At 36.3% G+C, this 72089-nt stretch overlaps 2 non-coding genes across 2 annotated transcripts; both read right to left on the minus strand.

Annotated features, from left to right (window-relative positions):
- Positions 1–19212: 19212 nt before the first annotated feature.
- On the minus strand, positions 19213–19285 carry TRNAE-CUC (transfer RNA glutamic acid (anticodon CUC)). The gene has a single exon. It is a non-coding gene; the product is annotated as a tRNA-Glu (tRNA).
- Positions 19286–24813: 5528 nt separating this feature from the next.
- LOC113266235 (U6 spliceosomal RNA) lies at positions 24814–24920 on the minus strand. Its single transcript, XR_003320322.1, has one exon. It is a non-coding gene; the product is annotated as a U6 spliceosomal RNA (small nuclear RNA).
- Between the last annotated feature and the right edge of the window lie 47169 nt (positions 24921–72089).

A 72089-nucleotide genomic window follows, 5' to 3' on the forward strand; every position in this document is an offset into this window, starting at 1 on the left:
GTGCCAGATCTGCTGTCTTCTCTGCCTTTGTGTTTCAAAGATTCAAGGATGAATCTCTTTGGGAATAGCAGTTGTCTTTTGTCTTTGTGTTTCTTAGGCATATGTTCACACTTGGATTTGTGGAATGGAAGAAAGCCAAGTTAATTACACTTTATTCTTTCAGTTCTTGACGTGCTCTTTTGAACAGGCTGCCATCATGTTAGCTTAATGCCTCCTATATTGGGGACTTCTATTTAAGGAACTGAATCACATTATATTATTTCCAGTTTTGAAACTCCCAAGTAATTTACAGGACTAAATTTAGGAATATGTTTTTAGCATTTTATTTTGTTTTCTAATCAAACTTATTTCTGTACTAAATACAGCCCAATACCTTTTTTTTGATTTTTGATCTTTTCTGCTATTTAATTGATTTTTATACTGTTCACTATTTTTCCTTCATGCTGTTTCCAGTTAAATGCAATCTAGATATATTAGCTTTACGGTCTGAAACTGACAAAGCTTTCTGATTTCTTTCTTTCAGGAGAAATTCCTTTCTTCCTATTAGTGCGAACTATCTTCTGCCTTTTGAATTTAGAGCATACCCTGTAGTCAGGCCATTTCATTTAAAAATGAACCTTTTTTCTTCACATTGCTTCCAATTTTATTTTGTTTTTCTTGGTACTATCTTAAGAATTGTATATTTTAAAGGAAAAAATAATATGTTGTCTGTTCTTGATATTTGGAAGTTAGTTTTTCATCAGTTCTTCAAGTTATTAAAGGCTGTTTTTACAAAAAAAATCATTTGTTGCACTAGTCATACTTCTAAATCTTTTTTGCTGTCTCTTGAGCTTGTCGCATTCTTGGGGCTATCTCAAAACAAGCCAGATTCCGATGGAGAAGGGAGATTCCAGCTATCGTGAACACAGTGGTGTGGGATCACAATGGAAATATACCATTAAGGCCATAATGACTGATTTACATTGGTAATATAACATTCTCCCTTTCCTATTAAACTTTTTGTCAGGAAAAATGATTAATCATGTGACATTTTCTTTTTCATTACATTCTCTGTGATGAGAATATGAGACTGTGAAATGCCTATTACATTTTATGAATGATGGGCAAGTGCAATAACATTTTTATTTTTTATTTTTTTGTCTACACTGTATTGTTGGCCACTGCCTTTTTCAGTTTGACTGTGCAGCATTCTACTTACGGTTCACAGAGTTAGCTAACCCAAATGCAGAATGCTAAGAACATATAATTCAAAGGCAACATCAATCTCATGATACAATTTTTGCATTAAAACAAGATTGTGGTGAAATATGCCAATATCATATGACCCGTTCTTATTAAATGATTGGCATTCAGATTGGACAAAGAGCAAACTGAAACTGGTCCTATTCAAAATAATTCATTGTATTTTTTCCCCTCAAAACATGCCATAGTATTGTCAGACAATTGGGCAGTCCACAGAATTTTTTAACATGAATACAAAAGGCCTAAGATGTACAAGGATCATAATTTTCAGTTAAGGAATGTTAGAGGTCAATTACTGGGCATAAGTTACTTGTAAATCCTCATAGGGGTGGCAGTAGCCCTGAGACATAGGAAGAAATCAGAGTGCAGGAAGCATGTAATGTACTTCCAGTTCTGTTGGGCAATAGGCTGGGCTCCCTGACTAGTTTTTCGTTTTTCAGCTTCTTGTTGCAAGATAGTCCATTCTTATCAATTGTGATCATCACTTTCTTCTTGGGTACTATGACAACACTTACTCTGTCTTCCCTGGGAGAACAACTGAGTGTTTGGATCTTGGGAGAGCTGGAATGAAAATGTTCAACAAAATTTCCTCGCTAATGTCAAATCTCTTGCTATTCACTTTGGTTTAATGCTATGGCAGCTCAGCTCAAATTCCTAAGGTGACTCTGAAATGAATTCCATTGTAGGTTTCTTGACTTAGTACTAGTAGAGAATAACATGCCAGTTGATACATCTGCCCTTGCACCTCTGTCACCTTTGTGAAACAATAATCACCTTAAAAGCAACAGCTCTGAATGAATTTATCATTGTATTCCTCACAATTTTAGGTGTGTAGTGCCTTGCACTTAACACTATTAGATAAATATTTGTAGAATTAAATTGAGAACCTAATAAGATGAAATGAGCTTACGTTCCATAGCAGATGGGATTTTAATTACCTTCACTGTTGAGCTTAGTACATGCATATTAAGAGCCACTAAATAACTATTTCTAAATGTCTCTTATTTGTTCAGCTAACATTTATTGACACGCCTAGTACTGTGTTGGGAGCTAGGGACAGAGAAGGGTCTTTAAGAGCCCGGTCCCTCCAGGGGCTCACAACAACTGGATATCTAGTGATATTTAGCTGGAATAGATGCTAGATTAGTTCAAAGTTTAGATCACAGGGTTGCTGAGGTCAAGATAATTAGTTTAATTCTTTCAGTCCATTTAGTCAGACACTATACTCTTCGATTTCTCTCAGGCCTATGTGCCTCGTCACAGCTGGGGCGTGGTGATAGATTATGTGTGAATCTGTGTCCAGTCATTATTGCTGTGGGGAAGTCTAAAACATGTGACCAAAGTGGTAAGTAGCATCATCTCCCCTTACAAAAAACATTTACATCTCCAAGACTTTTGTTGTTGTTGTTCTTATAGGCTTACAGTTATTATAGAAACTAACACTTTGAATTTTAACTCTTATCTTCAAAATTAACCCTGGATACTTGACAAGTAAAAGGCTTGGTCTGTGGAAACTTCTCTGTGTAGCTGTTGCTGATTTTAGTTGTTGTATGATAGGCTGTAGTGCTAGTAACACTTGTCTAGTCTGCTAGCCTATACAGAATCTTGGGGAGAATTGTAAAAAGGAAGCTTTTCTAGGAAGATGAATTAGAAAGAGGCCTTTTTTTCCTGGAAGCTAATGGAGCCCTACACCAGAGCACAGCTTTTAGAGTGAGCAGAGACCATGGATTGAATTTCAGTCTCATTCATACCTTCTGTCAGATCCCTTTGTGCATAGACAAAATGCATAACTGTAGGCCATAGTCTTGGCACTTGAAGATGAAATGAAATTTAATTTGTGACTCTATAATGATATCCACTTATTTTTTAACCCTAAAGAGAGTGCTGATCCTATTTCCATAAAGATTCTACATTTAAAAATTGACTTGCTAATGGCATGTATCAGGACTCATTTCAATATGCAAGTTCTCTCACATAATGCTTAAGAGAACTTGATGTCTTGAGAGAGCAGCTCAGTGCAACTTCATGAGTTCCCGGGGCGGGGGGTGTGAATGGAAATTATGGGAAGGTGAAGAGCATTAAGCAATCTGAGTGTTTTTCAATGAGTAACAGGTGTGCAGTACATGTTATTATTTTTATGCTATTTGATAAATAATATTTTTTGCTCTATAATTTATGCTGCTTTGCTTATTTGTGAAGAGCCATGCAGAAATATTGTTTTTAACTGTAAAATGGCATACTGTGAAATCTCAGTGTTAAGGGATAGGTTTCCCCTTAAACTTAGTAAGAAAAAGAAGAGCCCTCTTAACACTTGTGAATGTAAGCAGGTGGCTTTGTAGTCTCTGGAACATAGCAGTTACCCACCTTTACTTACCCATATTAGCATATAAATATGCACATTAGCAAAACGCTAGGCATGTTTTTAAAATGGCTTAAATTCTCCTCTATTTGTTATAGCAGAAATATGTGAACAACCATAATGCTGACCTTGATTCTTTCTGATTCTCCCCCCATGCAATGTAAACTCTGTTGGGACAAGAATCTTGTTGTCTGGTTCATTCTAATACGTCCAGATTCTGTAGCAGTGTCACTACACTGAGTAAATTTTTAAGATATATATTTGAATAAATAATGAATTAATGTTTTTAAATTATATCATCATTCATTTTTTAAATTAAAATAAAACGTGCCGATTTTTTCTTACCTAAACTAGGCCTAGTTGAGATATCCACAGAACAATTAATAATTAAACTTATGATATTTTCTAAGTGAATTTTGGATTTATTGACTGCATGTTTGTTTGTTTATAGAAAGTTTGTAGGAAGCCTACAGGGAATGGATCAGTCTGTGCCATAAATTAAAAGAACAGTAGGTATAGAGGACTAGAAATAAGAGGGTGTTTTATGCCCCTGACATTATTGTAGCCCTCATCTTTTCTTTCTTCTCTCTCTCTCTTTCTTTTTTTCTTTCTTTTTTTTGTGGGTGGTTCTGATCAGAAGAAGGCTAAAAAAATGGGAGTGGGATAATTTTAGAAAAATATACACTGAATGAAAAGGACATTTCATAAAGCTTAGGTTGGTAGTAAAACTATATTATTAATTCTAATATGTATTTTTGCCAATTTTAGTATCAACAGACTAAATTTTCTGGCAAGCTGCTTATGTGGTTTGTTTGTGGAAGCTAACCTTCAGAGCTGTAATGAATTGTGTACGTGTTTGTATGCATGTGTGTTTGTGTATTTACATAATTCATATAAGCTAATTCATATAAATGTATGTATTTATATATAAAACTATAAATTCTCTTTGCTAGAAATAGCTCTGGTTTATTTTAAGAATATATGTTTTGAGTTCTAACATGAATTTTCTGTAACTGGGAAAAATAGGAGAGGTCTGAACCTGGATTATCTAAAATCACATACGAATACAAATCAGGCAATTGTTAGCCTTCCATTTGCAGTGCTAATTAATTGGCAGACATTTGTAGCTTTACAAGCCAACACTCTTGTAAATTGTTGCATTAGGTATTCAGGGAGGCAGAACATATTAGAATGACTCTTTGATGGAATCATAATTTGAAGTGATATATGTCCTGTTACTCCATAGCATCCAGAGATTGTACAAAATAGTTCAGTGTAGTAATTTGACCCATATTAGACTCTGGTGTAGAACTGACTACTACAGGGCATGAAGCAGTAATCTATCTTGTTTTAGAGACTCAGGGAAGGGCTCTTTCCCCCAGATCTCTATCTACTACTTAGGAATGACCATAAATCTCCTTTCCTCCAGACAAGTCCTGCTTTACACCTGTTTTCCTGGCCTAATCATTAACAGTACCTCCTTTCACTCTCAAAGTGTTCTGTTCCTGTTTTAATGAGAAATTATTTGGACACACCGCTGCTAATAATTTGCCCTGAACACTAGACTGAGTCACTTATATTTTAGCGTGAATGCAATTTAGAACCTTCCTTAATGGTAGATTTTTATTTAAAAATTAGATCAGGAGGAGGCACAGACTCTAAGAAGGTAGAATGGATACTTAACTGGGAGGTTGGGGGAAAAGCCACCACCTTAATCTATTCCACAGTTTTCCCAGAGAAATACCTTTCAGTTATCAGCTTTAAATAAATTTGCTCAATTTTATGTTTCTTATTCTCCTTTCCTTTCCCTTTGATGTGGAAACTAAAATACAAATGCCTAGAAACAGAAAACCTGGAAAATTATTGATCATTTTCCCTTAAGTAATCAATAACTGCCTACCTTTGGGTAATTTTTATTCATAGCATTTCAACTTTATTTTAAGGTCTGTCTCCCCCTGCTTCCCTCATTTGTCCATGGGTCTCCTATTGAATTCCCCATTTCCTGTCTCTCTTCTTCCCTCATGTGTTATTCTCTGTCTTGTCCTCTCTCTCTCTCCCTCCATCTTTCCCTATCTCATCTCTCTACCTCTTGCTGTGTTTGATGACATTTTGCCTTTCTGCTTATTCTCCCAAAACAATAAGCTAAAGGCCTCAACATATAGAACAGGTTATGCTGATATATTTACATAGCTTGAATTTCGACATGTGCTGTTACAAATGTTGGTTTTGGACAGCTGAATTTATAAGTTTTCCTATGACTGTATTTATATTTGCAGAATTTCTTTGTTTTTTCATCAGTTAACAGCAATTTTTGAAGATGCACTGTAGACTGAGAACTTTGATAATCGTTGTAGAAACTTTAGTAGAATAGAGCAGCAGCTCCTATACCCAAAAGGGTGCTTACAGTGTAGTGAGGGAAGATGTGATTTTTGTGAACAATACAAGTCAGAATATGGACTGTTGCCAATTTATAAACAGCACATCTTTCAAGATTATTTGGGAGATAGTCACTTAGGAGTCAGAATGCTTTTTCCTCACAGAAAAAAAATATTATTTGGAAAAGCTAGTTATACTTACAATTATTTAGATTAGTGGTGTAAAAGAACTTAAATCCTACTAGGAGAAGATACTCTGGATATTTAAAAATTGATGGCTTCTTATTCAGATTTTACATCATTTTCCTGAATATTTATTCTAGTTATTTCTTGAGTTAGTCCCTCCCTTCATCATCAAATGTTTTAACTGGTTTGAATTCTGCTAGTTGGCTCTTCTCCTACCATTGCTATGTTCATGAAGCATCTTCTCAGATGATAGAGAGCAAAGGTAGCAAGGAGAAGGGGTTCTTTAAGCCATGATGTCATACTTTAACTGTCTGCAGCTGACTTTCAATTATCTGCATGAGGACCATCTGTGTTTGTGGATTATTTTAAGAGCTATACAAAGCCTGGGAAATTTTTCTTTGATGTCTCTCATAAACCTGGGACATATTCTTGCACCGTTCAATTTAATGTTAAGGTTTGTAAACTCAGCTCTGCCAAGTAAAATTGGAAAGGGATGATTTCTCAAAAGCTAACAGAATGGATTTGAAAATGCAATTGCAGAAATTTGGATATCAGGCCTGTGTGAGAAAAATGTGATATGGTGGAAAGAGCGTTAGACTTAGAGCAAAAGACCCAGGAGTTGTTCCTGTTGGCTCAATTTATTAGCCTGTGATCTTGGTGAAGGCATTAACCTCCTTGAGGCTCAATTTCTTTATCTGGCAGAAGTAGCTAATAGTACAAGCCTGTTTATCACATAGGAGGTAGTGAAGCTTGAATGAGATAAAGAGAAAATGATACTGCTGTGGAAATGACTCTACAAATCTACTGATCATTTTATTATTCTGTTGGCCCTGAATTACAATCTCAGGGCTTGTATACCAGGGCTTCTAGAGTTAGATGGTACCTCAAGATACGAGTTAGTCTATCCTCCTGCCTTTAAGCAGATAATTAAATGCAGAAATTAAGACCCAGAGAAGGTAAGCGACTTGTACATTGTCACACAGACTGTGAGTAGTTGAAAATTGAAATAGTGTTTTTTCCACCGTAACAGATTTTTATAAAACATAATGCATCTCATTGGACTAGAATATTTTTAAAGTGTCCAATTGTTTTTTCCCTTAAAAAACAAACACGGTTTCTTTGAAGGAGAGAAATGGAATGTCTGCAGTAGTGACCATTTTCAGAGTGTGGATTTGGGACACAGGGTACCGAACATGCATAATTGTATTTCTTGGAACAATATCCACTTTAACTTAAAATTTCAAGATGCAGAAGAGTGTATTTAACCCCTTTACTAGAGTAACTAAAATCATTAAACATTGCACAGGTTACTCGTCAATGCCAAATTTGTGGGAATCAGAGAGGGTATGAGTATCTGGTAAATAAATAAGAGTATTTACAATGTTTGCTCATTAAAGCAATTGAAATTATTTAAGTAAAGAGGAGGGTAAGCCTTTATTGAGCATTCTTCCCAAGCGATTAAGGAAGATCAATGGAGCTCAGTCTCAGCTAGCTGAGGGCTGTAAATTAGGGAAAAAATTACTTTTATCCTACGTTTACCTCACTTTATCCCTGTGGATTTAGGAAGCTATTAGTGAGGTGTGCGTGCAGAGAAGCAACAGACTACAATGTGTATTACTCTCCTGATGAGTTGCCACTCTGGCAGTAATCAAAACAACTTAAAAAATAATGATCAAAATAAAAATAAGTTCAGAAAACAACAAGCAGAAATATTTTTAGTCTCCGTTCTAAGAGGATTTATCACTTGTTGTTTATCACTAATTGCTACAAGATGGCAAACTCAGAATTTTTGAACCTTGCCTGGCTGTTTTCTTTTCACTTCACCGAGGTCAAGTGCTTTTTGCAATTGTGTGTGAACTTTGATTTATGGCTATTTGAATAGGGCAGAAGCTTGAGAAAATTGTCTGCAGTGATATTATTTAGTTGGCTTATTAGTATGCTTGATCTGAGGCAGTAGACTACAGTTCCCCATTATAAAGTCTCCAAGAAACAAAAACAAGTATTGCTATTTACTCAAATTTTCAGTTAGAGGAATTGAGTTGTAAATCTTGAATGCCTGGGCTTTCTCAGGAGTCTTCTAATACTTCTGCTCAAACAGAAAATACATAAGAAGAGCATTGCAATGGTGTTCAATTACTTCTTGTCTTAAATCAACTCAAAAGAGTGGGATGGCAGAATAACAACAAAACAATTGCATCATAACATAGTGAGACACCCCCGACTTTCCTTAATGTGCTCAGAACTGTTTCTTAGTCATATTTTTTACTTATCAGATCTCAGAACTAAGAAATAAAGTAAAAGAACTTTGGTCAGTTTCCTCATGAATTTAAACAATAGGCCCTTGTGTTCATAGCATATTTCTAACTCCCTAAAAGTTTGGAGGTTAAGTCTTTGGTGCTGGAAATTCATAAATGAAATAAAATCATTGAAACCTACGAATCTTTTACTTACTTGATTTTATTGACCAAAATATTGTAAAAATGATGATTTAAGAATTTATTTTGGTAAAGTAGGCAAAGAAAATAGGTAGAATTGAATGTAATTGGGTTTACATAAAGTATAGGAAAATTATAGAGGAAATCTTTTGAATAAAATTTAAAATATAAATGGGTAGATAAATAATAGTATTATAAAAGTAATACATGTTCATTATTGAAAATTTAGAAAATATAAAAGGCACAAAGAAGATCTCACTACTTAGTCATCAGTATTTCCCTTTCCAAGTTGTTTTCCTATACATTTTTAAATTGAATTGTTCTCTTCAATTTGATAACTTGAGTCATCACTTAAAAACATATTGTGGATAGTTTTTAAAATAAATAACCCTTAATGATTTAATTTTTAATGAGTGCATATTATTCTGTTGAATGGACATATCATTACTTGTTTAATTAGCCTTTATGGGTGTTCTTTTAAGGTATTGACCATTTTTCACTCTGATACAGTGAACATTTTATGTTCACGTGTGTGTATATATATATATACACGCACAATTTTTTTTGCATATTCCCTAATAGCTGTCCTGCAAAGAGGAGTGTATAGCCCTCTCTTGCGAAAGCTCTGGTAGAGCACTGTGCTATCATCCGAGTAGGAGCTGAGATTTATCTCCAGTTTCCAATGAATGAGGCATTGTCTTCAGCACTTTACATAAAGTTAATTCCCCTTGCAACCTGATGAGGCCAATGATGTGATTTTTTATGATTATTTTCCATTTCCACAGATTATTTCTTAATGTCTTATAAAAGTTAAATGATTGGTCCAAGATCACACAATCGGTAAGTGGCAGAGCTAGGCTTTTAAGCATAGGAAGTCCAACTCTAGGTTCTAATGCCTGTTGTCTCCCAAACATCTGTGTAATTTGTGTTTAAATATTTTGTATATGACAAAACTTTATAATATACTTTCTTGAAAAATGGAGACAGGTCTACCTTTACGGGAGAGTATGTGAGGAAGAGAACAGAGGTCTGAGAAGTGAACTGCAAGAATGAGTGTGGAAATATTAATGTTCTCCTAAGGGAGTCTGTACATCTTAGAAAAGGAACCTTCTATCAGTAAAAATTAGTATCTCATTTGCTGAGTAATTAGGCCTTGGTTCCTCCTTTATTTGCTAGAAGACTTAAAATCTTCTCAAATATATCTTGAAACTGATAAGCTCAAAGTGTAAGATACATAGGAAGAAAGAATAAATATCAGAACAAAAATGGCAGCTTTGAAAGCCATTGAAGTATACTAAACAACCTTATAAGATTAGAGAAAAAATAAAGCAATTTGAAAGGTAAGGATTGACTTCATTATAAATGGCATATTAATTGTGTTCTTCTTTAGTATTTATTTCACATGCCTTTGTTTATTAATAAATGTGGGCGATTATTCCTTATTTTTAAAAAGATTTATTTATTTCTTTTAGAGAGAGAGAGACAGCGAGTGGGAGGAGGGGCAGAGGGAGAGAATATCCAAGCAGACTCCTGCTGAGCACGGAGCTGGATGTGGGCTCAATCTCATGACCCATGAGATCAGGACCTGAGCTGGAATCAAGAGTTGGAGGCTTAACTGGTTGAGCCACACAGTCACCCCGATTTTGCTTATTGAAAAACAAAGACTACCTTTCATTTCCCAAAACAAAGATGGGATCCACTTTATGGATGAAATGGGTGAAAGACTATATCCAGAATACTGTTCAAAGGTTATCTACCACTGCAGTAATTTTAGGTAACAAACACTCATGAAACCTCAGTGGCACACAATAAGCTTTTATTGCTTTCACAATGTGTGGGGTGGTTGGCTAGGCAGCTTTGTTGGTTTTGGTTGGGCTTGCTCACTGGGGTGTCAGCTGCCTTTGGCTGATCTAGGCTGGCCTGGCTGGGAGGACAGGTGGAAATCAACTCTGATCATATGTTTCTCTTCTATCTATAGGTTGACTGATGCATATTTTTATGACTATGGCAGGGACACGAAAGCACAAACAAGTGTTTTTACAAACCTCATTTATATAATGTCTTTTACAATCTCATTTGCCAAAGGAAATGCCATAGTTATGCTCAGAATCAAAGGGTAGAAAAATGAAACTTAAAAAAATATTATTAAAGTATAATTGGCATACAATGTTATATTAGTTTTGGTGTACAACATAGTGATTCAAGAATTTATATATTACTCAGTGCTCACCATGATATATGTAGTAACCATCTCTCACCATACAATATTATTACAATACTATTCACTATATTCCCTATGCTGTACTTTCTACTCCATGATTTGTTTACCTTATAACTAGGAGTTTATGCCTCTTAATCCCCTTCACCTACTTCATCCATCCCCACTCCCCTCCCCTCTGGCCACCACCAGTTTGTTCTCTGTATTTAAGAGTCTGTTTTTTTATTTGTTCATTTATTTTGTTTTTAGATTCCACATATAAGTGAAAGGTATTTGTATTTCTCTGTCTCACTTATTTCACTTAAGGTAACAGCCTCTAGGTCGATCCATGCTGTCACAAATGGCAAGATTTCATTCCTTTTTAATGGATGAGTAATATTTCATTGTGTGTCTTTATCCATTCGTCAATTGATGGATACTTGGATTGCTTTCATATCTTGGCTATTTTAAGGAATGCTACAATAAACATAGGGGTGCATAATACCTTTTTGAATTAGTGCTTTCATTTTCTTTGGGTAAATACCCAGTAGTGGAATTACTAGATCATATGGCAGTTCTATTTTCTATTTTTTTGAGGAAGCTCCATAGTGTTTTCCATAGTGGTGGCACCAATTTATATTCCCACTAACAGTGCACAAGAGTTTCCTTTTCTCCACATCTTCACCAACACCTGTTATTTCATGTCTTTTTGATATTGGCTATATCTGAATGGTAGGAGGTAATATCTCATGGTGGTTTTGATTTGCATTTCCCTGGTGATTAATGATATGAGTATCTTTTCATGAGTCTTTTGGCCATCTGTATGTCTTCTTTGGAAAAATGTTTATTCAGGTCCTCTGCTCATTTTTTAACTGGATTGTTGGTTTTTTGGTGTTGGGTTGTATAAGTTCTTTATATATTTCGGATATTAACCCCTTATTAGATATATCATTTGCAAATATATTCTCCTTCAGTAGGTTGTTGCTTTGTTTTGTTGATGGTTTCCTTTACTGTGTGAAAGCTTTTTATTTTGATGTTGTCCCAATAGTTTATTTTTACTTTTGTTTTCCTTGCCTGAGGAGACATATCCATAAATAATGCTGCTAAAGCCAATGTCCAAGAGATTACTGCTTATGTTTTCTTTTAGGAGAGTTATGGTTTCATGTCTCAAATTCAGGTCTTTAATCCATTTTTTATTTATTTTATTTTTTATTTTATTTTTATTTTTCCATAGTTTATTTTTGTGTGTAGCATAAAAAAAACTACACTTTTTGATAGGAAGAGGTCAAAAGTCAGATGACAAAGGCTGTGAATGGAAGGAGGACTGAAGAATTGGAGCTAACAATGCAATTAATTGTTGGTTAGATGCCAATATTGTATAATTATTTTTATCTCCACCAGATAAGTAAATACAATTGAAACATATCATTAATAATATTAGCTTTAGTACAGAGGTAATCATATTCTGTCTTCTGAAGTACTCATATGTGCTAAAGGTTATTTGCCAGAGAAGATTTCTTTTGTGGTCAAATGGAATTCTAATGATGCAATTATAAACTTACCTTTAAGTTTGCCACAGAGATAAACTAAATGATAACTGAAGAACAATCCAGATTCCAATGGCATCTCTGAAGAATAGTCATCATAACTTATATCATTACCCAATAAGCTGACTATACAAAATATTGCTCCAGTATGGGTATTTCTAAGAAACCTGATGCTTAATTATGTGACTACACAGGGGATAATATCAAGTACTTTTTAATAGAATTTTTCCTGGGACTTATAAGACCATACTATGAAGTATATTTTACAGATGAGGCAATTGAGGATCAGAGAGTAGTCAGCTCAAAAACAGAATAGAAGAATGGAGCTTTGTTCCCAGATGTGTTTGGATTAAAAAACCTGCTCTTGTTCCACTCTAGTAACTGCTTGATACATGTTTTATATGTTTGTATTAAGTAAAATAACTTGTGTGTGTTATTATATTTACCAGAGAATAAAAGCATCTTTTAATTCTGAATATTTTAGAATGTGGTACTATTTTAAATTTTTATTTATTTACTTTGAAGATGTATTTATTTATTTATCCCAGAGAGAAAGAGAGAGAAAGAGAGAGAGAGAGCGAGCATGGGGTGGGGAGGGGCAGACAGAGGGGGAGAGAGAAACTCAAGCAGACTCCATGCTCAGTGCTGAGCCTGATGCAGGGCTCAATCTCATGACCCAAAGATCATGACCTGAGCCAAAACTAAGATTTGAATGCTTATTTGACTGTGCCACCCAGGCGCCCCAAATGTGGTACTATTTTTTAAACAGACATATCGCAATATAATTTACATACAATAGGATGTACCCATTCTAAGTTTTATGAGTTCTGGCAAATATATAGAATATTACAGCTGTCACCACAATCAAGATTTAGAACCTCCACATCACCCTGAAAGTTTCCCCATGCCCCTTTGCAGTCATTCTCCATCCCTATCTCTGACATCAGATGACCATTGATCTGCTTTCTGTCACTATAGTTTTGTCTTTTCTAGAACTTCAAATAAATGGCATTATAAAACATGTAGTCCTTTTTTTGGCTTCTGTTCACTTAGCTCTTTTTGAAGATTCATTTAAGTTGTGTATAGTATCAGTTTACTCCTTTTTATTGCTGAGTAGCATTTCATTATTATTAATACACCATATTTTGTTTATAATTTATGTGTCCATGGACATTTGGATTGTTTCCAGATTTAGGCTATTGTGATAATGCTGTTATGACCTTTAGCACACAAATCTTTGTGTGGACATATGTTTTTACGTCTCTTGTGATCTTAAGAGTGAAATTTCTAAGTCATATACTAAGTATATAGTTAACTTTATAAGAAATTGCTAATGTGACTGTACCACTTTTCATTTCCATAAGCAATGCATGAGACTTTTCATTGCTCCATGTTAGGGGTTTAATTGTGTTCTCCCAAGGTTCATATATTGAAGTTGTAACCCACACAATGTGAACTTATTTAGGAATAGAGTTGTGATCGGTGTATTAGTTAAGGTGAGGTTATTATGCAGTCCTAATTCAACATGACTGGTGTCCTTAAAAAAAGAAAAAAAGAGGAAATCTGAATGCAGAGGGAGACAGGGAGAATGTTATGTGAAGAAAAAGACATAGATTGAAGTGATGTTGCTATATGCCAAGAAATGCCAAAGATTGCCAGCAAATCACCAGAAGTTAGGGGAGAGGCATGGAACAGATTCTCTTTCATGTCCTTCAGAAGCAACTAACCCTGCTGACACCTTAATCCCAGACCCCTGTTCTAACCTTGAGACTGTAAGACAGTAAATTTCTGTTGTTTAAAGCCACATGGTTTGTAGTGCTTTGTTATGGCAGCCATAGCAAACTAATACATTCCACATTGTCATCAACTCCTAGTTCACTCAGTTCTTAAAATTTTAGCTGTTCCAGTGTGTGTGTAATGCTCTCATTATAGTTTCAATTTGCATTTCTTTAATGACCAACATGTTGAACATCTTGTCCTCATTGACTTTCTGTATATCTTTTTTGACCCAGTTTTTAATTCAATGTTTGTCTTATTTTTGAGTTTGAGTTCTTTATTCTGAAATCAAGTCCTTGATTCCTACATTTGCAATGTAGTTTGCAAATATTTTTCTCTCAATCGTGGTTTGTCTTTTCATTTTCAGAACAGTGTCTTTTGAAGAGCACATGTTTTAAATTTTGATGAAGTCAAATATACCAGCTTTGTGGTTTCTTGTCTTATCTAAGAGTTTTTTGCCTAATCCAAGATCAAAAAGATTTTTTCTTATATTTTCTTCCAGAAGTTGTATAGTTTAGTTCTTACATTTAGGTCTACTATCCCTTTTGAATTATTTCTTATGAATGGTGTGAGATAAAGGTCAAAGTTATTATTTCTTTCCATACAAGTATTCAGTTATCCCACTACCATTTTTTTGAAAAGTTGATCTTTTCACATCGGATTACTGTAACACTGTCAAATATCAATTGGCCATATGATTGTGGATCTATTTCTGGAGTCTCCAATCTGTTCCATTGATACCTAATGTCTTTCTTATGCCAATACCATACTGTCTTGATTTACTGGCTTTATAGTAAGTCTTAAACTCAGATAGTGTAAGTTTTCTAACTTTGTTCTACTTGGAAAAAAAATTTTTTTTGCCTTTCTGTGTTAAAATCCTCAACAAAGTAGGGAAAATAGGAACATACCTCAACATCACAAAGGCCATATACGAAAGATGCACAGCTAATATAATCCTCAATGAGGAAAACCTGAGGGCTTTTCCTCTGTGGTCAGGAGCAAGACAAGGATGTCCCCTCTCACCAGGGATATTTAACATAGTACTGGAAGTCCTAGGCACAGCAATCAGACAACAAAAAGAAATAAAAAGCATCCAAATCAGCAAGGAGGAAGTCAACCTTTTACTATTTGTAGACAACATGATACCTTATGTAGAAAACCTGAAAGACTCCACCAAAAAATTGCTTGTCTATATTTTAAAACCATCTAATCATTTTCTACCAAAAGTCCTGCTCAGATTTTGTTTGGGATTACATTGAAACTATAAATCAATTTGGAGGAAATTGACGATTTTTTCATATTAAGATGTTAAATGAACATTTGACATATATAGTCATGTTATCTGTAAATAAATAGTTGTGTTTAATCCTGTGCAAGCTATATATCTTTTTCCCCCATCTTACTGCACTGGCTAGGACTTCCCTGTATCATGTTGAATAGAAATGCTGAGTGGGTGTTCTTATGTATGTAATCCAACTATAGTTTTAGAAACTTTATTTTTCATCAGTCTTATTTTTTTCTGTATGCCTTGGTTTGGATAATTTCTGTTTATCGATAGTCTAATTCACTAATTATTTTTTCTCTGTGATCTCTAATCTTCTCATTGAATTAAAAAAAAATCACGTGTAGCTTGTGTGTGTATAGCCCTTGCTGTGTGGAGCCATTACCAAACACCATTCTCAGAAGGTTGTCAGTTCACCTGGTAGTCTTATACCTACTTGGCTTTCCTTTCTTTAGATAGTCCCAATTGTCATAAAATAACAAATTCTTGTGTCTTGCTCAAAGAGGCTCAAAGCCTCTTTATCTTCCAGTGTGACATGTAGGTCAGTAGGCTTCCACCTTGTCCTGTAGTATCATCCAAGGAGTTACTTTCCAGAAGGATGTATCATTCATCTGGGGCAACTTGCAGAAACAAGATATAACACATGAGTTTGGGAGGTGGCTGTGGAGTTGGTTGAATGTTAAGAGGGACAAAATTAAGAAAGTTGGAATTTCTTGGTATTAAGTTTATATCTGGATCCCTTCACTCCACCTTAGCAAATGCTGTTTTAGTTAGCTCTTTGAAGGTCAGATAAAATATCATCTGCGCAAAGTGAACTTATGTCCCTAGGCAGAATTAACAGCTATTATAACCCTTTTCATACTGTATTGTAATTATTTATTTGTATATTTTTATTATCACTGGATTTTGTCCTCAGCTACTTTGTGACAAGCAGTGCCTATCTCACAATACATCTTTGAGGCGATTTGCGTTGCAAAATAATTTCATCTGACAGTTCTCCTTCTTTTCTTCCTTCCTTTATTTCCTCTTTCCTTCCTGATTTCTTTCCTTATTTCTTCCCTTCTTTCTTTCCTTTCTCTAGTCCTCTTCTTTCTCCCTCCCCCTTTCTTCCCTCCTCCCTTTCCCCCTTGTTCTTTCCTCTTTCTTACATCTTTTCTACTAGGCATTCCAAAATTCATATTCTCATAATAAAATAAAATAACACTTTTAGCCTATTTTTTGGTATTCCTGTTTTAAAATCTGATGATTAGATATAATTTTTGTTTTTCACATCACTACATTGCTAAAAATGGTCTTTCCTATGGAAGACAGATATAACCTCGTTTATATTTATGTGTATGTACATACCCATAATGTTCTTGCAGTATGCCGAGGAATTCAGCTTTTTTGGTTGCACGCACTTTCACCTATGTGATTCTAGGATAATTCCAGGTTGTCCTGAAATGCAGATTCGAATTGTTTTTTCATAGATGTATAGCAATCTGTTAATGAACAAATTCACAATTAGAGGGCTAGCGTAATTTTAGGAATGGATTTTGTGTTTCCTAACCAATTATTGTGGCATCTAGACCTGTTAACAATCCTGGTTTTCACTGGGATCAGCATTGATCCTACTCAGTGAATGAAATAGCTTCAATATGTTCTTTGCTATATGTGCTACCAGCAGCAATTTGCATCTGTAACCCATCTGCTGAGTTTCAGTATTTCAGCTTCTGAAATGGCAAATAGATTGCTTGTAGCGAAGGACTACCTTCTCCTAAATTTTTAGTTATGGAACATTTTCGTATTGGACAGAATTCAGACCATAAGTCTATTTCTTATACTACTAGAAAATAATACCTTCATTTCTTCAGTCTCGTTTCTCAAAATTATTGTCTAAATCTGTGTGTGTGTGGTGTAGGCAGTGTTGGGGGAGAGAAAGAGTGAGGGTGGAACAAACATGCAATTTCTCAACACCTCTTACTGATTTTTAACATTAAAAAACAAAACATGGTTGATAGGAAGATATGGGCTCCAGGGATATAAAAATGAATAGGATCTAGTTTTTCTGGCTCTGTTACCCAATGACCATGAAATTTCTTCATTCTCAATACTAAAACATTGCAGTATGAGAAAAAGCAGAGAAAATAGGTCTTTACGAACTTGTGACAATTCCAAGTGAATCAAGGCTCAATACTAAAGGGAAAGAGAATAGGCAGGCTTGAGTTCTCATCTTTACCTAGTTAACGAGACAGAGACTTAATCCTTTAGAAATCCAAGGTTCATAGTAAGTAAGAAACAAGAGTAATTCTTCTGGTGGCAGGAGGTAGATTTTCTATGAGCTGTTGAAGTGATTTATATTTCACCTCTGCTGTTTACTCACATCATTTCAATCTTGAGGCATTGTCTTTTTTATTGCATTGGTGAAAGTGCAAAACCTAAAAATCTCAGATTATGTAAGATTTCTTTAGGGGTGTATATTCTTCTATGTGCATGGTTTGCTCTGGATTACCTGAGGGCAATTTGTTCTATGTTTTGTTGGGTATTGGTGTCAGAGGCCAGTTGGGTACTGGTGTCAGTTTTTTATGCGTTTAGCATGTGGTGGGTTATACCCCTGCCTTAGTGTATCAGTTTTCTATTGCTGTATAACAAATTCCCACAACATAGTGGCTTAAAATAATTTTTGTCTGTTTATTATCTTCCAGTTTTATATGTCAGAAGTCTGGGCATGTGGTGGCTGGATTTTTTGCTCAGGATCTTGAAAGACTGCAGTCAATGTGTTGGTCAGGCTGAGGCTGGTCCTGTGTGAGACCCTAGTCTTCTTCCAGGCTCACTCAGTTCCTTGCAGCTGTAGGATTGAGGTCCCCAGTTTCTTGCTAGCTATTGGGAAGGAACTATTCTCAGTTCTTATGGGATGCTCTCAGGTACTAGCTATGTGGCTCTTGGAGGACCACTTCAAAGCCAGAAAGAGAGTTTATCATGCTTTAAATTTCTTCCTTCTGGAAGGTCTTAGTCCCTTAAAAAAGGTTCACCTGATTAGGTCAGGCCCATCAAAGATAATCTCCCTTTTGTTTTTCTTTCTTTCTTTTTTATTTGAGTATAGTTGACACAATGTTACAGGTGTACAATTTAGTAACCTGACAAGTATACATTATGCTATGTTCACCACAAGTGTACTACCTTCTGTCCCATCACATTGATATTGCAATACAGAATAATCTCCCTTTTTTTAACCCAAAATGAACTAATTTGTGATCTTAATTAGTATGAAAAATCCCTTCAGTTTAATCATAATAGTTCACTTAATCAAAGGAGTAAAATCCATCATATTCACAGTCCCATACTCAAGGGGAGAGGATTATACAAGGTATGTACACCCAGGGTAGGGATCATAGGATGAGCATCTGAGAATCCTGCCTATTACTCTTTGTATATTCTTAGAGACTGCAATTTCATTTTCATATTAAACTAAGCAGGATAACTACGGATTCAAATCTGCTGGGAAAAAAAATGCTGTTTTCTTTGTTCCATTTTTCTCATTTATTGATTTTATCTTTTTGACTAAAATTTTGTCAACACCCCAAGATCTTGATTTTGGAACCACTGAGGTATAAATAAATACTAAGAAACATTTATTCTGTTCCTAAATCAACATGAATATTTAAATGTTCACAATTTTAGATTTTTTGAGTCACATTTCCTTTCATTCATCCATAAGCTAAGCCAGTGTCTTTTTGTTGATAAAATTTCATGGTAGTGTGACTCGGTGATCAGTTTTATACTATCAAAAGAGAGCATTTTAAAAAGATTTTTTCTGTTTTTAAGTAATCTCTACACTCAATGTGGGGCTTGAACTCACAACCCTGAGATTGAGAGTCTCATACTCTACCAACTGAGCCAGCCAGGTGCCCCGAAAGAATGCATTTTTGTGATTGTATCATATTGTACAGTTTCTAGTATGTTTGTTTTGAATATGCATTGTTAGCAAATGAATAACTTTTTGCTAATTTTTTTCTAATTACACAGTTAATGGTGGAAAATTTAGAAAATGCATGTTACCTTGGCATCTCAGGCTTTATCAACCAAAAAACGGATGTAGCTCTGCTTTCTTTAGTATCAAAATACTTGGGGCAATGTCCATCTTGTCATTTCTGTGTCCCATATGTGGGATGGTAAGAGTGTTGGTGTCAGATGCCCCTGGGTTTGAGGTTGAACTTAGCTATTTGCTTGGTGTGTGAGCTTGGGCAGATTTGAAAGTTCCCTAATCTTTCCCCCTCCTTTGTAAATGGTGACAATAATCATCACTATAATTGTACATTTATTTTGTAGATTAAATGAAATGGTACATGTAAAATGCTTAGCATAGTATATCACACCTAGCTACACTCAGTAAATGTTAGCTACTAATACCATCATTGCTATATGTGAATTTATCAGACCAATGTGCTTTTCCTAAGGTCAAACTTGTTTAGTTTGTCTTATAATATAATGTTGTAGTGGGATGAAAGGTATAATTGAAGGTACATAGCACTGGTAGAGTAATAGTAGGCAAGTACTGGTCTTGGGAGACAAGAGTTGGGGTGAATCTGGCAGTAAACTTTGCTTGAAAGATGGAGAGAGGATTTCTGGGAGAAAGGATTTCTGGGATCAGAAAGGTCTTTCTAGTAAGCATATCTGTAGTCTTTTCTTCATCCAGAACTTTGAGTGGTGTCCCATGGCCCAACTGGTGGAATCCAAACTCTTGCATAGTGTACAATGTTAGTTTTTATGATTTCACCTTGTCTGTTTATCCATTCCTATTACCTTCTACTTCTTTCCTAATTTGTGCTCTACTTCACCTTTTCCCCATTTATGCTTTCCCATATTATGAACTATGTATAATTTGCAAACATGTCACAGATTCTCATACCACTATGTTTTGCAGGAATGATTTCCTCTGCCTGGAATGCCCTGCCTTTCCTTTTGATCTGATAAATTCTTGCTATAAGTCTCCCTTCAAAGGTACTTCTCTTAACCCTGACAGATTCCAAGGGCAGACATAGACACTTTAGTCTACTGTACTATGCAGAGTCCTCCATCATGGTAGTTGTCATGCATTTCTGTCTTTCCAACTAGATTATAAGGAGGGACCATGTATTGTCAATTCTACCACACCCTTGGCTTAGCACTTGTTCAGATATTTCAGTGTCACAATTTCACAGAAATCTCACTAGATAGGTAGAGGAGAACTGTCATCCCATTTTATAATTGGAGAGCTGGAGACACACAGGTATCAAATGGTTTTCCTAAGTGTCAGACCTAGGATTCACATCAAGTATTTTTGGATATAAGATGTTTTTTTTCTGTGTTGAAATGTTAAGTTATAGTAAACCCACAGATATTTATTGAGTAGTCACTATGTTTAAATCTCAGCGCTGTGTTCTATAGATGATACAGATTTTAAAAAGGATATCTTTTTAAAGGTTCTCTTGATCTCTTGACTAATGCTAGGAGAATATTCTTTTCACTTGCTGGTAATTGATATATAGTAGGCATTAAGATGTATTTATCAAAGATGGATGGATGGATACATGGTAATTATAAAGGTAACTCTTTGATATTGACCTGCAAATAAAAACCGATCAGTTAGTGACTCCTTTTTTCTATTTTGGGTTTGGAGGAATGCTTATTTATTATGGAGTTCAATTTTGCAAACATTCAGGAAGATGGGTTGATAGGTTTTAATATTATATAAATAAAATGAAATAACGCAAGTTAAAACAGAGTTAGCATAAAAGGAATTAATATAAATAGGCCTTTGAGATAAACTAATTAGAGTTACATTTTATGAGAAAGTCTGGTAGCCAGGATGAAAAGGGGCTGCACACTAAGGTATACATCTTTTCCTTAGAAAGAGGGTGTACGAGTGTCTGGGTGGCTCAGTCGGTTAAGCATCCAGCTCTTGATTTCAGCTCCGGTCATGATATGGGGGTCCTAGGATCAAGCTCCGAGTCAGGCCCCACTCTCAGAAGGGAGTCTGCTTGGGATTCTCTCTCTCCCTCTGCCCCTGCCCCCCACTCTCACATGCTTGCACTTGTTCTCACGCTCTCTCTCTCCCCCTCTAAAATAAATAAATAAATCTTAAAAAAAAAAAAGAGGGCATATATATTAATTTGTTCAGGTAAGTTTCCTAGGACTATAAAGTGGAAGCGATTGGTGTGACTAGATATTATCTATTCAGCTCTAAGAAATTGTCCTCAGAGGAAGATCTCACAGATAAAATAACATCTGAATCCAGACATCCTCACTATATTTGAACCCATGGGAAACCAATGTCAAACCATCACTTTCAAATGTACCAGAATTATAGCCAACGGCTCCAGGTTTCTGAGACCTGAAATTTATTCAGTTTTGGAGACTACCTCGAAGAAAAATAATTAAAAATTATGAACGTAAAATTAAGTACAAAAATATATATTTATTTACAGTAAAAAAGAAATCACAACAAATTGCAGATTAGTAAAAGCTGATTTTTTTTCACAAATGTTTCTTTTCTGTTTGATTTTATCTTCCACAAAGCTATTTCCTTTATTATGTTAAAGAACAAAGTTAAAGATTCTTGGACCAAATGGAGAGTTAAGCAGGGAATCTAATCTAAAGCAGAAGCTAAGCTCTAGGGTTGAGGCTCGGGGAAAGGATACAGCCCCTATCCCGTGTCAGGAAATCAAAGTATCTGAGTGCTGCTGATTGGCTGTGCTATTTGGGCTGATCAGGTTAGTTAGGCACTGGATAAGTATTGAGCTGCCTGTTTTGGGATTTTCTAGAAAGTGATTTGTTATTGTGTACAAGAAGTACTCATTTCCATACTACAGTGTTTTGTTGTGGTTGCTGTTTAAGCGAGGTGCGCATTTCAGGATCATGGCACCTTGAATAGTTGTTTTAGTAACAATTAGGTCTGTACTACTGTCAGGAGGCTGGGTGGTCAGGTCAGGATTTATTATCCCTCCTTTTCATCATTCTGCTCCTCCAGAGAAGGGCTGATCATAAAGTGTTCTATCTCTTTTGGCACAAATCATCACTTCAATGTCCTTTCTAGATAACAGCTGCATGATAGCATGAAAGCACCTGCTAATTCCTTAAATCCAAGCAAAAATAATTATTACAGAAAAAATAAAATCCCATTACTGTAGTTTAGAAAATTTCATGTAAATCAGCTTCAAGTATGATGTAGCCAAAGTTAAATAAATAAAAACTCAGACTTATTTTTTTATTCTTTGAAACCCAATCAGCTTTTTAAAGAGATTTCCTCCCCCTATTTGCCTTGAAGCGTTAACCAGAAACAGCAGAATGTATTAGCTAGAGAACAGATACTCCTTGTGAGGCCAGTAAATGCTTTAAAGTTCAGTGATCTCCATTACCATGGTAGCAAATGACTCTTTGGCTATGCCCATATGGCATTTACAATCTCCTTTGTAATTTCAGCCATGGTACTGTGCAGTCTCTGTTGCTTCTAGGCAACTTTAATCATTTCTCTGTCATTTATTCTACTGCTTACAAAGTCTTCCTACTTTTTGCTTCTTATATCACAATTTAACATTGTGTAAATCTTAATCCTTCCAGATAAAGGGAAATATTACATAACTGTTTAGCTATAACTCAGGAGGTATGTCCAGGACTGCCCTTACAAATACTTCTTTAATGAATTCTGATTCAGTGTTGTTTATAAATGGCTTTTTCTTGAAAATGGCAGATATTTCCTGTACAGGACAAGTATTCATCCTGGAATGTGCAGCCATCCTATCAACTCCATTGCCTAATGCTCTATTTTCCCAACCGGCAAAACTAATAACTTTGAGTTGAGCCTGTATACTGGTGAAAGGAAAATGGTAAACACTTACCATATAGTAGACACATGATTTATGATTTGGGGGTGCTATAGAAGCAAAGGGGATTTGAGACATTCAGGTAATCTGATAGAAAAATGATGATGTGATCAATGTCATATTAGAAGTTATTAAATTCTGAAGAAGTATCAGTTATGGAAGTATAAGCTCATATTTCTGAGATCACCACAGAAGCAATGCTCTTGTGCAACGTATCAATTGCTGATTTATCTGCTGATTTATCTGCTAAACAAGTAGCTCTTGTTATCCTACCCATCTGGGAGCCACTAATTTGATGTTTATCCTCATCAGGCTTTCTGAAGGACAATTGGCTATATTTAGACAAGCTATAATTGCCAAATAGTAATTTTATAACTGTTATTTTCTCTCCATTTGCTAGCCATAATATAAGGAAACATTTTTCCTTCTCCCATTAATTTACCTTTTCATTTGTTTTTTATGGAAGTATAGATTCATAGATTTTTTTTTATCTTATGAATATTCTATTACTACCATTATTTGAATACTCAATTTATTTCATATTTAGTGAGTGGAAACCCTTCAAACTGGCACCTATGTCTTCTTTTTGGCTTACCTCCATCATCTTTTTTTTTTAGTACAGTTTTACTTTCTGGAGCTATAAGATGTTCCAGTTTCACTTTTAACTTTCCCTGCCTTAACACTAAGAGTCAGCTATATTTCCAATGAGGCCAGTTCTTTTTAATAGGAGATGGTATATTAGAAACCAAAATCAGGATTTAGGACGTGTTCATTGCTGCTGGTATCTTTCCTTCTGGGATCTCAACAGGCAGGGCTAAAAAAAATATAAATATAGCTCTATCCACTTTTCTTATCTATCATTATCTATCTATCTATCTATCTATCTACCTATCTATCTATCTATCATCTATCTACCTATCATCTAGCTATCTAGCTATCTATCATCTATCATCTGTCATCCATTCATCCATCCATTTAAACCCATGAATTTATACTAATTACTCTCATTGCAATTCAGTACTATGGAATTCATTCTAGCCTTCTTCTTTCCATATTTGTAATTCCTTTCTCCAGCAGTAAGAAATCTAGCTTATTAATCCTCTAAATATTTAATCATTTGCTCAGTCCTACAATACATGAAGGGTAGTTTCAGAATTGTAAACTCATACTACCATCAAAAATAGATCCTCTAAATAGAGTTCTATTATTTGTTTACAGTCTTTTTGGCTTCAGACTCAGCATATATAGTCAAAGTACTGTGTTCCAAAGTTACTCAGGTTAGTTCTATTTTTTCCCTTCAATGTAGTTATGCTTTTTTTTTTTTAATTTGGGATATAGTTACATCATAATTTCTCTGTTACTTGAGGTTTTATTTTCCTAGTGTTTTAAATTTTATTTTTTTGAGTATGTAAAACAACATGATTCAATGTCAAAACTACATATAATAAATATTCAGAAAAGAGTCATCACCCTCTCCACAATCCCTTCCACTCTGTTCCCACTTAACCCTTGTATGTAATTAATCCATTAGTTCCTGATTCATCCCTCTTGAATTCCTTTTTGAAAAAATTAGAAAAATATGAAACATTTTAAGAATTTGTATGTCATCCTTGCAGAGAGGTTATAATAATCTTTTTTGTATCATTTCAGTTTTAGTATATATGCTGACAAAGCAAGCATTACTGGCTTTATTTTATTGCCTTGTGATAGCAGTGGATATAAGAAAGTGATAATTAGGTTTTTGGAGGTTTGGCATTGTTGGATCCCCAAATTGGCCTACTGGGCTTTAGTCTTACCTTTTCCAATGTCTTACCTGTTTACACTATCAGCATTAATTGTGGTCTTATATTCTAGGATGGCTTAAACTGAGAAGCTTCCCCTCAACAGTGCTTTCCCTTCTTAGCCTTGGAAGAATCTGCTATTATGAATAGGCTATTCAGTATGAACGGACATAAGATTTTACTTTTTCCTTCATATCTCTTTAATTTTTTTCTGATAATATTCTGCTGCCTGTTTTACTTCCTTTATTTAATTTTTTTTTAAATATTTTATTTATTTATTTGACAAAGAGAGACAGCGAGAGAGGGAACACAAGCAAGGGCAATGTGAGAGGGAGAAGCAGGCTTCCTGCCGAGCAGGGAGCCCGATGTGGGGCTCAATCCCAGGACCCTGGGATCATGGCCTGAGCAGAAGGCAGCCACTTAATGACTGAGCCACCCAGGCGCCCCTCTTTTACTTCCTTTAAATTGATTTCTTGTCATTTACTTAGGTTCTGCTTTGTAACTGGCCATTTTTTTTTTAACAAGTAGGGCTTAAGGAACTGGCTTTAATCAGCTGCTATGTTTATGCTGGAATGTTTTTTAAAGGTTCTGAAAATCTCCTACTGATTCTCAATACTTTTAAATTTAATTTTGGAATTTGTTTCAAATTAGTTTGATAGGGAAGACTTGGAAAGAGTTCTAAAATATCTGAAGTAAGTGATCTATTTCTTTAAACTTTCTTTTATTCCTGATATCATACATCGTGTTTATTGGAGTCCCAGCCAGCCCTCTTTGAACAATTTTTGACCTATTAATGGAGAAGCTAGAAACCTAAGTTCATGAAGATCTGGTAGCCTGGATTATAAAAGCTCCCAGAAGAAAGGTCTAGAGTTCGGGCGTCCAGGTGGAGGATTTCCTAGCTAACACCTATGAGGGGCAGAACAAGGTCAGTCTATGTCAAGTTTTAGCATCTGCTGGCTATAAACAAAGATCTTATAAAGTATCTTCCTTTAATTGTGTGTGTGGGTGTGTGTATATTGTGTGCTTTGAATAGAATGACATGTCATAGAAAGGCGGTGTGGTATAGTGTAGTTTTTTACTATGACCCCCATCAACAAATATTTTTGCTTATATTTCCTCAATGCATATATATTTATGTATAAGTCATACACTTGTTTACTATACTCATATAATTTATAAGTCATAAAGCAAAAATAAGAATTAAAATTATATATAATATATAGCATAGAATTTATACTATACATTTCTATTTATAACATATATAAATAGACCTTTTAATAATTTCTTTTCATGCTAGTAAATGATCTTGTATACTTCTTGGGTACATAGACCCCACTTTGGAAGACACAGCTGTGAAGAAAATCACACAGAATTTAGCAGATCTGGGCTCTAATTTTGAACTTACAGTTATTGACATAGTAATCCAAGGACATTTACCCATTACGTGTACACTTTACTCTCCTCCTTTGTAAAGAGGATCAAATGAAATGATATATGTAAACTTTCTAGTATATCACTTCGTATAAAATATTTTCAACAAATTTTAATAGAATCTGAACAGTATTTCATGTTTTTCTTCTCAAGAGCTATGATCAGGGAATACATTTAGATATAAATGCTAATGAAGAGTGAAGGAATTTTATTATGATCATTTATATTTTTTGATGAGGGAAGCAAGAGTTTGCCCAATGGAAAAAGTTGTCTGGAAATTTCAGTATGCTCCCTTTTTACCTGGTCACATTTATGATTTCTCAGCAATAAGTCAAATTCACTTCCTGTATTTGTAAATAAAAAAAAATATTTATTGAATCCTTGGCATTATTCAGACTCTGTGCAAGGAGACAGAATGGTTGAGAAGATGGGCATGTAGACTGTTATTTACTTGAGATTTTGTGTGTTTTGTTTTTATTTGATTGATTTTCTTCAACTGAGTTTAATATTTAAGTTATACAAACCATGAGTTCGACATGATTTGCAGGAGAAAGTATGGACTTTGAAGTTAAATATTCCATCTGTGTGATTTGTAAACCATGCAATTTCAAGCAATATTCCTGAACTTTATCTCCCATATCTGAAAAATGAAGATCATTATTTTCATTGTTGGATTGTCGTGTGAATTAAATGATAATGTTTATGAAAAACTCGCACAGTTCAAGGCAAGTGAAGTTATATTCAACAGATATTAGTTATATTTAGAAAACATTTTGAAAGATCCATGTTAACTATAAAAATAAATATCTACATCCCATTTCTAGAAGAGATGCCATTTAATTCATTAAGTAAACCGTTAAGTATTAGGTTTCTGCTTGGTGTCAGAAACCAACGTGATGAGACCAGCAGAGAATGGAACATTATTATTGGAATGCCAAGGTGTTGATTATAGTAAAAAGCAGGAAGGCCATAGGCACGTGGACCAGGTGATGCCAAATTATCAGCATTACCAAATTATCTGATTCTGGCTTCTACTTCACTCAATCCTTTGCCTTACTGTTTTCTCTCTTCAGAGTGACTTTTTTTTTTTCTTTCTGTACAATCTACATGATGTGCTGTAAATCGCTGCCACACAGTCTTGTGTTTGTATATTACAAATCCAGCCGGGCAAAGGACTAATTATCCTTCTATCTTAATTATAACGTCTTTAGGGAGAAAGATGGTTTGAGTCTTCTTGGGTTCCTTCTCTACCACTCAACTAGTCATCTGTGGACACATGGAGAGAGTCATACAGCAGAAATTACTCTGCTAGGTCTTTACCTCTCTGGAATGATTGTGGTGAGGAGGGTTGTGGCAAAGAGAGCAATTCTAAGAAGAGTGGTTCTGTAGGTGTGGTCTTGAGACCACTGGTGTCCCTTTTAAGTGGTTTGTTGGGTCAAGATGACAGACATTGGTGAGGAAGAGGAGAAAGGGGAACCCTCCTACACTGTAGGTGGGAATGCAAGCTGGTGCAGCCACTCTAGAAAACAGTATGGAAGTTCCTCAAAAAGTTGAAAAAAGAGATACCCTATAACCCAGCAATTGCACTACTGGGTATTTAACCCAAAGAAACAAATGTAATGATCTGAGGGTACAGCTGTACCCCAATGTTTATAGCAGCAGTGTCCCCAATAGCCCAACTATGTAAAGAGCCCAGATGCCCAGATGTCCACTGACAGATGAATAAAGAAGATGTGAGATGAGCTCAAACACGCGCGCGCGCGCACACACACACACACACACACACACACACACACTGGAATATTATGCAGCCATCAAAAAATGAAATCTTGCCATTTGCAACAGCGTGGATGGAACTAGAGGGTATTATGCTAAGCGAAATAAGTCAATCAGAAAAAGACAATTATCATATAATCTCACTGATATGTGGGGTTTGAGAAACAAGGCAGAGGATCATAGGGGAAGAGAGGAAAAAATGAAACAAGACAAAACCAGAGAGGGAGACAAACCATAACAGACTCTTAACCTCAGGAAACAAACTGAGGGTTGCTGGAGTGGAGGGGTGTGGGAGGGATGGGGTGGCTGGGTGATGGACATTGGGGAGGGTATGTGCTATGGTGAGTGCTTGAATTGTGTAAGACTGATGAATCACAGACCTGTACCCCTGAAACAAATAATACATTATATATTAATAATAAAAAAATAAAAATTAAACAAACCTGTATTCATGATACTACTAATACAGTTTTTCTTTTTCACTTTTTTTCTTTTATGGATATATACATGAATTCTTCTGAGGCTATGTGACATGTAACAGATTGAATGCAGACGCAGATATGAGATTTCAGCTATCTTACATTAGGCCAATATTAAAGAAATTTTGCAAAAATGTAAAACAATGGTACTATTCTCAGTAATTATTTTTTTTGTTTTTGGAATATAAGTTGCTGTTTACTTTTTAAAAAAAATTATTAATGTTAGCACGTAATGACTGTTATTTCATTTTTTTATTGAGATATAATTAACATATAACATTATGTTAGTTACAAGTGTTCATTCTAATGGAATGAATCTGTAGATTGCTTTGGGTAGTTGAACATTTTAACAATATTAATTCTTCCAATCCATGAGTGTGGAATATCTTTCCATTTATTTCTGTCTTTCTCAATTTTTTTCATTAATTATCAATTAATGTATAGGTCTTTATTAATGTATAGGTCTTTCATATCCTTTGTTAGATTTATTCCTGGGTATTCTACTCTTTTTGAAGCAGTTGTAAATGGGATCTATATATATATATATTTAAATTTCTCATTCTGATAGTTTGTTAGTAGTATACAGAAATGCAACTGATTTTTGCATATTGATTTTGTGTCCTGCAACTTTACTGAATTAATTTTTTGTTCTGACAGCATCTTGATCGAGTCTTTAGGACTTTCTGTATATAATATCATTACTTCTTCCCTTCTAGTTTTAATGTCTTTTATTTCTTTTTATTGTTTAAATTGTCCAGCCAGAATTTTCAGAACTATGTTGAATAAAATTGGTGAGGGGAGGTCGGTGGGGGATGAGCTAAATGGGTGATGGGTATTAAGGAGGGTACTTGTTGTGATAAGCATGTAAGCGATGAATCACTAAATTCTACTCCTGAAACCAATACTAAACTATATGTTAACTAACTAGAATTTAAATAAAAACTTGAAACAAACAAACAAAACATGGTGAGAGTAGGCATCCTTGTTTTGTTTCTGATTTTGAGAAAAAGCTTTCAGCTTTTCAGTGTTGGGTATGCTGTTATCCGTAAGCTTGTCATGTATGGCCTTTACTATTTTGAGGTATGTTTTCTTCATATTCACTTTGTTGAGCTTTTTTAAAAAAGTATAAATAGATGTTGAATTTTGTCAAAAGCCTTTTCTACATATATTGAGATGATCATATGATTTTTTTAATAAAGGTTTTATTTATTTACCTATTTTAGGGAGAAAGAGCGTGAACAAGCTGGGGAGGAAGGAAAGGGAGGGGCAGAGGGAGAGGGACAAGCAGACTCCTCCATTGAGCACGGAGCCAATTTCAGGACCCTGAGATCATGACCTGAGCCAAAATCAAGAGTTGAATGCTCAACTGATTGAGACACCTGGGGAACCCCAAGATGATTATATTATTTTTATCCTCTATTTTGTTAATGTGGCATATCACATTGATTGAATTGTGGATATTGACATATCTTTGCATCCTTGGAATAAATCCCACTTGGTCATGATGTATGATCCTTTTAATACATTATTGAATTTAGTTTGCTAGTATTTTATTGAGTATTTTTGCATTTATGTTTATCAGGGATATTGGCCTGTAGTTTTCTTTTCTTGTGATGTCCTTGTTTGATTCTAGTATCAGGATAATGTTGACCTTTTAAATTGCAGCTCTGTTTTTCAGAATACAAAAGACAATATATATTATTCAAATCTACCTAGTTAATTGTTATTTTTATCAATGAAGATTGTCCATTTGATCTATCATGGACTAAGAAAGGTGAATTGAAGCTTGCTGTTAATATGTTGCTCTCAATTTTTTCTTTGTGTACTTGTCACTTTTGCTTTATGTAAGCTGATACTATTTTATTTGATACGCAAATATTTTTAAGTTACATTCATTGCAAATTGTGTTCTTTCAGAATAATACCATCTTTTAAAATTTCATTTAAGTCTTTTTTGCTCTGAATTAAATCTTGTTTAATACTAAATTATTTGCATTTACCTTGCATAGCCTTTTATTTTCTGACATTCCAAAATACTTTTTTGAAATATGTCTTATATATAACAAAATTTTTTGTCTTTCCTGATTTTTTGAAAATACTTTTCTTTTAATAGATAAACTTAGTCTTTTGCATTTATAATTATAGGAAATGTGTTTAGTATTACATCTGTCTTTTTTTATAGTTTTATAATCTATATATCTTAGCCTTAATTTTTGAGATGCTCTTTCATGATCAGATCTGCATTTTCTTTATTTTGAGGGTGTGTTTATTTTTTAAATTGAAAGATTTATCTTTTTGTTATGTTAGTTTCCTTAAAACCACACTTTGATATAATTCTTTCAATTCTGTTTTTTAGATAGTTTCTATTGATTTCTAACTTTGATCAATGAGATTAATCTATTTTTTGCCATCCCCTTCCTTTCTCTGTCACCATATTTGTATATGTTAATAACTCATACTTATTTTATCAGCTTTAAATTGTATATTTGATCCTAGGCACAAATAACATAAATCATATTTTTATTTACCTTTCATCTTGATATATTTTTCTTAAACTTGTACTCTATTTCCTTTATTGTTTTTTTTTTTAATAATGATTTTTTATTATATTATGTTAGTCACCATACAGTACATCCCCGGTTTTCGATGTAAAGCTCGATGATTCATTAGTTGCGTATAACACCCAGTGCACCATGCAATATGTGCCCTCCTTACTACCCATCACCGGTCTATCCCATTCCCCCACCCCCCTCCCCTCTGTAGCCCTCAGTTTGTTTCTCATAGTCCATAGTCTCTCATGTTTCATTCCCCCTTCTGATTACCCCCCCCTTTCTTTATCCCTTTCTTCCCCTACTGATCATTCTAGTTCTTATGTTCCATAGATGAGAGAAATCATATGATAGTTGTCTTTCTCTGCTTGACTTATTTCACTAAGCATTATCTCCTCCAGTGCCGTCCATGTTGTAGCAAATGTTGAGAACTCATTCTTTCTGATTGCTGAGTAATATTCCATTGTATATATGGACCACAACTTCTTAATCCAGTCATCTGTTGCAGGGCATCTCGGCTCCTTCCACGATTTAGCTATTGTGGACATTGCTGCTATGAACATTGGGGTGCATATGGCCCTTCTCTTCACTATGTATGTATCTTTGGGGTAAACACCCAGTAGTGCAATGGCTGGATCATAGGGTAGCTCAATTTTTAACTTTTTAAGGGACCTCCACACGGTTTTCCAGAGTGGCTGTACCAACTTGCATTCCCACCAACAATGTAGGAGGGATCCCCTTTCTCCACATCCTCTCCAACAATTGTTGTTTCTTGCCTTGTCTATTTTTGCCATTCTAACTGGCGTAAGGTTGTATCTCAGTGTGGTTTTGATTTGAATTTCCTTGATGGCTAATGATTTCGAACATTTTTTCATGTGTCTGTTAGCCATTTGTATGTCTTCATTGGAAAAGTGTCTGTTCAGATCTTCTGCCCATTTTTTGATTTGTTTATTTGTTTCTCGTGTATTGAGTTTGAGAAGTTCTTTGTAGATCTTGGATACCAGTCCTTTATCTGTAGTGTCATTTGCAAATATATTCTCCCATTCCGTGGGCTGCCTCTTAGTTTTTCTGACTGTTTCCTTGGATGTGCAGAAACTTTTAATCTTGATGAAGTCCCATAAATTCATTTTATCTTTTGTTTCTCTTGCCTTTGGGGATGTGTCATGAAAAAGGTTGCTTTGGCCGATGTCATAGAGGTTGCTGCCTATGTTCTCCTCTAGAATTTTGATGGATTCCTGTCTCACATCGAGGTCTTTCATCCATTTGGAGTTTATTTTTGTGTATGGTGTGAGATAGTGGTCAAGTTTCATTCTTTTGCATGTAGCTGTCCAGTTTTCCCAGCACCATTTATTGAAGAGACTGTCTTTTTCCCACCGGATGTGTTTTCCTGCTTTATCAAATATTAGTTGCCCAAAGAGCTGAGGGTCCATTTCTGGGCTCTCTATTCTGTTCCATTGGTCTATGTGTCTGTTTTTGTGCCAGTACCATGCTGTCTTTGTGATCACAGCTTTGTAGTACAGCATTGTGATGCCCCCAGCTTTGTTTTTCCTTTTCAACAGTTCCTTGGAGATTCGGGGTCTTTTCTGGTTCCATACAAATTTAAGGACTATTTGTTCCAGTTCTTTGAAAAACGTTCTCGGTATTTTGATTGGGATAGCATTGAAAGTGTAGATTGCTCTGGGTAGCATGGACATTTTAACTATGTTAATTCTTCCGATCCATGAGCATGGAATATCTTTCCATCTTTTTATGTCTTCCTCAATGTCTTTCAAGAGTGATTTATAGTTTCTAGAATAAAGGTCCTTTACGTCTCTGGTTAAGTTAATTCCAAGGTAACGTATGGTTTTTGGTGCTATTGTAAATGGGATGGATTCCCTAATTTCTCTCTTCGTTCTCGTTATTCGTGTACAGAAATGCAACTGATTTCTGAGCATTGATTTTGTATCCCGCCACGTTACTGAATTGCTCTATAACTTCTAATAGTTTGGGAGTGGCTTCTTTTGGGTTTTCCATATAGAGTATCATGTCGTCTGCAAAGAGAGACATTTTGACTTCTTCTTTGCCGATTTGAATACCTTTGATCCCTTTTTGTTGTCTGATTGCTGTTGCAAGGACTTCTAGTACTATGTTGAATAATAGTGGCGAGAGTGGGCATCCTTGTCGTGTTCCTGATCTTAAGGGAAAGGCTTCCAGCTTTTCCCCATTGAGAATAATATTTGCAGTAGGCTTTTCATAGATGGCTTTTATGAGATTGAGAAATGTACCTTCTATTCCTACACTCTGAAGGGTTTTAATCAGGAAAGGATGCTGTATTTTGTCAAATGCTTTTTCGGCATCGATTGAGAGGATCATATGGTTCTTGAGTCTTTTCTTGTTGATATGATGTATCACGCTGATTGATTTGCGAATATTGAACCACGCTTGCATCCCAGGTATGAATCCCACTTGATCGTGGTGGATAATCCTTTTAATGAACTGTTGGATTCTATTAGCAAGTATCTTGTTGAGGATTTTGGCGTCCATATTCATTAGGGAAATCGGTCTGTAATTCTCCTTTTTGAGGGGGTCTTTGCCTGGTTTGGGGATCAAGGTAATATTGGCCTCATAGAATGAGTTTGGTAGCTTTCCTTCTGTTTCTATTTTTTGAAATAGCTTTAGGAGAATAGGTATTATTTCTTCTTTGAATGTTTGGTAGAATTCCCCAGGAAAACCGTCCGGGCTTGGAGTTTTGTTATTTGGAAGGTTGTTTATCACTGACTCAATTTCTTCATAATTAATTGGCCTGTTTAAGAAATCAATTTCTTCCTGTTTCAATCTTGGTAGTTTATAGGTTTCCAGGAAGGATTCCATCTCTTCCAGATTGCTTAGTTTATTGGCATATAGCTGTTGATAAAAATTTCTAATAATCCTTCCAATTTCAATGGTGTTGTCGTGACCTCTCCTTTTTCATTCATAATTTTAATAATCTGGGTCCTTTCTCTTTTCTTTTGGATAAGTCTTGCCAGTGGTCTGTCAATTTTATTGATTCTCTCCAAGAACCAGCTTCTAGTCCTGTTGATCTGCTCTACTGTACTTCTGGTTTCTGCTTGATTGATTTCAGCTTTAATTTTGGTCAACTGCTTCCTCGTGCGTGGATTAGGCCTGTCCCTCTGTTGCTGTTCCAGCTTCTTGAGGTGAGAATATAAAAACTGCATTTTAGATTTTTCTATTCTTTTGAATGAGGCTTGGATGGCTATATATTTCCCCCTTAGGACTGCCTTTGCAGTATCCCATAGGTTTTGGACTGTTGTATTTTCATTCTCATTGGTCTCCATAAATTGTTTAATTTGATTTTTGATTTCCTGGTTTATCGAGTCATTCCTGAGCAGGATGGTTCTTAGTCTCCAAGTGTTTGAGTTTCTTCCAAATTTTTCCTTGTGGTTGAGTTCCAATTTCAGAGCGTTGTGGTCTGAGAATATGCAGGGGATAATTTCAATCTTTTGGTATCGGCTGAGACCTGTTTTGTGTCCCAGAACATGGTCTATTCTTGAAAATGTTCCATGGGCATTAGAATAGAATGAGTATTCTTTGGTTCTGGGGTGTAGTGTTCTATATATATCTAAGAGGTCCAACTCGTCGAGTATGGCATTCAAAGCCTTTGATTCTTTGCTTAGTTTTTGCCAGGGTGTTCTGTCTATTTCTGAGAGTGGAGTGTTGAGGTCCCCTACTATTAATGTATTTTTATCTATATGTCTCTTTATTCTGGTTAAGAGTTGGCTTGTGTATCTTGCTGCTCCCCTGTTGGGGGCATATATATTTATAATTGTCATATCCACTTGTTGAATACTTCCTTTAAGAATAATATAGTGCCCTTCTGCATCTCTAACTATAGTCTGTAGTTTAAAATCCAATTTATCTGATATGAGAATTGCTACCCCAGCTTTCTTTTGAGGTCCATTTGCGTGAAAGATGGTACTCCATCCCCTTACTCTCAGTCTGAATGCATCTTTGGGTTCGAAATGAGTCTCTTGTAGACAGCAAATGGATGGGTCATTTCTTTTTATCCAATCTGCAACCCTGTGGCGTTTGAAGCAAGAATTTAAACCATTAATGTTCAGGCTGAGTACTGAGAGATATGCTTTTAATTCTGCCATGTTGTCAGTAAAGTCTTTGTTTGTATTGGCTGTGTCTTTCTGTTTTGTATCACTCTTGGGGCCTTTTTACTTTTATAGAACCCCCCGTAATACCTCCTGTAGGGCTGGTTTCGTGGTTACGAAATTGGCTAGTGACTGTCGATTCTGAAATGTCTTTATTTCTCCATCAATTCTGAATGACAGCCTTGCTGGATAAAGGATCCTTGGCTGCATGTTTTTCTCTGAAAGAGCTTTAAAAATGCTCCCCCAACCCTTTCTCTCATTCCAGGTCTGTGTAGACAGGTCTGACGTAATTCTGATGCCTTTGCCTTGGTACGTGAGAAATTTCTTTGCCCTGGCCGCTTTCAATACTGTATCCTTGGATCTCATATTTGCGAATTGCACTATGACGTGACGTGGTGTAGGTCTGTCATGGTTGAGCTTGGGAGGGGTCCTCTCTGCCTCTTGGACACGAATTTTTGTTTCCCTTGCTAGATTAGGGAAGTTTTCAGCTACAATTTGTTCAAATATCTCTTCTAGGCCTCTGTTTTTCTCCACCCCCTCGGGGATGCCGATGATTCTAACATTGGATCGTTTCGTTGAGTCAGTAATCTCCCGTAGCCAACATTCGTGGGCGTGGATTTTTTTAAGACCATCTTCTATTTTTATTTTTTCCTCTATTAACCCATCCTCCAATTCACTAACCCTTTCCTCCGCTTCCGTGACCCTGGCCGTCAGAGCCTCTAGTTTTGCCTGCATTTGGCTCATAGAATTTTTAATTTCTGTCAAATTCGCTCTCATTTCCGCCCTTAGGGATTCTATATTCTCAGTAATATTTTCCTGAATACTTTTTTCAAGTCTACTCATTATCTTGACCATTGTTACTCTGAATTCCATTTCTGATAATTTGGTTACATCCATATCCGTTACTTCTGTGGCAGAGGCCACTGACTCACTGTCTTTTCTTTGCTGGGGGGGGGCTTCTCCTTCTTGTCATTCTGATGAAGAGAGGTTGCGGGGTTTCCAGAGCCCAAAATTATTGACTGGGTCCCAGGCCGTGCCCCTTGTTTTATAGGGATCTTAGAGATGTGGGCTTCTTCTTTAAAGATTTTATTTATTTACTTATCTGAGAGAGGGAGACATACAGTCAGCAAGAACGAAGCAGAAGCAGGGGAGTGAGAGAGGAAGAAGCAGGCTCCCAGCGGAGGAGCCCGATGAGGGACTCCTTTCCGGAACGCTGGGATCACGCCCTAAGCCGAAGACAGGCACCCAACGACAGCGCCACCCAGGCGCCTCGGGTTGTGGGCTTCTTGATTTTTCAGCCTGCCTTCTGGGGGAGGGGCCTGCTGCGCCGATACTCAGGCAACCCTGTTTGGTTAGAGTCTCCGTGTCCCCTGCGAGGGAGGATGGGGATGGGCGCTCTCTGGGCCGGTATTTCCAGGCTTTTGTTCTCTGGCGGCTTTCCCTGGCGGCCGGCTATGCCTCTTCTGAGGGTCAGAGCAGCAGAGGCTGCATTGTCGCAGAACAGAGGGATTGCGGCCCGTTCTCCACTGATGTTCTGGCCACTTTAACTCTATTACTGTTGGTGCTGCTCAACCCTGCAGCGTCCCGGGATGTGCGCCCCACACCCGGCGTCCCTGCCCTCACTTCCAGGGCCGGCGCGTCTCTGTCCTTCGTGTTTCTAATGCCGCCAGCCACCGGCCGCCCCGCAGGCTCCCGGGTCTCCCGGTCTCAGTCTATGCCCGGTGAGCACACCTCGATTCCGGAGTTTGTGAGAAGCCTGGTGGCGCGAGCACCCGGTTCAGGGTCTCAGTCTGCTGTTTCGCGGGTGCCGACCGCGAGTCCGCCCGCTCCCCCGTGCAGGTGGCCCGCCAGCCGCCAGCCGCCCCGCGCGCGCTCCGGGAGTTCCCGGTCTCAGTCTGGATCCCCTGAGCACACCGGGATTCCGGTGTTCCGGGAGATGCCTGGTGGCGCGCGTTCACGGCTCACCGGTCTCAGTCCGCTCTCTCGCGGGTGCCCTCTGTGAGTCCACCCGCTCCCCTGTGCAGGTGGCTGCCCTTTCCCGGCGCCCAAACGCGGCGGCTCCCTCCCCCTTCCGTTTATCTTCCGTGCACGGTTTACAGCTCCCCTCTTCGTGCCTCAATACTCAGCGCTGGAGATGTTCATTTGTAGAGATCCAGATGCATCATCCTGCGTCTCAGGCTGGTTCCGTGGTTATTTAGGCTGGTCTGGTACCTATCCAGCTCGACTCAGGGGACCGGCTGAAAAAGGGGTCCCCTACTCCTCCGCCATCTTAACTCCTCTCTATTTCCTTTATTGTTATTTAGGCATATTTATGATTATAACCACATTTATTATAACCACATTTGGTTATAATTTTTATTTGCTCCAGGGAAACATTTTTCTCATGAGTAACTTTTTTAGTTTTTTCCCCTCTTCTATTATTTTTCTCATGTACTGTCTTTGTAAATATCTATGCTGCGTCCTTTCTGACTGCTCATCTTGGAATAAGTGAAGTTCTTCCCAGACCAGCTACTTACAGGGTATTTATGTAGGGAATATGTCAAAGCTGGGTTGTAGGCTCATAGGAACTTTCTCTGTTGCCTAGGGATTTGTATGTGGGTTATTTTGTCCTTGAGGTTTTTCCAACCAAAGGGGAGACAAAGCTGTGGGGCTATTAATACTGTTTCTTTTTTCCCTTAAGGCTCACCAACTGATAAATTCCTGCAAAAGTGTCTTGTTTATGTGTTTCCTTTCCTAGAACTGTCTGTTTGTTCTCAAAACCAAATTGCTTCCGTGAAAACTCATCCTGCCAGTCTATTCAGCCTTTCCATTTTTGGAAATAAGGGATTTTAGTTTTTAGCTGAAAAAAAGAGTCTTTAATCTTGAATATCTTGATTTTCTGAGATCAACACCAGGTATTCATTGTTATGAACTCCTATATAATCCTTCTGTTTACAACCTTTGTTGAAGATCAACTTTTGTAGCACATTTTCTCCTGGCCATAACTGGTTGGATATGGAACAAACTATCCCAAGGAAAACTAATCAGTTAGAATGGGTTGAACCAATCAGACTTTCAAAGAATTTGAACTAAGACTTTGCAGTTAGTTTGTCACAGGCACTTGAGATGAAAGGTCATAGAAATTCAGCTGAGGTAGCCATACTGAGCTATAACTTGGATAAGTAAGTTGAAAGAAGGGAAGAATGGAACATAGGTGTAGAACAAAGTGGAGACGCCATGAAAAAGAGAAGCACAGATCAGAGAAACCCTGTGATTTCTAAGAGATAGAAAAAGCATCTTATCTCTAGTCCCTTTTCTGTTCCCATGAGCCTTGGCTACAGTATATCTTATTCTTCAATTCTGTGAGATTTCTGCTTTTCTACTATACCACACTTGATATAGGTAGTAGTTTCGGTATGTCTTTACTTCCTGCAAACAAAAAATACAAGTAAAAAAGAGAGGTTCAAACATAGGACTGATAGCAATAAAATTAGACATGCTAAAATTAAATGGTATCATATATACTGGAGTAATAGTTCACATAATGGAAATTTTTGCACCATACACAAATTCTTGGAAATGCCTGTCTGTATGTTGAGGAATATTTTTATAAAGAGTTGAGGCAAGTCATACATAGTCTATTTTAATATGAGTTCATCCCAGAGAGGGCATGTTGATTTGGTGTGAGACAGTAAGTTAATTAGTGCAGTAAATTAATATAGCACACAAGTGACAATACTGTATCCAAAGCAATTTATTGGTGTTAATTTCTTCATTTGCAAATGTACACAGTTCACCTGTTGAAATGGATATTTTAATATATACTATAAATTGTTTCTGAACTTGCACATTTTAAGAAAATTATCTGTAGTTTAGTTAAATTTGTGTGAGAGTGCTGGAGAGGACCTTACTCTCTTAACCCTGCATAATTGAGTATTTGTGTTTTATATATAGGGGAATAGGCACTGCTAGGGCCATAGGCAGAACTATGAAGGATTTCCTGTCTTCTGCTGTCTTCAGACTTCCTTTTCGTTGCCTTTTCTTTACTGTGGAGCTTACTTTCCTTTCCCTGTCTTACATGTTCAGGACCCAGGCTCTTTCTACTTCTGAAGCTACTCTTTGTATAGGATCTGAAACCTGATCATACTAAGATTTAAGGAACTGATAAAAAATTTTTATTCTCGAGGCACCTGGGCATCACAGCGGTTAAGTGTCTGCCTTCGGCTCAGGGCGTGATCCCGGCATTATGGGATTGAGCCCCACATCAGGCTCCTCAGCTATGAGCCTGCTTCTTCCTCTCCCACTCCCCCTGCTTGTGTTCCCTCTCTCGCTGGCTGTCTCTGTCTCTGTCGAATAAATATATAAAATCTTTTAAAAAATTTTATTCTCAACTGTAGTATTAATAACATGTCTGATATTTATTTAGCATTTTATACCTTAGAAAACACTTTTATATACTCTATATCATTTAAACACCAATACAACTCTGTAAGTAGATGATATCTCAAATGTATGAATGATGAAACCAAGACTCAGATACTAAAATAGGGCTTTAAATTTAGGTCTCTAAACTCTGGTTTAAGATAAAACAACAAAAAAAGTAACCTAATAAAATGAGTCTTCAAATGTATAATTTCTGGTGTCACTTGTCTACAGTGAACTTGCTTTCTCTGTTCAAAGTGGTCACAGCTCACGGACAGTAACAGGAACTGATAGATCACCAGGTTGAAGGCATGAAAATCCAATGTAAAGAGGACAAGGAGGATCTCATTTAAATTAGGGAAAAATAACTTTCTGTACTTCAGTAATCTCTGAAGACTATTTCAAAGTGTTGTGTAATGATTAAGACAATGAAGCCTGGTAGAAAGAGGATGGACTTTGGAATCCTGCAGACATGGGATTTGAACCCAATTCCAGATCTGCCACTTACCAGGTATGTTACTTTGGGCACAGACACTGATGTCTTTGAGCCTCAATTTCTATATAATTGGAGCTATTAATACTTGTTTCATAGGACTATTGTGAAAGTTCATTGAAAAACATGTGAAATTAAAAGGATACAGTCATTTATTGAGCACAAACCAAATGTTCTTTTAATTTGTACCAAGAACTATGGGATAGGTACTATTATTGTGAAAATTTAACAGGTGAAGAAACTAAACATAAAGAAGTTTATCAATCTGACCAGAGTCACACAGCTAGTAATCTGTGGAACCAGTGTTCATACTCAAGTCCACCTGATTCTGACACTTGTGCTGCACAGTACATAGTACTTAATATTTGGTACCTTTCTTATAATGATCAGCATTTGTAATGATGGCTGGGGTGGGCATTTGTTGTTTCGGTCTGTCCAGAAATATTTTCCCCGTCTTCTGTTAATAGCATTTCCCTTCTGTTGGGAAACTAGTTCTCAGCCACTTCTCAGCAGATGGACATGTCACCACCCAGTGTGGGGTAGGCATGTGACTCCAGTAAAGCCAACCAGAACGCTCCCTTGTGGGGGTGCATGGTTGGCTCAGTTGGTTAAGTGTCTGCCTTCAGTTCAGGTCATGATCTCAGGGTCCTGGGATTGGACCCCGAGTTGGGCTCTTTGCTTAGTGGGGATCCTGCTTCTCCCTCTCCCTCTGCCTGCTGCTCCCCCTTGCTTGTGCTTGTTCTCCCTCTCTCTCTCTTTTTCTCTCTGCCAAATATATAAATAAAATCTTAAAAAAAAAAAAGAATGCTTCCTTGTGTTATGCACAGGGAGTGAGAGGTCTTCTAGTTCCTTTGGGATAGCTGATAGTGTAAGCCACTTTATTCTTCCTCCACAGTCTTGGAGGAAGTCATCTCAAATAAGAGAAATGAGGTCAGGCAGAAACTAAATGAGGAATGCAGAAAAAGTCTTGATAGAGAAAAAAAATTTCTGAATCAAGACTTTGCATAGTCCAGTGGGCCAATACAACTGCCTCATTTGCATGGACTAATTTGAGTTGGATTTCTGTTATTTACAATTGGAAGTAATAGAGTATAAAATGTCATCGGTTATTTCTTTTAGAAATCTGGGGGTCGGGGGAACAGTGTTCTTTATTGTAGTGAGTTTACTATAGGGATTTAAAAGAATATAATTTTGTGCTTAAAGAAGAAAACATTAATTGTATGAAAATTTTCAGTTATAATTTCTCAGAAAGGCTGAAAAATGAAGTACCATTTTAAGGATTTCTGAAAAAATATGACATAGTAGGTAGTGATAGTCATGATTCACTATTTATTAGATTTATCTAAAACACAAAGGAGAATAATTTTTGACTGAGTAATTTGACACCTTTATAAAAATATATATTATTTTCATTGCTTCTGCTTACAAAGCTCTTCACTCAAATACTCAAACACCTCCTTATGCTTCATTCAAGTATCTGCTCCACATCACCGTGAGGTTCTCCCTGACTCTACTCTCTAAACAGTTCCTTATTTACTTTTTACCCTTTTCCTGACTTATTTTTTATTTCATGGATTATATAACTACCTGACACTGTACTTTTCATTTATTTGTTTATTACTACTTCCCACACTAGAATATAAGCTCCATAGGACAAGGATTTTTTCTCAACACTATGGAATGAATGCATCTTTTTATGTAGAACATTTGGTATGGACTTAAGTATGGGGAAAAAAAAGAAAAAAAAATACCAAAAACAGGCTGGCCGATTTGCTTTGATCAAGCCTATATCCTTCCCCTCCTGGGGACTTGCCAAGTCCATATTTCTCAGTCTACCTTGCAATTGGGTGTGGTCTTATGATAAAGTAGGATATGAGCAGAAGTGAAGTACACCACTCCAGGCCTAGTCCATAAAATCTGCCACACATAGGGTTATCATTATCTCAATGTGTGTAGGACACTTATGGGTTACACTTGTTGTTGTCAAGTGGTGTTTCTACTCTCTAAAATATCTCAGTTTTGGCAATTTTAGAGACACTATAACTATGCATGACACTCTAGGCCTTTCCCTCTTCTGTAGCACATTGCAGATAAGCCCTGTGACTCTGAAAGCCACACATTACAGATTGCATAGCCACAAGAAGGAAGGACACTGTATCCTTAAGTCACCACTTGGGAGAAAGCTGCCCATCTGGTCACTGGTCACCTTGGGTTTTGAGCAAGAAAAAATTTTATTTTATTTTATTTCTGTTATACATATTTGAATTTGAAATTTATAGCAATTAGCCTACCCTACCTAATATAGGAATCTAAAAGTCAAATTGTTAATATTCAGAATATATGTAGATGCTTATTTTTAACTGATACAAATGCAATTTCACTTTCCAATTATAAATTACTATTGATCCTTGAACAATGCAGGGGTTAGGTAAAAACCTAACTACTACTAGCCTGTGTTGACTGGATGCCTTACTGATAATGAAACAGTTGATTAACACAATTTTGTGTGTTATATATATTATATACTGTATTCTTACAATTAAGTAACCTAGAGAAAAGAAAATGTTATGAAGAAAACCATGAGTAATGTAAAAAAAATCTGCATATATCACACTATTTAAACCTGTGCTGTTCAAGGGCCGACTGTATTTTAAAAGGCTTACTGAATCAGATCAGGTATAATATTCCAATATTTTATGATTTGTTTTATAACGTCAGTGTTGTTAGTAAAAATCAACTCAGAGTCGTAATAAATTGAGCATAGGCTTCCTGTTCCCACAGGGATGGTTAATCTGGCTATTCTACTGTGGAACATTCCATGTGCATGTAGGAAAATACTATACGACTGGTTGGAATAATTTGATTACTGTATGTTCACCAACTGGAAAGTCTAGTCATAATATCCTTTTTGTCTTCATTTTGTCCCTTGCTAAGCAATTCATGAAGCTAATCAAGCTGAATCAAATCTTTCTGGAAGGCAGAAGTCTTGCAAACTGTCTCTGACACCATCTGCTGCACAGAGAAAGGAAATATGGTGTACTAATTGGTATGTTACGAAATAGCCAAGGGACTGAATTGTGGTGGTTTTGGAGTCAGTGGATTTCTGTGAGATCTCAAATTCTGACAGATGCTAGAGAGTGTGCAGTGTCTGGCCCTAGAAGTATGTAGAGAACTTCTTTCCTGAAGCTTGACTTGCCTCTCTCTGCCTTTGTGATCATCCAGGCAAAAGAACAAAAGTAGATTTCTTTTGGGTAGTTATATACATCTCAAATTTTAAACTAAACAAATACACATTCACTGAAACCATATCCAAAGAATACAGAATTGCATATTGAAGTATTTTCTGGTTCTTTGCAGACAGTCACTATGAAAAATTATTTGTTTTGGTCTTTGCGTTCAATTTTGAAGATTTTCACAAAAGTCCGGTGACATTTGTTCTTTGTTCATCTTTGGGAATGTTATTGAATATTGCTTGGGAGCTCTGTGTGGGAAAGCAGGTCCTCTTGACAAATGAGTTTAACCACAGGGTGATTGCATATGACAAGCTGGAATTTTCACTTTGGCAACCTCCAGTATCAATACCTGGAGAATGTTTCCCTCCTGAAGTCATTTGGGCCCTTGCCTAAAGAGTGTAATTCTGTATATCAGCCTTCTTAAAATTGGACTAGAGGAATGGAGTCAGGGTCTTAGCATTCAATATGCAGATTTCTCCTGAATCCCCAGATTCCAATCTTGAGACACAACCCCTCTTTCAAGCCAAATGTTCTTGAGGTCCTGAGTTTAGATCCTCTCCGTTTAATTTATTCAGGGTAAACCTTCCATCTCTGAGGTGATGTTGGGCATTCTGACTGTGGGGTAGCTTTTGGGCTGTGTAGGGAGAGGCGGAGTTCTGACACTTTGAATTTTCCTCTCGTGCCTCATCCTTACCTTCTATGGTATCCTGTGGGTCTATGACCCTTCAAGTGGAGTGGAATAAGGAGTTTGCTCCCAAGTTTCTCTGAAAAATCATGTTTTGTGGACTGAAGAAATTACAAATTGTTTCACATGATGTAACCAATATGGGAAAACATATAAACAAAAAACCAAAAAAAAAAAAAGTGGCTAAAGTGTAACCTTCATCATGTACTAGTGACACACTTATTAATATTAACCTCTGACTGTCAAGTGTGTATTTTAAAGAAATATTTTCACTTAATGATGATAGCCAGTATTTGGGTATTTTGCTGTTGCCCATGTTATGTTGCTCCTTCTTCAGGAGAAATGTTCTTTAAGTTGATTTGAGTACAAAATTGTATAACACATGACACTTTGCTAATGAATTTATATCTGGCTCAGGTTTTTCTTATGGTGACAGTTATTAGAAGAAGGTAAAACTTTAATGGTATATTATTCTCAGCAAAATATTAGAATATTGTTTGGGAACTTGTTATTACTAGAACAACAAAATGATCCCTTTAATAGACTATAAAATTGGTTTGATAGTATAGAGTTTCCATAAGAGTAGGGTGAGTTTGCACACCACACTGACACTCTATCTAAATCAGCACACATCCAGCAGGAGATGTAAGCAGACACTGGAAAATTCTCATTTGAACCAGAGTTATAGACAAGTTATATTTCTTGTGCATATTAGTAATATGTATTATCCATTCTAAAAACAACAGAAATATCATATAATTTATAGAAGGAAGATGGATCAATATATTTTGTATTCTACTAAATCTTTGAGCAAGCTTAAACAATTTAATTTTTTTCTCTTCTAAAAATTTATTATTGAAGTGTAGTCGACATACAATATTATATTAGTTTCAGGCATACAACATATTAATTCAACAATTCTATGCAGTGCTCACCATGATAAGTATAGTCACCATCTTTCACCATCCAGTACTATTACAGTATTATTGACTATATTCCCTATGTTCTACTTATCTTTTGACTTATTTATTTTATAACATAATTATTTTTTCTGTCTGAATAAACCTTCCTCTAAAGTAAGTAGGATGAGCAGATATAAGTAAAGCTATCTTATTTTGAGGAAAAGTCTTTAGTCATTATTTGAATTTGTTGTTTACCAAGAAGTTTACCAAAATAAAGAATCAGTACTTACATCTATGTGCTCATTTTGGCTTTTATTAAAAAACTTTTGAAGTCAACACAAAAAACACCAGATGTGTCCGGGGATGCAGCCTCTGAGAAGGTAGACTCAGGCTCTGTATTTTTTTTCCTATTGCTGCCATAATAAATTATTTCAAATTTAGAGGCTTAAAACAACCCAAATTTATTATGCTACGTTCTGTAAAAGTCCTAGACTGGTCTCACTAAGCTAAAATCTAGGTGTCTCCAGGGCTGAGTTCCTTTTTTGAGGTTTAGTTGAGAATCTATTTTCCTGTCCTTTTCAGATTCTCATGCCTGCCTGAATTTCTTGGTTAGGACTCCTTCCTCCATTTTTAAAGACAGCAGCATCTCTTGAATCTTGCTTCTATTGATATATCTTTTTGTGACAGGAAAGATTCTCTCCTTTTAAAGATTATATAGTTAGTTTGGGACAACCTGAATAATTCAAGGTAATATCCCATTGTTGAGGTCCTTAAACTTAACTACATCTTAAAGACCCTTTGCCATGTAAAGGAACACATTAAAAATTTCTGGGGATTATGGCGTGAATATCTTTAGAGGTCATTATTTTCCCTATCACATACTATCACCTTGAGTTCTCTGGCAAAACAGGGATGCAGACCCTTTTCTCAATATAATCTCATTTCTGCAGCATAGTTCCTATATTATTTTGCTGGGGGGATTGTCACCATACCATAAGAGCTATTGTATTTCTTTTTCATGAATTTGGCAAATACACAATTTCTATTGTGTTCCAGACACTGTAGTAGTTACTGAGGAAATAAAAACAAAAGACAGAGCCTCTGTTCTCAAGGACCTTACAGGGGATAAAAAGACAATTGCACAATGTCATAGGGGTAAGCACAAAGTGCCATGGGATCTCATGGAGTGCCCACTATAGCCTTGAAATTTCAGGCAAGATGTCCCATAGAGAATTACATCTAAGCTATAATAAACCCTTCGTGAAGAATGACCATGTGTGGAATTGGAGAGGTATGGGACCTTTAGATTTTTATTTATTTTACAGCTACATTCTGGACAAAATGGTGGTACAAGAAACAAATGAGACTTCTGCCTTCATGGAACTCTAAAGAAATGGATAGTCCAAGACCCGAGGAGTTTAGTGTTCTAATCTAATATATTTAGTAGGGGTGAGACGCTTTATACATCAAAGGTAGAATAAGCAAGTTCAGAGAAAGAGCAGAAAAGAACTGAGGTGGTTAAGAGGTTTGAAAGTCAAGAATGTAAATGTTAGGAAGTGCCCACTTGAAAGACTTATTTTAGATTATAAGAGAGCAAAGGTGTTCCGAACTTGAGGAACTTCACCTTTTAGGGGTGATTTTTTTTTTTAATCTCATGAAAAATGTTCAGTTGTTGATCATTTTGAGTGTTTTTAACCTCAGTTAACCCTTTAAAATGGACTTAGTTTCCAGTAAAGAAGTTACTTTGTGTAGACAGAGTAGAAAGTGTTCTAAAGAAGGAGAAAATACTTTTTACTGAACCTAGTTACCACTTACTTGGATGAAAGGACTAATTTATAAAGCTGATTCATTAGCCTGGTCTTATTTTTTTAAATTATGGTGCTAAACAGTTTATGAACTGACTGCAATGATCACTTATCACTGAAATTCCCAGCAGATGTTTGCAGAATGCTTTCAATTATCCCCAAGAACCCCTTCTCACTCCTTCTTTTTAGAAGAACTGGCAAGTTTCCATTTGTGACAATGTAGATGGACTTAGAGGCTATTATGCTAAGTGCAATAAGACAGAGAAAGACAAATAACATATGATTTCATTTTTGTGAAATATAAAAAACAAAACAAATGAATAAACAGACAAACAAAAAGCAGAAACAGACCCATAAATATAGAGAACAAAGCAATGGTTACCAGGGGGCAAAGGGTGTAGGGGATAGGCAAAATGGGTGAAGGGAGTGGGATCTATAGGCTTCCAGTTTTGAAATGAATAAGTCATGGAGATAAAATGTACAACATAGGAAATATAGTCAATGGAATTGTAATAGAGTTGTATGGTGACAGATGGTAGCCATGGTGAGAATAGCATAATGTATAAACTTGTCTCATCACTATGTTGTATACCTGAAATGAAACTAATTATGTGTCAACTATACTTCAAATAAAAAAAAAAAAACTTGCAAGTTTGGATGATACTACTAACCTGCAAACTCCTGAAGGGACTGTGTGAATTATGGACATGTTAGGAGAATGTTACCAAAATTCATGTAGGGTGCAGGAAGTAACAGCATCTGTGTGAATTTCTGTCTGGAAAGAAAACCCCTATTTTTAGTCCCACTACTCCATGTCTTGCTACATTGCATTCTGTACTGCGTATTTCTTTAAGTCTGGACTTTTGAGTTATTTGTACTATACATCTTCTTCTGGAAAGTATGGATTGGTTCAAAAAATCTAGTGTAACAGCAGTGTTATTGCTTCATCTTATCACAAGATGTTTGTCACTGTCAGATAAAAAACTTCAGTCCTTTTGTATGTTGTGTTAATTATATAAATTAATCTAAATGTCACATGGACAAAAATAAATAGATGAGTAAGTACATTTTAACTAAGAGTGTTAGCAGACAAAAAAAAAGATAGATGTGATTATTAGTAGTTTTGTTGTAAGAACTTGGAATTCTTAAATTTTATTCCATATTGTAATTTAAGAGGATAGGAACTCCAGAATTTTCAAGTGGAATGGGGAGTTCTTTTAATAAAATATGAAGAACATGCATGTTATTATAGTATAAAGATTTGCAATTATGCCTTGATTGCAGCTAAGGGATTACATGTTTTTAATGAAGTGCACATTGTCAGTGTGCAAAGCAATAAATGAAAAAAGTTACAGAACAGAAAATTTAATATATATGATAATACACATAAATCTATTAGAGAAAGAAAAGCAGAATTAATTATAATTCAGTACCCAGAGGGTGAATAAAAATGGTAAAGAATTATGAAATAAAAAATTCATTTTGTAATTAGTTTAGCATAGTAAAATTAGAAAAGAAGTAAGTTTTTTAAAGGTCCTGATAACTTATAAAATATTTCATGAAAGGAGAGCAGGAAAAATGTTAATTATAAGTGGTACCTAAAAGAGGAAAAATCTATTCTATCTTGAAATAACAATGATTAAGTTTCTAATTAATTCGTGGTTTCATTCTGAAAACTAATCACAACAATGTTTTGAATATTCTAAATATTCAAGTAAAATGCAAAGATATGCTTAAAGCATTTGTGAAGCTCAAATGGTTTTGAACACCAGTAATTCTCTCCAAGGCATTTTGGAAAAGCGACATGAAGTTAAACTTTTTCTTCCTTTGGGATTGCTCAACATGGTTATTAATATTTGTGAGAGTTCTGATGGCCTATTTGTCTATATATCAATTTGATTGTTCTTGATACATTAGGGAATACATTTTTTAAAATTATTTTTTCATAGCAGGGTTATTGTGATGAAAAAAGTGTCTTTGTGGAATGAAGTAAAGATACAACAGCCAGAACTTATTCTTTCAGTCTTTATATATAGTGAGTACCTACAACATTCTTAAAGCCACCTAGTTGATAGTTTAAGCTTGATAGATGCACATGGTTTCTGAATCATCATAGAATGATGGAGTATACAATTTTAGATGAGCTATAACCTTAGCCAGTGCAGGGTTCAGAGAGATTGAAAGTTGTTTTTTTGTAAATGAGCATGGTTGATTGATTTGACCAAAACTGATTCTTAGACTGTTTAACTGTTCTGCCCCCAATAGAGTAGATGTGTCTCAAACAAAACAAAACAAAACAAAACAAAACAAACAAAACAAAACCAAAACCCCAAAAACCTCTGAGGAAAAATTATTTTAGTATATTGTATTATTTTTCAAGGCAATTAATCCTGACATTTACCTGACTAGTTCAACTGAGGTTGTCAACTAAAAGTTCTGATTCAATTCAAAAGTTCTGACCAGTTCGTTACATAGAAGACCAATGTGTTTGGTTAGTATTTTTAGGTGCCTTTCAAAGGCTTCCTGGCTTCTTGTTTGCCAGATTTTGACATTTAGCGTATTATTTTAACGTAACTGAAATTCCTTGTTTGTGTGGAATTGGCTACCTACTATGAACTGAATTGTGTTCCTCTAAAATTCATATATTGAACCCCTAACCCCTAAATGACTATATTTGGAGATAGGGCCATGAGGCAGATAATTAAGGTTAAATGAGGTCAGAGGGTGGGACCCTAAAACCATAGGACTATCATCCTTATAAGAAAGGAAAGAGACACCAGAGATCATTCTCCCTCTCTCCCTCTATCTCTCTGCATGAACACAGAGGCCATGTGAGGACATGAGAAGGTGACCATCCACAAACAGGAAGAGACATCTCACCAGAAACCAACCCTGAAGGTCTTAGATCTTGGACTTCTAACCTCCAAAACTGCGAGAAGATAAATTTCTCTTATTCAAACCACCCACTCTTTGGTATTCTCTTATGGCAGCCCCAACAGATCAATATAGTATCCAAGTGGGAGGGTTGATTGGATTACATTAAATATTTTGTGATCATACATTTAGATGTCCTCGTGTAGGGAACCTGGAGATTAGACTGTAAATGCATTGGAGACCCAGGCTATGTTCCTTTGATGTGATTTTGTGGCTTGCTTTATTATGGATACTATGTAAAACTCAGGAAAAATAATGCAGAGATCAATAAAGCCATCTCTTGTTTCTGTAAACTTTAGTTTTATATGAATTATCATGTTATATATACATCGATTCATACATTTTATGGCCATTTCAGTGGAATGCTCACCACTTTAGATCACATTCTCTTAAGGTAGTGTTTCTAATGGCTTCAGAGCAGTGTAACTTAACACAAATGTCTATATAGGCTCCCTCTTAGTTCAGATTTTGTGGCTTTTTCATCTTTGAAGAAATTCATCATGGGTAAAGATATTTTAATGTATATAATTCTATGGGGAGGGCATGGGAGGAATACTGATTTCTTCTTCATATAAAATCTATCCTTAACTGTTAATTTTTATTAAGAGAACTAAAAATTTCATGCATTCTGTTTTCTAGTACTTTTTTGGTTAAGAGCTAAACAGCTGTTAGTAATCATGTCTTCATAAATTAAAAACACTACTTTCATCTCCTCTACTCCATTTCATCGAAATATGTATTTTTTATTCTTCCTACATAAGTCAGCTAAGATGGAATAGTTTTTAATTTGAGTGTAATGCTTTCAAAGAGAAAAAACATGTTTTGGGTATACATACCATTACAAAAAATACTGCTGTTTTCCAACTTTGCAAAAAATGAAAACATTTATTTCCTATCTTGTGACTTTGAAAATAAGTACTACTATTTTATAGCATTACATCTTTTATTTGTAGCAGTGTGGTATTATAAAAAAATATGAACAGCCTAGGGCTCAAATCCTGGCTCTATCTTGTGATCTTATTAAAGTCACTTTACTTTTTCGCTTTGGTTTTATCAGCAAAATATGGGTAATAATTTATGTCTTGGGGATGCTATAAAGACTGAGTAAAAAATTTGTATGTGTTATGCTTAGCATAGTGACAGACACATAGATAATGAAAATTATTTCTCTAAAGAATGAAATTTTGAAGAGCTTGTACTAATTCACTGCATTCAAGTTTCCTAGAAGCTGGGCCTGAGGTCAGTGTGGATGTTTTTCCAGAATATCCTATGTTTTCAAGTGGTGCTGGGATCATTATATAGGCATGGGCCAATATTTTATTTTGTGCTTGCTTTTTAGGGTCTGAGAAAGGATTAATGAGTAATGCATATCTGCAGGGCACTTTTCATAGCCCCTGCGATGCAGCAAGTGGCCACTGCAGTGGATGGTAGCCAGTGACATCCCGATCATTAACCACCCTTCAGGGATCAGTACTGCTCATTTCCCATCCTGGCTCCCTGGTGGATTTTGGCAAAGACTTGGTGATTTGGGGACTGGCAGCATCTATTATTCCTGGGTTTTATTTGTAGCAGAGTCTATGCTGAATTAAGCAGTAGTGATAGAAACAGAATGAAGCTCCTCAGTCTATTCTGTCATTGTTCCATCTAATTTTTGACATGATTTAAAAGATCAACACAGGCAAATATTTGAAGAGGGTTAAATAAAAAGTGCAGGTCTCTTACATAGACTTCTCTCTCTCTCTCTTTTTTGCACACTTGTTTGCAGCCAGGAAAATATTTCAGCCATATATAAAAGTGACAGAATATCCTGTACTGATAATGATTGATAAACTATGTGGTAACATTTGAAAAATAAGTACATTGGAACTAGTCCGAGTAGTGACAGCAATTTATTCATATAATATTAGAAATGGAAATAAATTACCTTACTGAGTTTTCCAGGACCCGGTGACTGTTATTCAGATGCTTGAACATGTAGATATCTGACGTACTTCTAGATGTATATGTACATATATAAAGGGCAATGAAGGTTTTCTATTTTTTTAAAGATTTATTTGTTTTTATTAGAGAGAGAGAGCGAGCATTAGTGGAGGGAGGGGCAGAGGGAGAGGGAGAGAATCTCAAGCAGACTCCCTGCTGAGTGCAAGCCTGACATGGGACCCAGTCCCACCACCCTGAGATCATAACTTGAACCAAAATCAAGAGTCCAACGCTCAACCAACTGAGCCACCCATGTGCCCCAATGAATGTTTTTCTTAAACAACTATTGTTTTTACTAAGGTTGTTAGTGGATATGAGTAAATTACACATACAGGGAGAGCTCCAGTATCAGGAAATATGACATGTGGTGGATGGATGAAATAAAAGTACCAAATTATCATAATGATCATATTTGGTACTAGAAGGCAATAAAAATTAGCACAGGTCATAACCACTGAATATATGATTATTAAATGAATAACTACTGGGTGAATCAAAGTTTATGTATCTTAAGGGTAACTCCTTAGCTATGATATGCTTCTATTTCATGAGTGTATTGCTATGTGCATATATTTTTTTGTATTTATGATGTGATATAAATAATAGGAAAGAAATTGAAAAACTCTTTTTTTTTTTTTAAACCCAGAAACAACAATGAACTGTTAAATGGACTAGACTTGTCTTTAATGCCGTATCACCAAACTCCACAGTTCTCTTCTGTCCTTTGACAGGACTTCATCCAGTTTCTTACGTCCACTCAATTCTAGTATCAGGCCTATCTTCTTCAGGCAGTGTTTTTGCTCTCCTCTTGCTCCACCGATCACCATCATGGATATTTTGATTGTCGGGCTGTGCTTTTAAAAGAAAGGGTGGAAGGATCTCAGAACTTCTCAGCATATGATTACACTGATATTGACTTACTCTGTTACTCTTTGGCTTGGCAATACTCCTGGCATTCATTGAGTAACAATGAATAGTTGCTGAATTAATTTATGGACAGAGGTTATCCAGGTGAAGAAAGAGAGGCAGGGAAAGGGGAGTGTGTTTCTGCATATGAAAGAGCATGGAGCAGATGTAAAACAAGCCATGCATAGAATATCTTTCATGGCGTTATGAATGGGAATGGCTGTGCAGCAGAGTGGAGGGTACACTACATGGGAAGAACCGAACCTGGAGATCGAGCCTGGATTACCAAAAGTTAGGTAACACATTTTATCTCCTGTCCATCCCCTGATTCATTTCCAGAGTGTGTATTTTGGAGCTGATTGCCTTTAAATGGCTATTTCACAGCTTGGCATTTACAGTGGGAGCTATGTTGGAATTGCTGTTGTTTCCATTGAATTGTAGGTGACAAAATTTGGTTAGGCTTCTATTGCCTTGGGAGAGAGGTATAGAATTCCACGTGTCACAGGATAAATCAGAGGAGTGTTTCACCAAATTGAGAGTAATTTTTAAGGGAACAGTATGGTTAGTATATCAGAGATATTTTAAATTTCTGCTAATATAAAATGTTTTTAAAAAACTGGATAGAACAAGTACGTCACTTAATCAGAATCGTAAGTTCATAATGAGTAATTAACAGTATTGATTTTTAAAAAGATTTTATTTATTTGAGGGAGAGAGGGAGGGTGCACTCGAGTCAGGGAGGAGCAGAGGTAGAGGGACAAGCAGACTGTGCTGAGCATGGAGCGCCATGCAGGGCTTGATCCCAGGACCCTGAGATCATGACCTGAGCTGAAATCAAGAATCAGATGCTCAACTGGCTGAGCCACCCAGGTGCCCCTAATAGTATTGATTTTTGAAAGCTATCAGAAATAGTTCGTATTAGAGAGCTAGGAATAATTATTTTAGGATATTTATTATTATTCAAACTTTTATAAGGGAATTGTTCTAATTTTGACATTTGGGTTTTAGTAAATTTCTAGAGAAGTAAGAGAATCAAAAACAATGAAATATAGTAACACATTTTGAAAAGAGATTGTAAGAGTCAATATATTAGGGTTTTTTTGTTTTTTGTTTTTTTGTTTTTAAATTAAGGTAGGGAAGATTCCTAACTGTTTTCAGGCATTTGAAAGGGAATTTTGAAAAGGATTGTGTTCAGTTATCCTTCATTTCCACTGGGGATTGAAAGACAAGCAGGGGGCTTAATTTGCAGCAAAAGGAAAAATTCATTTAGCTAGAGATTTTTTTGGAAAGGGGCTTAAATTGTGATGAAACATTGTAACAGTTGACCAAGAACTGCTAGGAGTTCCTACTTTTCTTTCTTTTTTGAATGAATAGAGACAAATTTAAATCTTTATTCATGTGAATGTACATTCTCACTTCATGATTCTTTGATGATCCTATATGGATTTTCACATTTCTGCAGAGTTAAAGGCATCGAGGGGGGATATATTTGTTGGAAGATTTTTTTCCCCTCCAAACATATTATTTTTGTTTTATCTTTTAAGATTAAACCCATCACACATTGTCTGCTTTGATATCTAAACAATCTTCTGAACGTTCATGCTAAAAAGAAATGGGAGAGGCCAGAAAGGCCACTTAATTCTTTTTTGCCTTTGTTCTTTCTTTCTGGTCCCAGGGTAAATGTAAAATTCGTTTGAGGAGCTGCTGTGAGGTTGTATGGGCTGCTGCATTCTCCACAGCACAGCCCATGCCTGCCAGTGCTTCTGAAGGGAGACAGGCTGGACTTGTGGCACTTTTCAGGTTTGTCTTAAACTCACTTCATGTGTAAACAGCTTCGGTGAGCTTTTCAAGGGACTCCCAGGAGGTGGATCACCTCCCCACTGTTCTGCATTAGAGTAAAATTTAGTGGACTTTTAAAAGCATTTTACAATCTCAGAACAGAAACATAAAATAAATTCAAGTATTTGGATTTTTGCCAAGTCCTTCAGAGAAAACTCAAAAAGACTCTCCTTTTCCAGTGGGCACATCTTGAAATTTCCCTTGAGGTTTTAGTTAAATGGAGAGATCCATGGCTCTCATCTTTCCAAGTTCAGACATAGGAAATGATGGCACTCCAAGGGTATTTGCCTGGCATCAGTAGAGCCCAGGGTTGGGAACTGGTTAACAGTTGCATAGCGTGCCCGCATGTATGTGTGTGTGTGTGTGTGTGTGTGTGTGTGTGTGTGTTGTTTTACCTTTGTAGCTGGAAAGGAAGTAGTAGCCTAAAAGGAAGGACCAGAAGACAATACTTAAATATTTGGAAATTAAAAGGAGGTTATAGAAAAATTTACGAACCATCATGATTTTGAAGGCATGTTCTAGAGATCCAAGGTTCTACTTCTGCTCTGCTGCTTACTTTCCACTTTGCAAATCCTTGGGCAAGTTGCTTAATCTCTCTAGTCTGTAACTTCATCTCTCTAGTCTGTTACCTCATCCATAAACAAGGAATAATAAAATAACTATCTCACAGAATTGTTACGAGAATTAAACCAGACAATGAATGCAAAATGTTTATTACGTGAGAAGCATTCAATATTAGCTATGATTGCTAATATTGAGGATGAAAGGTCAAAGAATACTACGAATGACAAAAATCTGTGGCTGAATTAACAATTTTCACAGAGTTTGTGACCTCTTAGCCTTCTGCAGAACAATCTGGGATAAGTACAATTTCCCAGTAGTCCGGATATTACTGTTTGCCGCTCTGCCCTTTGTCGGCTTCCAGAGGACTTTCCTAGAGTCACTGCTTTGCCGTGCAGCTTGGGCACCTGTGAGCCGTCTCTTGAGGATACATAGTTTGGGGCCAGGGCTTTGGCTCAGCTTTGCCAGATCAAGTGGGGCAGAATCTCCTGTGCCCATGAATATGCAACACTCAGGGGTTTCCAGCTGCTTCCTTGCCATTTACTCTTGGCTTCATCCCTGTGAGATAGATGGGTAATTAGCAGGGATCTTATAGACACCTTAGGAGAGAAAAGGAACTAACCAAGCAAATATGAATGTGGTGGAGAATTTAATTATCTGATGCTTCCTTCTTAGCAACCTAGATGAATTGTGCAAATATTTTTCAGCTCCTAAAGTTCACCTGTGGTGGCATTCAAGTTCTTTCTCTTTTAAATAATCATTTATCCAAAGAAGGTTTTCTCATTAACAATAACAAAATCATGCAAACATGTCCATTGTCTATGATGATATTTATTCTTTCATTTTTAAATAGTTGTAGGTGGGGAAGAAAATAAGAACTATCAAATCTTGGCTTTCTGTGTATCAAGCTGCATAAAGGTTTCTCTTTGACCTTTTGGGAAAGTTAAGATAAGGTGCCAGTACTCAAATAATTATATTCTTACATGTTCACCCACCCCTTCTCCCTTGCTTCCCTCAGTCCCTGTGCATTTGCAGAATATGAATTTTTTATTCACGTGAACTGAGGCTTTTTCCAAAGCCCTTGTAAGTGGAGGCTTAGGGAAGACATCAGGAGGAACGAGAACAGGTGAAGCTGCATGCTTTTGCTATTTCTTAGAGTGAAAGCTCAGTGACCCACTTGATCTCTTTTGGTGGAGAGACCCAGACTTGTGAATTTACTTCTGGTCAAGCGAGAGCCTTCCTGGTTTGGATGTGTGTTGATTCGGCTTTGAAATAGTTTATCACATCAGTCAATTATTTTTATAAGTGCCTTGGTCTTTGGTGGCTAATTTTAAATCTTGCTCAAGCCTCTCTTCTCTTCTACACTGGGCCTCCTCTTCTTGATTCAGATCACATAGGCTAATAAGATTATTAGTTTAATTAATGTACATTTTGAAAATTTATCTCATTTAATAACAAACATGTATTTCAAAGACCAATGTAAATCGACTTTAAGATTGTCTGAAGATTTTTTTTGAGGACAATCAACTATAGTCCTAAAATGAAGGGAAAAAATACTACATTCAGCAAATATGTATATATTTTTTTAATTTTTAAACTTTATTTTATGTGTGGCAGCTAAGATGAACAAAACACCATTTAGAATCTGAAAGAAGGTATAAGCAGTTCTCTTCGTCATGAATGCCATTTTAAAGTTCTGTTGTTCTGCTCCATTCAAAGATACCTCTTTAGGGATCTGTATTCCATCCCTCGTCACCTTTATGCCTTCATTGGACAGTTTATGTTTATGTTGAAGCTGCTGCTTCTACAAACTGAATTCAACTTGAAGACGATTTTATCCACAACTGAATTTCATGGAAATACTGTACAGGAAATTGACCGTAAAGGAGGCCACAAATAACCATATTTTAATTAGAGGAGGCACATCAATTTTTTTTTTCAAATATCCTTTGAAGTGTCTTCCTACACTAGAAAGTGAAGTCTGAACTGGTAGGGTTCACACTGCATGCTTCCCTTCCCTGCAGTGCCACAAATAGGGAGCTTGTCATTGTCATGCTCACTGTCTCATCTTCAGCCTCTGGAAAAACATCTGGAGTGATTTTGTTTTGTATATAATAAGCAGATATTTAATTTTCACTGTTTTCTATCCCCAAACATATGATGTGAACCTCAAATAATACTCAGCTAGAAAAATAATAGATTTATATAAAGTATAATACCTCAGTAAGAAGACAAGAATAATAGGAAAATGGTTATTTAAATTCATTAAAGTATAAGGAGAGAGACGAAGAGAGTGAAGAAAATAACATGTTCAAACAATTAAGTGTAATAAAAAGGGAATGTATTGCTTCTGAGTTTTACATGATATGAAAACTAAAAAATTTCATTAGTAAATGGAAGCAATCAAATTAAAATAGGCCTTCATTATTCGACATATGAGAAAAATAGAAGGAAAATGTTACAACTTATTTCAAGTTTCTACCAGTTATTTCAAATTACGGATTTACTTGGTCCAGATCAATGAGGTGAAGTGTTACTTGAATTTCCTTCCTGAGCTCCGTGTTTTCCTGGAAACAAAGAAAAAAAAAAACAAAAAAACAAAACAAAACAAAAAAACCCAACATCTCGAGTGACTTTGTTATGTCTACAATAAGTAGCTATTTAATTTTCACTATTTTTTATCCCCAAACATATAATATGGATCTCAAATAATACACAGCTAGAAAAAAATATATTTATATAAAGTATAATACCAAGGTAAAAAGAAGAATAATAAGATGATGATTAAGTTCATTAAAGTATGAGAAGAGAGAACTTGAATTTATTTTTATATGAAATATGGAATAAAAGGAAAATAAAATTCTTTTTGGTATGTTAGATGCTATTATGAACTCTGAAGCCATTCATGCTTACAATTGCATGGCAATTTTAAATTATGTGAAGCATGAAACTTTGAACCTAGTCATTTGTCATATTTCCAAATTCCCACAAGATGGCAGAATTTCAGAGCATTTAGAATATGTGCTTGGATAAGTAGCCAGAATTATTTTAAATCTTGTAACTAGGTTAAGCACAAATCCTGTTTTCTGATCAGTGATGCAAATAATACACAGAGCAGGGTCCAATTCTTCCTCTTGTTATTTACAGATTCTACTAAATTGAGCTAATGAAACAATGGATTGTGAGTTTTACAGTATACCTCAGGTTGAAGACCACTTTCTTATTTTTAAACTCTAATTTGAGGTCATTGATAATCACCCAGGAATGTACGGCCTCATCTGCGTTTCACTTATTTTATTCATGAGGGTCAGAGATGAGCAGGGATGCAGGCCTTAACAGATGGAACTCCACGTCTTGGTATTTTAGAGGTTCCGGCCACATGGCAGTGTGGTTCTGCAAGCAGCGAGGAGCAGTCAGTCCTGTCCGTCACCAAGCTTGTGCCTCTGCATATTTAAATGATTAAGTTGAACATGCACTGGGTGATGCAGGCTTGTTGGTGGAATCTTTGGGGAAATAAACTCTATCTCTCTCTCCCTTTCTCTAGCTCTCAGTCTGTCTCTCTTTTGCTAGTGGTGATTGTCACTGTTAGTGATGCATCAAAGACAAGTCCCTAAGCAGCCATGAATGCTCCCATAGCCTAAGAGAAGGAAGGGGTTTCTGGAACCAAATTAGAGTACACTACACTAACAACATAAGAGATAGGTGTTTGAAGTTAGCACCAAACTTCCATTTTTGCCTGAGTTTATATTTGTCTTTTTCTTCACAGATGGGGCTTTTACATTCTTCAGTGTCTTTCATTTCTCTATCTATGGATAGGGTTTTCTGGGGATAAGTGACATTTCTTTTTTGAAGTTACCTTTCTAAACTAGAGTGTTAGACAACTACATTGGTTAGACAGCTAGATGGTTCCTTCATTTGATAAGTAGGATATATGTACTTTTGAAAATAATTTTATTTAAGTGATAATCTTGGTGCTAACATTATAATTCTTCCGGAATGCACCTGGTACTTACCCAGTGCTAATGGGTGGTGTCAAAGCTCATGAGAAGAAATTACTAGTGGCAAACATCTCTAACCTGAGGATGAAGAATTTGTTATCTCTTAATGTCAGAGCCGTTAGTGGTGGGATTTGGTTTTTATTGTATTATGTGAGGGCATCTGATCTTGAAAAGTGATTCTATTGGTTAGGTGGAAGTTTGTATGGACGCTGATATATACTTGGGGTAAAGTTGATTTATGTGAACTGAATTTGAGTTGTTGCACAAACTGCTCCCAAAATGCTCATGGCACTGTGTGGACAATATTTCTTAAGATTTTGCAAACTAAATTATTTTGCCTCCCCAGTAACTACATGCATAGCCACTGCAAAGGGGCACCTCAGTAGCTGTAGCAAATAACAACTTTGAAATCTGCCTAATTGCCTGCTCATAAAGCCAGAGACCACCTTGAGGGGATCCCAGGTTCTTCTGCATTCTACTTCCCAACCTCTGACATGCAGGCTGACTGGTACCTTTCCTGTTACATCTCAACATGCACTTGAAGAAAATTCAAGGTGATTTTGTTTATAAGAGAGAGCTCTCAGTATGAAGTGTATGCCTTCAGGGAAGAAAATTCAAAGCTCTAGAAGCAGATTTCTACAGGTTTTTTCCCCCCAATTTGAGTTTTGGAAAAGCAACAAGTAACATAAAGAATTAACTACACTTAAAGTATTTCAGAGAAAAAAATATTTCAGAGATGATCTTTATATTCTACTCTAATGGTTAAATATACAGATAAAAACATTCATTCTCTAACAACAAGGAGCCTAACAACCATGGGTTCAGCTAAAAACAACAAAACCTAAAACATTCCCCACTCCAAATTCATTCAGGTGCAGAGAACTGAATCAACTCTAGCTATTTTAAATATAAAAGGATTTATTGCCAAATATTAGATAGCTTATAAAATCATTGGGAGGAATTGACTCCCAAGGTCACACCACAGAAATGAACTACAAAATTGCTGCTTCTTCTGCCTTAAGAGGTTTCCTGTTGAACAGAGAATCACTGCAACAGCTACTGACTTTAGAACAATGTCGCCTCTGCTACAACCCACACCAGCAAATGGAGGTGTTGTGCTTGCCTTTCTAAAACTTACCTCAGATCAGAAGTCAAGTCTTTCATAAGTACATCTAAGAAAAAAATGATATCATATCTGGAACATTGTTGTAAGGGAGCTAGGCATATTTTTTCACAATGCAAATTATGGTAAAAGAGATAATTGAATTTTTAGGATTACTTTTATCTTTCTTGGGCAAAATAGCTTGGGATGGTGAACACTTGGTATGCTGAATTACCTTCTGTCTCAAATATTTTTACTCAAAATGGTTTTAGGCATTTTTTTGTTTCAAGTGTTTATTTAAATCACTTACATATAACCCCAGTGATCATCACAAGTGCCCCCCTTAATACCCATCACCCATTTAGTCCATCCCCCAACCTACTTCTCCTCCATCAACCTTCAGTTTGTTCTTAATCATTAAGAGTCTCTTTATGGTTTGCTTTCATCTCTCTTTTTATTTTTCCTTTCCCATATGTTCATCTGTTTTGGTTCTTAAATTCCACATATGAGTGAAATAATGCGGTATTTTTCTTTCTCTGACTGACTTATTTCACTTAGCATAATACACTCTAGTTTCATCCACATCATTCATACACATATGTGTATATATATATATATATATATATATATATATACACATATATATATATATATATATATATACACATACCACCTCTTCTTCATCCATTCATCAGTTGATGGACATTTGGACTCTTTCCATAACTGTGCTATTGTTGATAATGCTGCTATAGACATTGGGGTGCATGTACCCCATTCAGATCTGTATTTTGGCATCCTTTGGGTAAATACCTACTAGTGTGATTGCTGGACTGAAGAGTAGTTCTATTTTTAACTTTCTGAGGAACTTCCATACTGTTTTCCAGAGTGGCTGCACCAGTTTTCATTCCCACCAAGAGTGCAAGAGGGTTCTCCTTTCTCCGCATCCTTGCCAACACTTGTTGTTTCTTGTGCTGTTATTTTTAGCCATTCTGACAGGTGTGAGGTGATATCTCATTGTACTTTTGATTTGTTTTTCCCTGATGATGAGATATTGAGCATTTTTTCATGTGTCTGTTAGCCATCTGGATGTCTTCTTTGGAAAAATGTCTATTCATGTCTTCTGCCCATTTCTTAACTGGATTATTTGTTTTTTTGGGTGTTGAGTTTGATAAGTTCTTTATAGATTTTGGATACTAGGAATTTTCTTATACCTGCATCTTTTAGGTTTGCCCTTATATAAAATGTGACAGACCGTATGAAGTTCTGGTCCTAATAAAAGGCAAGCAAAACTTATGAAGGAAAACACACTGAAAAGAATCAAATTAACAGAGCACTTTTTGATAAGGCTGCGTTGAAAATCTAGGACTCCTCAGTCTGAGGATGGTAAAAAGAATTATGTCAACTGTAAACTTGAAGGAATAGGTAGGAAGAAAAGCCAAAACTAAGATTTGGTTCTAATCTTGAATAGGTGATTTTAAGGTAAGTACAAAGAGGTGCTACTCACCTAACCAACATGTATCATTTCATTCTTTCTATGTATACAGAACTGGCTAGATCCTGTGGGGATTTTTACCAGTAGAAAGGGAATTTGAGGGGCGCCGGGGTGGCTCAGTCGTTGAGCGTCTGCCTTCGGCTCAGGGCGTGATCCCAGCGTTCTGGGACCGAGCCCCACATCAGGCTCCTCCGCTGGGAGCCTGCTTCTTCCTCTCCCACTCCCCCTGCTTGTGTTCCCTCTCTTGCTGGGTGTCTCTCTCTCTGTCAAATGAATAAATAAAATCTTAAAAAAAAAAAGAAAGGGAATTTGAGTACGCTGAGGAACATGGACATTGTATGTGCTCAAGTGTTTTTCTAATATTAATACATTAATGAAAATACAAAATTAAAAAAAAACCATTCAAGACTTGTTATATTAATTCATGAAAGGCAGATTATCAAAGGAAGTCATGAGATCAGTATCTCAGGAAGTCAGGAAATCAATATCTCTAAGCCTTTGGGCTAGGTCATGGGAAGGAAATGTAGCACAATGGAAGGGCTTTGGGTTTAAGCCAGATTTTAATCCAACTTTGCCATTTGCTAGTTGTGTGATCTTTAGCAAATAACTTAACTTCCAGTAGCTTCAACTTCTTTCTCTGTAAATTGGAGATAATATACCTAGCATTTAAGGCTGTTGTAAGGATTAAAGCTAGAAAGGATAAAATGGCTAGCTACGTGCTCTGGTACATAGCAGAAATAAGAAAACGATTATTTTTTTTTAAAGATTTATTTATTTATTTGAGAGAGAGAGTGTGTGTGAGTGGGGGGGGGAGGGGCAGAGAGAGAGAATCTCAAGCAGGCTCTCCACTGAGCATGGAGCCTGATACAGGGCTTGATCTCACGACCCTGAGATCTTGACCTGAGCCAAAACCAAGAGTCAGGTGCTCAACCGACTGAGCCACTCAGACACCCCAGAAAGCGATTATTTTTTACTACTGCTTTGCTAGAGGCAGAATGCCAGTGAGGTGGACACTTGATACAAACCTGTGTGGCAATGTTCATCTCCTTATGCATGAGTGTAACCCCTTGTGGCATTCCTTATATCTTTGTGTATGTGGACCATACCCAGACTTTGAAGTCTTGCATGTCAGTGCATATCTTATGCTTAACTGATGGCAGTCAGTCACCTCATGATGGATCTTTTTTGTCTCTCCTATTCCAACTCCTGTCCTTATTTTAACCCACATACTGGTCACATACTAATTTTTATCTTTCATAACCCCTGGCAGATATCTGCAGTGGCTTCATATCATCTTATAATTGTTTTTAAAATGCACAATTCCAGTTTGCCAAAACTGTGAAGTCTTACTTTGTGGAGGTTGGCAAGGATGGAAGAGGGTTGTGGCAGAATGAAGATGGATGGGGAAAGGTCCATAGGTAAATTAGTAAATAGGGAAAGCCAGATAGATAGTCTGTAGGTAGATTAGTAGGTATTTATATGATAGATAAATAGATGATAAGGTAAATGAATTAGAGAGAATAGGAGCTGGGGAGGTAGGACAGGAGTGTTGTGAAGCAGAGAATGTGTGGCGTAGAATTGGGAGACCCAGGTCCTGTGTCTTGTCTCAAGTCTCTCTCTGGTCAGATATGCACTGTTTGGTTCATGTGATTTCATTTCATATGCTTCTAAATGAAGAAGGGCTATACATTTTTGAAGACACATTAACAAATATCATGCCTTAGTAACAAATCTAGGAACTTACGCAGGATTATTTTTGCCTCCCTCCCTTCCCTCTCTTCTTCCCCCCTCCGTCCTTCCTTCTTTTCTCCCTCCCTCCCTTTCTTCCTTTCACTTCTTTCTGTTGTAAATTTTGTGTTATCACCATAATTCCTTCATACTTTCCCAAAGAAATCTTTTTTTTTTCTGGATAGGAAAATAACACATTCTTGTTGCAAAAATAAATATTAGGAATAAAAAGAAATCCACATTTTCACTTTAGGCATATGTTTATGATTTTTTTGTTATTATAAACAACCTTCAAACATTAGACATTTGGACATGTGAATGATCATTTCCTTTAGATAAAATCCTAGAAATGAAATTCCTGAGGAAGGGTGCACATATCTTTAAGGGTTTTGAGATGAATTTCCCACTTTTGCCTCCCTTTCCCCTTCCCTCAGGGCAGATACAAGGTATGAGAACGTGGTTTCCCACACCCTCACCAATACTGGGTATTGTTGATCTTTAAAATGTTTTCCAAACTATTTGGGTGAAAAAGAGCATCTAATGGATGTTTTCATTTGCTGTTCATTGGTTAATAGTGAGTCTAAAAATATTCCTTATGATTGTTGGTTATTTGGAGCAAACAATATTATACCATAACTTATCATCACATTCTTTCTTCAAGAAATGCCGTTATTGACTCCTCCGTAGCTAAAAGTGGCGAGTATATGCTAAGCAAGTTTATGTGCGTTATTTTACATGCAGTTCTTAAGAAGAAAAGTAAAACTATGTTCTTTGGTAGTGGCCTAGTACATGATATCCAGAATGAGGATTCAGAATCTGTGCTTTATAACCTTATGCAAAATTAGTTGAATTTTGGATTTTTTGTTGTATTCTGTCTTGTCAGTAGGGGTTTTATACAGAAATACAAGTGGCATGTGTTATTTCTAGTGATCTGACCATTTTCACTTTGCCATAGCTGTGTTTCCCAGCAGTGGCATTAACTAGTAGGCATCTTTATTATCATTCTTTATAGAACTGGGCTTCTAAAGTTTGAAATGAATAAGCAAAGGCAAGCCAAACATTTTTCATAATAATGTTGAAGTGAATGAGAAAAGAATGCAGGGCCTTTATCAATGTTTCTTTTTTAATCTTAAATTTCTGATATTCATTTAAAGCCATTTTTTAAACTGTTGAGTTCTGCATGCATAGTCTCCTAATGTGTGACTAATACACTAAGTACTTCTTCCCCAGTGGAGAGAACAAGATCATTTGGAAGAGATTCAATTCCAAACGTTCTCTTATCGGGTTTGCTTTATTAGCTTTGGTGTCTGGATATACACAGTACACCTTATTCCTGCTGCAAGTGGAATTGTTTGCTAGGAGAGGAAAACATTCTTTGCCCTTGAGAAACCTTCAAAGTGAGTGAAAATTGCTGTGATGCAAACTCTGGAAAGCAATTTGTAAACCTTTGGGCCATCACCACTACTATTGCACATCTTAGTGTCTGTCCTCCCTGTTTCATGGCATTTTTTTTTTATCTGCCTTGTTATGTCAGAAGAATTATTTTGCTTGCTATGGTAGGCTCAGGGATATAATCTGGGGAGACTATCAAAGTGCCAAGGCAATATAATCCAGCAAGTGAGGATAACGTTGGAATTTAAGGAAAATTCCATAGAAATTATATTTCATTGCTAAGCTTATGTCCCCCCCCCTTTTCTTTCAGTCATTTTTCTAGTAACTTACTGGATAATATCTTTTTTACTATTACACTTCAAGTAACTACCATCCCTCACTATTATTCTGCTAAGGATTACCTGTCCCTTCTTCAAAAGCATATGTAGTTTAAGGACAACATTCTGTGTCTGTTAAATACTGTCGAGTAAATGTTTAATGAATTGAACTGAGTGAAAAAAAATCCCCAAGGATTCCTGGGCACAGACTATTTAGTCTTGGAGTTCTCAGTCAGTTCCCTAATATAAATGCTCTGTCCAAGTTCTTCACCTCAGGGTAGAGTCTTTTTTATTTTTATTGGGGGATAGGAGAGGTAAATATCCAATGCATTGATTTAAAGAATACAAATATTCTGCCTTACAAAGTATTCTAACATACAAAGCAAAGTAACATACTTTGAGAGATAAAATATTAAAAATAGAAAGTCAGAATTGTCTTTCAAAAAGCTGGTTACTAAAATACACAAAAGACTTAAATTTTCCGAGTTCTCCACACTGTTACAAGGAAAAGGGAGCATTAAACTTGCCAAATAGTAACCAGTGGGTAAAATTAAATTTGGAAAACAACTTGAATATTCCAATAGGTCATTACTGTACTGGATATCTGGTTATTTTCCCTTTGTCCACCCCCACGCCCTTGATCCATATCCCTTTTCTCTGCTTAGCTCTGTGCCCCACAAGAACCGCTTCCCTTTATGGATTGCTTCCCTTCCTGGGTTTACCTGTTGGCTGCTCCCAGTCATATTTCATTGATGAGAGACATTAGCAGGGGACTAGAGAGCAGAGGGAGAGAGGCTAGGATATTTCTTTCCTCCGACTCCCACCCTGACCATCTCTGGCAATTTCTGTTTCCCCATTGCTACAGCTTCCTCATGTGGCCCTCCTCTAGAATTCAGCTCTCTAGGGTTCGGTAATTTTTTTTTTTTCTTCCCCTCCTGTCTCTCTAACCCTTATGGTGGTAGTGACTTTCCACTAACGCTCGCCTCTGAGTGCCTCTCCATTCAATGTTTGTTCTCTTATCTCTTATTTCTCTTCTCACATGTTTAAGGAGGACTCCCTTCACCAAAGTCTCTTTATTTGAATAACCCACAGGTGAATTCTGTGTCCTGCTGGGGAACCTGACTGATACAGTATCAAACTTCTGAAGTCTTTAATTCTTTAGTTTCTATATGAAGAAAGAACAAGAATTTCTCAATGTTCTAATCATACCCTTGTTTATAGGAGCCTGTATCATGGAAGTGTATTTTTTAATTTGATTAAGTGAGTAGAAAAGGAGAAAGAAAGAGGAATTGGGCAGATTCTAGATCTTAAGCTATTCTGACATAATCTGGTATGTTCAGCAATAAATGGGTTGGAAAACAAAATTGCAATGTTTTTGACCCCACTAAGTTCACAAATATTTAGTAGTGGACTCTTTGTTCTTAATAATAATAATCATTAAACCAAGAGTATATAAGAGATCAGAGTCACAGAAGTAAATACTTCTGAGATCATGATATGCAGATGAGAGGTGAAGTATCAATACTGCTGTTGGGATGCATGCTTTTAATGACATGGGAAAGGTTGTCACATGATGTTAGTGATTGTGCTATAACTAGTGATTGTGCTAGCTAGTTTAGTTATTTTATGAGTTTGAAACACTTTGTATGTATCAAGAAGAATTATAGTGTTTGAAATGGGCCTTGAACATAAAAGTTAAAAACCTCTGAAAAGCTGCCACGTGCCTGGAAGCCAGCTCCATTTAGTTCTTTGTATGATATTTTGCTTGGGATGATGTAGCCTTAAGTACTTTTGGAGGAAAGTAATTAAATATGGTCATAAAACTAAAAGAAACAGGTGACTATGGTTTTTATTATACTATGAACTAATTTGTCGACTTTCTCCCTAAATTTTCATTTAATTTTCTATTGGAGTTGTAATTTTCTATTGGAACTTTGAATTTAAAAAAGAAATTAATGACATGGTATCTTTTCCTCAAAGGTATTACTGTGTAATCAGAAGGAATGCATGTATAAAAAAGCTAAAGAACATTTGTAGGATGACATGTGACTACTGACCAAACCTGTTACTCAGGACTCTTAGTTGCAAATGACAAAAATCCTTGTCTAATTAGTTTGGGGAGAATGGATTTATTGGTTTACATAACTGAGAAGCATAGGGGATAGAGGTACCTTTTGGCTAAATGGATGACTTGAGGTCACTTATTCCCTCCTCATCCATCATCTCTTCTTTCTCCTGTAATAGCTTTAATCTCAGGCAATGTCTTCCTGATTGGTGGTAGAGTTGGCTATTGGAGGGAAGTTACAAATTCATGTTATCTTTATAGCAAACAGTTCCATTCAAAAGAATATGCCTTGAAGACATACAAATGGCCAAAAGATGCATGAAAAGATGCTTAGCATCACTATTTATCAGGAAAATGCAAATCAAAACCACAATGAGATATTACCTCCTACCAGTCAGGTATGGCCAGCATCAAAAAGATAAGAAGCAACAAGTTTTGGTGAGGAGATAGAGAAAAAGAAACTATTTTGCACTGGTAGTGAGAATATAAACTGGTGCAGTCACAATGGAAAACAGTATGGAGGTTCCTCAAAAAATTGAAAATAGAACTACCATATGATCCAGTAATTCCACTACTGGGTATTTGCCCAAAGAAAATGAAAGCACTAATTTGAAAAAGGTATTATGCACCCCTATGTTTATGGCATCATTATTTACAATAGCTAAGATATGGAAGCAACCCAAGTATCCATCAATAGACAAATGGATAAAAAGATGTGATATATATATGGAATATTATATATATGTTGGAATATATATGGTATTATGGAATATTATACAGACATAAAAAGGATGAGATTGTGCCATTTGAGACAACATGGATGGACCTAGAGGGTATTATGCTAAGTGAAATAAATCAGACAGAGAAAGATGTATACCGTATGATTTCACTTATACATGGAATCTAAAAATTAAAACAAAACAGACACAAAACAAAAACAGACTCATAAATACAGAGAATAAACTGAGGTTTGCCAGAGGGGAGGGAGATAGGGAGATGGGTAAAATGGGTGAAGGGCAGTGAGAGATACAGACTTCCAGTTATGGAATAAGTAAGTTGAGGGAATAAAAGACACAGCATAAGGAATATAGTCAATGATATTGTAATAGCAATGTACTGGGACGCACGATAGCTACATTTGTGGTGGACATAGCACAATGTATATACCTGTTGAATCCCTGCATTTTATACCTGAAACCAATGTAACGTGTGTCAACAAAAAAGAAAGGAAGGAAGGAGGGAAGGAAGGAAAGAGAAGGGAGGGAGAGAGGGAGGGAGGGAGGAAGAAGGAAAGGAAGAGGAAAGAAAGAAAGAAAGAAAGAAAGAAAGAAAGAAAGAAAGAAAGAAAGAAAGAAAGAAAGAAGAAAGAAAGAAAGAAAGAAAGAAAGAAAGAAAGAAAGAAAGAAAGAAAGAAAGAAAGAAAAAGAAAGAAAGAAAGGGAGGGAGAGAGGAAGAAAATGCCTCTTTTCTGTTATTTGCAGCTAAAGTTGCAATGAAGGTTGTGATTGGTCTGAACTAGATCATATACCAACCATCCTGAGTATCTTGTGAGTAGGTATTAGGTACTCTACTTGGTCCATCTTGGGTCATGTGCTCATCTCTGCAGAAAGTGAGGGTAGGATGAAAGGAGTCATAAATTGGAGTTTCCATGAAAAGACAGACTGTGTAACAATAAGAGAATGAGAAAAAGCAGGGTGAACAGACAAAAACTATGATTATCACAGCACACTACCACTTATTTCTTGATGTCTCAATAGCAAACTTTTTTTCTGTATGCATCATTTCAAATGCCACTGCCTGCCAATGGAAGTATTAGACTTAGATCCAATAATGCACTCATTCCCAAAGCTAAGAGAGGCAAGTCAATGTCTCATTCAGGTGTTGCCCTTAACTCCCAGGTCCTCACCTATGTTAACTCCATCCTTTCACATTTTAAGTTCCGTTACTAGCAGCATCCCACTTGTCGGTATTTCTGTGTCAGTCAGGGCTCTCTTGCATAAAAGTGAAAGAAAAGTAGTGGAAACTATTTCTTTCCAAAAGAAATTCACTGGCTCCTCTAAATGAAAAGTTTACAATTGCATCTCAGGCGTGATGGATTTAGGGATAAAAGTGATACTATCAGGACATCACCTTTCCCCCATTGAGTCCCATTTTCCTCTTAGTTGATTTATTTTTAGGGCAGATTTTCTAACATGGTACCAGATCTAGACTGCTAGCATCTGTAGGCTTACTTCAATGGCATAGCCACAATTTCAATGATTAGTGTCCACTTTTTCAGCGTCCAGCAAAGTTATCAGAGATTAATCTAATCGACTTGGGAAAATGCCCAGCCCTGAGCCAGTCACTGAAGTTTGGTGTGTGTGTGTGTGTGTGTGTGTGTGTGTGTGTGTGTGTGTGGGCGGTGGGGGGGGGGGCGGGTGGTGGAGTAGTCGGATTTGCTGGGCTTATGTCATGTGGACATCCTAGTTGTAGTGATGGTAGGGAGAGATCAGTTCTATCTGGACCACATAGAGTAGGCTTCACATGAAAATGAGAGGCTCTTGTCAGCAAAAATAGGTTACATGGGAAGATAGCATACGAAGACCATGACAACTGCACTACCCAATAAATGATAGAGTGATAAAAAAAATAGTCTTTATTGAGTTCTTGTAATGTACCAGATATTTGGTACATTGTTTCACATTTATCAGATTAATTTACTTCAAATCACATACTAGGAAGTGGTGCTACTGAGATCTTTTTAAAAAATCTGCCCAGTAACTCATGGCATTTTAGTATATTCCCTATCACTTGAGAGAAGGTGATCCAGTATTTCCTTCTTGGAAAACTAGATTTTGGAAAACTAGGGAGAGCCTTAGAGCAGATAAAGAGAAAGATAGATGACCTGGAGATGGGAAGAGTAGGACATGCAAGAAATAAAGTTAGAGCCTAGTCTTACCAAAACTGATTAGAGGGAACCCCGGAGTGGAGCTATGAGAAATATCAGTGGACCAGACTTACACTGAGGTCCCTTCATAGAAATAAATAAATGCTTAGCTGGAAGTTTGAATTTGTCCTGAAATATGATTAAAAAATACAATTAAGAATTTTGACCAGAAAGGATCTGTGATGAAAAGGATGTTGAGACTTTTACTCAGTGGTGTGCGGAGGGTACTGAAGAAGGCAGTCCGGGAAAAGAGATAAACTGTCAGCCTGTTATCAGCCCCTTGATACGTAGTGATACGAACCCAGACAAAAGAAGTGGCAGTAGTAATTGAAAATCAAGATTCAGATGGATGTTTTTGAAACTCAGGTATAGAAGAGCATCTGGTAGAATATTCTAAAATGCAGATTCCAGGGATCTTCTTCCAGATGTTCAGATTTCACAGATATGGAGGAGGGCACAACAATGTGTATTTTAGTAAGCCTTCAAGATGAGTTGGATGCAGGTCATACACAGACCACATTTTGTTTCAGAGGAGGATTAGACACGTGTGTCGTTAATTATGAAGGGCAATCAAGCCAGGAGGAGATGGGAATCTGTGTTGATGTTAATTGGAAGATTGGAAAAGGGTCCTGATTATAGGGAGAGTTGATGAATTCTGTTTACATAATTCTTTACACGTTTATGTTGGAACTTTTGGTGTGTTGATTTCAGTTGTTATTTGTGTATATAAAGCTGTAGTTAAAAAGGTGTCCTGGAATGAAAACTGTTAGGCACTTATCCTTGATCAACAATACTGGAATTGCTCTGGGTACTTATTGCTTTGACTTGTTTGAAGCTGAGTTTGAAGTGAAAGAAGGAAGTGAATATAATAGAATAAAATTTAAAAAACTGCTGCGTTTTTCAAAATGTTTAGCTAGACATTCTTTTCCTTGTCTAGAAATTATGACTGTCAAAACTATGTCATGGTATCTGAGAAATCAAGATGAAAGGAGTGTTGCTAGTATGACACATGGATGCTAAAATTCTCTTAGCGTATCTCACAGTGGCCAAGATGTTAATGCTAATGAATTTCTACCCACTAAGGTAACAGTACCTCATGGAACCAATTATCTCCTTTAAGCTAAGCCTGTCAAGTTATAGTACTCTGTCAATTTGTCTAAATAGTTTAAGAAAGGTCCACTATTCTGAGAAAATGCAATGTTGGTAGTTTTTCTTTTCTCTTTTACTTTCAAATCTGGACTACCCTTTCCTGGATCTCTGTGAATTGTATTGGGAAACCAAGATATTTCTGTGGTATGATCACTTCTTCTCGGAGCTCCCTTCTACAATTTAACTTATTTTAGTGAGGGAGGGAAAAGTTGTCTTCATAAGTCATTCAACTTTTCTAAGTAACTTTTACCAAGGAAGTCCTTCACCAAAAGCATTTTCTTTCTATGATATTTAGTGGTTTCATGACATGTGATTTATATAGTATTTATTTACTCACAGAAGAAATGGTTTTTGCTCACCCTCTTTTTCTTGATGCTAACTCAGTGAAAATGTCTGTCTGACCTAATGAGGTTATGAGTTCATTTCTTTCCTTCCAGGTTAAAGTGATCCAGTTCAATGTGTATGTTTGTGTAAGAGTAAAGCAGGTTTAAATGAAAATGTATCCCTCCACCTCAGTATTTATTAACCCTGATATATTCAGTCATAGTGTACTTTTCTCTATTTTTTTAACTATAAGTAAATATAATTTTAATCCTTTGAGATTTTCTGCCCAATTCTGCTACATTTTACTGTATGCAAATCTATACCACTATTTTATGGCTTTAACAAAAGGAAAAAAATACTGAAATGATAGTGATCTAAGTATTTATAACAGCGATTGATTATTCATAGAAGCTTTCCACTACCCTTCTTCTCCTTTTTGTTAAGGAGTTTATTCTGTACAGTAGGA

The sequence above is a fragment of the Ursus arctos genome, unplaced genomic scaffold, assembly GCF_023065955.2.
Source record: "Ursus arctos isolate Adak ecotype North America unplaced genomic scaffold, UrsArc2.0 scaffold_37, whole genome shotgun sequence".
NCBI lineage: Eukaryota > Metazoa > Chordata > Mammalia > Carnivora > Ursidae > Ursus > Ursus arctos.